Here is a 72,089-nt window from a genome sequence, read left to right on the forward strand (position 1 = left end):
CAGCAAGATAAATAATACATGGTTCAAGGGAAGGCAAAAAGTTCTTCTGTAGAATATATGAGACCAAATATCTCTCAGAGGAGTGGAGAAGATATTCTTCCTCTCTGCTGTAGGCAGCCAACTGGAGCTCTCAAGTATAAGATTTGATTATACTTATTACCTTAATGCCAGCCTGAAAATGTCTGAGTGGGCAGGGTGCAATTCAAGCCATCTTTTTCCAGCCATAATGGAAGAAGTTGCACAGATGCATTGTTATATTCCATGTAGGGCCAGAGGGATCACCAGGGGATCTGGCCTGATGTGACCTTCCTTGCCTCCCTGAGCTTGCTCTGTCCATTAGAAGTTCCCCCAGAAGCTGAAGTAAAGCTGTATTTAAGAAAGACAGCCTTTTTTAGGACAAGATCAAGCAATGGTGAGTGCACCACCTCCCTTCATAAGCTGTTACAGAGTTTAATTATCTTTTCTGCTAGGAAATTGCATCTGATTTTAAGGTTGATTACATCTAACCTGAAAATTCCAGTCACTGGATTTAGTTGTGCTTTTGTCAGCAAGAATGAAAAAGCTCACTGTTTTTATCTGTTCCCTGTGTCCTCTCACTCTTTTCTTAAGTGGAATATGTCCAGCTATTTCAGCTTCCCATCTCAAGACTTGTACTTAACATACAAAATATTTGGATTTTCTCAAAAAATTTCTCATCTTCTTTAAAGTGCAGGCACCAGAATTGTGCTTGATATCTTGGAAACATACAAGGACTGTCCTGAGTCCTCTTTCCTCACCAATGTACTGAGACCTCATGTAAGGGGTGATTACGATAATCACTTTTTATCATTCCCTGAGTCTCTGCTCTCTGAGCCAGTGTCCATTCCTACAAGCTTTTGGGCTGTAGTAAAATGAATTTAGTGTGCTGCTTGTTGGACAGTGATCATTTAGCCAAATCAAATTACTGCAGAAGTAATACATCTTCTTTAATTATTGTGCTATGTGCAAGCCTTTAAAGCAAAGATTCTATCTCATGGCTGAAGTGCTGAAAACAATAGAAAACAGTACCAGGCAAAGTCTGTTTCTGATTCTGCTTGGAAAGCTCCTTACATTGAATGAAATCTCCCCATTAAAAGGCTACATTTTGAAATTTGTCAGCGAGACACTTCTTAATCCTTGCAATAGGTGATCTGTTAATTCCATGTAATGCAAGACTTGAAATCAAAATGTCATGTGGTATTAAGTTAACTGCCTTGCAGAAACCCAAGTACCTCCTATCAATCCAGCTGCTTTTCTCATGCAGACCCATAATCTTTTATATAAATCTTGGAAATAACCAAAAATTCCACAACAAATATATGTGTTGAGAACTAACTGCCACTAGCCTGTTTTGACCAGGATTAAATAGATTTATTCTTTTTCTAATATTTAAGTATCTCAGAAAGACATGCTATTTTGTGAGAAGACCAAAACATCAGTTTCAACTAATGGATGGCACAGAGCAGAAAAATATACTTCTCTACTTATATTGTTCTCTAAATCAGAACTAGGTGGAGTATGAGCTGAACTAGCTGGGCTTATTTACAACCACTGCTTCTCTCCCAGAGTTAATGAATTACACTGACAGTCTAAGGATCTTCTGTTATTTAAAACAGAAACTCTCTCCTAAAAGTCGCTTCATCTCTTTCCTAGGTAGAAAAGGGACTAAGTAAAAGACCAACCAGAGCTTTCAAATGACAGAATCTGCCAAATACAGGAACACAGCACTACTGGTGCTTCTTGAAGGGAATGTTTAATGCCCAGTCCTCAAAGCCTTGTGAGAGTAGCTGGGCTTAGAAACCAAGATGGTCTGCACATTGCCAGCACAGAGCTTAAAAAGATTAAGAGACGCAAAGGATTTGTGGCCCTCTGTAAAGAGGACTTTGAGGGGAAAACCTCATCACCTATGTATGCAATAGGAGTACACATGGGCTGAGAGGAGAAATGAGAACTGCTGGTACCATCAAGCCCAGAGAGACAGCAGAAACAGGTATACAATCTAGGAATGCACCTATAGTGTGAACATTGTGCTTTGTGTTGCTTTTAGTATTTCCAGGTTGCAAAATTTCATGCTTTTTGCTGTTCTCGTGGCTCAACACAGATTACTGCTCTGGGCCCTGCCCATGTCCTCTCTTGGAGGATGGAGTAATTCCAGGGAGAATATGTCCTGCTCTCTACAAAAAAAATCACACTCTGGACCATGAACAGAATATTCCTGCTAAACTCCTAAGCACGTGCTACTAGAGCTGAAAACGTTGTGAGATTTAGCTCTTTAATGTACCTACATGTAGAATATTAATTTCATGCTACTGTTGGCGATGAAAAGAATTGATCCTGTAATGAAAGGAATATTAGTCAAGGGATAAAGAGAAGGTCACTCAATTTATCTCAGCACTGGAAGAAGCAGTATTCTTTGCTGATTTTGTAAAAAGCTATTAATGTCTCAGAAGATCAAGGGAATAGATGGTACCAGATGATTCTTTAATTTAGCCATTGAAATATTTTGTTAATATTTATAAATTTTTAAGGATCTAATCCTGTAAAATCTTGTTTATATGAATAATCCTTACTCAGAAACAGTCTTGCTGAATTATGTAGGGTTTTTTGCGTCAGAAAAAAATTATTTGTGTAAAGATCAGTACTACTGGGCCCTTAAATATTTACAAACACTTATCAAAATTATTTTATGAGGGAAACTGAAGAACCATCTGGTCTCCCCTGTTATTTAATGGTCCCTGATTTTCCTAACTACGTGTAGAAGTCAGCAAATATTAGCATTTTCTTTCTTATCTGAGGGCAGCCAAATTACCTTCTCCTTACCCTTTAAACTTACACTCCTTCCTAACAGAGGACTAATCCTTTCACTTCTACTTACGTAAAATGGACCAGTGATGCCAGTAAGCCAGTCAGCAAATCTGCTGCTGGGTTTGTTAAAGGACCAAAGTTTCTTCCACCTAGAATAATAATATAGTCTTTCTTCTGCACACAACCACCATGACATCAGCAGTATTTCAGTCCTTAAAAATCTGCGACATTTTTAACAGCAAGCAGCTGTGCATTCCTTAACAGCAAATTTTCCCCAGAAAGAGGTTCTCTATTCTCCTTTTCAAAGATATACTAAACTCCTACTTTTAAACTGCAGTTGTAGACGCTTAGCTGCTCTCAGGAGTGAGTCTTTGAATACAAACGTGCAAACCAGCTCCACATGTGTAGCTGGTCAAAAAACTTTTTATTAGGTGCAATTTCAACAACAAAAAAGTATTTCTATCTTTTTGTGGGGTTCTTTTTTCCTTGGCAATCACACTTAACTCATTAGGATGAAAGACATCATGGCTAATGCAGTAAATTGAGTTATGCATGGAAGATCAGTCCTCTCTTATATTGTTGTGATATTTAACAATGCAAATAGTTCATTCCACAAAGTACCACTAGAGGCTCAATTTTAAAGGGAAATGACTGCATTTTTTTTTTTTGGGGGGGGGGGGGGAGTGTGTCAAGCCAAACGAAAATCAGATCTGATAACTCTCTCTTTTTTTTTTTTTTTTTCATTTAAAAATATTTAACGACAGCAAATCACTCCAGGGAAGTCTGCAGTGCTGGTAATGTGGTGTATTGCAAACAAGGGCATCCATTCTGGGTGCTATACCCATTGTTATACACCTATATACCAAACAGTAAAAATACGAACATAAGCTGTATTTGAAGAAAAGGATGCTGCACATTAGATTTTGGGTTTGGGTTATCAACAATGATTAATATTTTTCTACTTCCTTAAAATTAATCTGAGTCAGTTTCAGCTAAAGAAATAAAACTCACAAAGCCTGAAATTTGTTTCCCATTGCAAGTAACACAGGGCTGGTAATGCAGTCATGGCTTCTCGAGTCAGTTTCATCAGCTTTGTGACACAATCAAACACACTGCAAAAAGAAATGCACGCTCACGTACTATTTTTTTGTTTTTTAACTGACTCAGTCTTCAAAGCTGAGTTGAGTCAGTCAGTGTGAAAATTGTGTAAGGAACTCGTGAAAGTGAATTTTATGAAGTTTTCTTTTTTTTTGTATTTGTTATTTTTCTCTTATACTAATAAGAATTTAAAATTATTGGCATACATGTTAGTGTTCATGAGCTGATTTGCAAACATTCTTAGAAGAAAAAAGAGCAGGTTTTGCTGTAGTACAAAGGCCTGGTCCTGCATTATCCTACTAACATGATTCAGATAGATTGCTCAGGGAGGTAAATATTTACTTGAGTAGGAATTCACAGGACTGGGGTTCAATGATGAAAAATTATCTTTGGTAATGTGCTAGTTGCATGCCTTTCCTGTGTCCCCCCTTCTCTCAAAAGACCACCTGTCTGTGGCCATCCTTCTGACCTAGAAATTTCTTTTTGACAATGGCCAATATGTAGATAAAACAGTTTTGTATAGTTAGAGGCAAAAAAACCCCAACCAGCCCAGAGGAAATCAGTGCCAATTCATTTTCTGTTCCATGCAGCATCTTAGGCAGCTTTCCTCTCAAAGCAAATCAGCTAAGATGGATCTTTCTAAAACCCATCTACCCAGGTGCTCTCAACTGGAGACAGGCAACAAATCCTTTGCTGCACGAAATTAATAAAAAGTTTACTTCGCAGAGCCAGAGCAGAGAACCGCACAGCAGAGAATGTATGTTTGAGTGAGAGAGACAACCAACTGGTGACGTTTCTTAAAGTCCGGGCTATGACAGGCCACGCAACACAGCACATTTCACAGAAGCCCCTCTTGGAAGTCACCCTTCAAAGAACTGTGGTAACCCGAAGCAGGATGTGACTGACTAGGTCATCACAGAAGGCTGGTGAGGTTGAGCGGAGCAGAAGTTCACCTATGGTAGCAAATATTATACATTGGCAATGACAGCGGTTCACTCAGATGTGCAAAACCCATTAACCTTATTCCTATTTTGCCGGGGAACCTGGTGGGCGCTGGGGGGAGCAGAAGCACCCTTTGAAGGCATCCCACGGTGCTCCCGACAGGCAGGGCTATCTCTCTCCAGCCCCGGCCCTGCCCCTAAAGCTGGAGGGTGAGAGGCACAGCCAGCCCCGGGAGGGAGACGGGCAGCATCACCCCTCGCGGGCAGCGCCTCCCCGCTGCGCTGTGGGAGCGAGAGGGAGGTCTCCTCCTTCTCTCCCTCCCCGCCCCGCTCTCTCTCCTCCCTCCCTCCCGTCGCTGCCCGCCTGCCTCCGTGCCCGCAGCCGCAGCGCAGGGGCAGGGGAGCGGCGCGGCAGGCACAGCCTCCCGGCGGGCGCCCGGCGGAGCGCAGGCGGGCGGCGTTGGCTGCTCCCGGCCCCGCCGCCCGCAGGCCCCGCCCGGCGCTCCCATGGCGCGGCGGCCCCGAGCCAGGTGAGCCGCGCTGCCTGTTGCGCCGAGCCGAGCGGAGCGCAGCGCGGCGGAGCCGCCGGGGCCGCACGCCGAGAAGTTTTGCGGGAAGGCGCCGCGATGTGAGTTGCGGCGCCCCGCGGATGCGCTGGGCGGGGGGCGGCAGCGCCGGGAGGGAACTCGACGGGGAAGGAGCGGTGGGAAGGCGATCAGCGCTGCCGCCTCCGAGGGGCTCCCGCCGTGCCGTGTGCCACCTTGCCCGGCGGCGATCGGCGAGGGCCGCCGGAGATGCCCCCTCCCTCAGCCCGTGCTGGGGAACCTCTGGTGTCCGTGAGTCCTGGGGGGTGACGGGGTCGGGATTCCGCGGCGGCAGCGGGAGACGGGGAGGGAATCCAGAGGCGGAGGCTGCGGGAAGGGGGTTGACACCCTCTGACTTAGGAGCAAAGGAGGGATTTGAGACCCGCGGCCCCCGATCCCGTACGGGAGCGACATCAGAAAAAGGGGTGGAAAATCAAGCGCCCCTCCCATCGGTGCGTGTTCCCGGGGTGCCTGCCGGAGGTCGGTCGCGCTGCTCGGCGTGCGGGCGGCGGCCGGGGCGCCGAGCGGGGCCGCCGGGGAAAGGGGGCGGCGGGGGCGGGCACGGGTGGGAAGACGCCGTGTGTGTTGCCGTAGGATTTTTCCACTTTGAGACCGATCAGGACCGGTCGCTACGGTTCGGGCGGCGGTGGCCGCGATGCGGGGGGAGGGGGGAACAGGGCATCTCCCTCCGAATGCGAGCAACAAATGGCAGCGGCGGTGCCTGCTGCGCCCAGGTGAGCTGCGACGCCCCCGCTGCCCGGGGAGGCACCGGGCGGGACCGTAGCGGGGGCGCTGGAGCTGCCCCGGGGGGACCGTGGCGGCGTGCGGGATGTCCCCGGCCCGGGACAAGAGCGGGGGTTCCGGGGTCCCGCCGCCGCGGGGGCTCCGTGCGACCCGGAGCTCCGAGCGGGACACGGTCGCGACCTCTGAGCCCGCACAGAAATGGCGTGATTTCTTGCAGCCAGCGGGTACTGGGTACTGTGTATCTCTGGGAACCGAGGGCTCTTCTCTCGCCTTTCTGGCAAGCTATACGTTCTGAATTTCCCTCGCCAAAAATTTGGAAAATGCCTCAGATGTGCCAGCGAGAATTCTTTCCTTCTTTTCTTCTGCCTTCAAGAATTAGAAGATTTTGGAGTATCAGTTAGAAAATGTGAAAGTGATTCGGGCTGCAGGTTATCGTCCAATCTTTCTGATTGTCCCTAGACAGCAGAAGTGGTGTAATTACAAAATGAAAACGGGCAAACAACTTGAAAAGCATAAACAGACCAACCACCTAAAGAGTTAGAATGAGAACCAGGCAAACAACATTTAGTGCTCTCCTCAAAGAAGCAATCCTAGAGTTATTTACATAGATATGAAAATGACCGAATAAGCTAAAGCTTTTGAGATTATTGGAATTAATTAGAATGTAATACCCATGAGAAAATGTTACAGATTTGGTAAGGAAAGGAAAATAACCCTTCTTGAAGCTGAAAACTCTGACTGGGGTAGCCTTTTCTAAATGCTGAAAAGACCTGTCAAAAATTTCTTCTTATGGTAACCTGTCTAATAATTAGTAGGTTTAATTTGGAAGGTGTGCGTCACGCCCTACTCAAAGCTGTAGCTGTGATAGGCTTTGATATAGAGCACCACAGTGTTCCTATGGCTTACCTATTGATATTATTCTTAGTAATTTAATTTAAAAGTATCAGCTTCTAGTTTGGTTTAAAGGGAAAGAAAATAAGCTGTAGAACGAACTAAATTTGCAAAACCTTTGCTACATTCAGAGTCTAATTTTCTAGTTGAGTTTCTAAATAGTAAAATTGCTCAAAAATTAATTATAACTGTTGATTGCGGCAGCTCTTGTGTGAGTTGCCTGGATTTCTGTGGGATTACTTCTACAGGTAATATTCTGATGCCCCAAAACAGCCCATGGTCAGAGGGTTCCAGCATGCAGCACCGTGTAGGGTTGTGCCCATTGGTGCTGATGAGGCAATTTGGACTTGGGTAAAAGAAGAATCTGAGGTTAAGTCCAGATCTCTTGCATTTACGCAGCTATTGCTGGCTGGGTCATTGAACCCTGATCTTGCCTTCCCCTGAGGTCTGCTGAAAAATTTGCGCTGACTTCAGTCCAACCAAAACGAGCTTCTCCTGTGTGATGGTAGTTTTCAGTCGCCTCAGGGCGGGTTGAAGCTGCTGAGCGTCTTGGAGATCAGGGCCTGAGGGAATGAGGATTGTACCTGCAATTATAAAGAATCAATGTGTTTTGCCTCAAATGTGAGATTAATTGAAAGAGAAGCGTCATTTGATAGGTATATAAGTCTGTGCGCCACATCCAGTCCTGAGCTAATAAAGTCCATGAGAGCTTTGCCTTATATAAATGGGATAGTGAGACAAGGGTACAGGTGTGATTTGTCTTTTCCGTGTGTTTTATGGATCTGTATTTCAAATCATTTGGGAGGTAGGAAATTCGTCCTGCTCTCACTGAAACAGCATTCGAGTAACTAGAGTTACAGAGTAAGTGCATGATATGTCAGCTCAAGAAATATCCTCCTGGCAGGAGAGCTGGAATTTATAAAATTCAGCTGTATTCAGAAGTGCTAACTCAAGTGTCTAAAGCCAAAGAAAATGTATTGCTTCGTTTCAAAAGCACCTTTAGATGTTCAGCTAAATAATAAGGTGCTTCTGAGTCTTGCTTTTAAGGATATTTCCTGTCACTTTACTAGAAATATTTATGTGAATAACACAAGGGATACATGGCTCACTAGCAGGAAGATTTTAAACTTTTTAATGAAGTGGATGATTTAAGCAAGAAGGAATATGGGTAGAAATATTTGTTGCTGCCACTCCAGTTAATCAGAAGATGAACTAAGGAAGGTACTTCCTCTCAAAGTGGAATACTGCATTTTTAATGACTTACAGGATTTGCATGGAACTATTGTCCTTGTTGTCATCTGCATGCCTGGTCTTTGGATCAGCACTCATTAGAGAATGCAAATTAAATTAGTGTTCTGTGGCTAGCAAAATAATACTCCTAATTTTGCTTCATTCAATAAGCCTTGTTCATAAGCTTAGAGAAAACTCTTGTGAGGCAATTTAGAAACTTACAATAATGTAAAACAGAACCTTATTTCAAAATGATGGTATTTTGAGCCAAGAATAAATTATTTGAGTTCATAGAATATGTAGCATTTACCTTGGTTTGTTTGGCCAGCCATTTTTACATTAATATTTTATTTGCTAAAAGTAACCTCCAGAAAGTGCAATTTTAATAGAACACTTACAATGTTCTATACAGTACACTATATAGTACTGGTATGAATTAAATGCCAGTATGTCTACAGAAAGTACAAGCAAAAAGGATATAGGAATTTCTCAGCACCTTCCATAAGTATTTTTAGAAGGATTACAGCCTGTAGATACATGGATGAACAAGGTATATCTTCTGCTTTTAATTCCAATGTGCTGTGGGTGAAGTAGTATCAAATTTAGAGATGTTTTGAATTTAATCTCTGCTTCTAGTTTGAGTCCAGCTCTTTTCATAAGTAATTTCTGTGCTTCCGTCATTCTGGTGCAGTTTGTTAGTCTGGATGTACAGCAGACTTGTGGGTGCATCCCAGAGGGAAAAAGAGTGTGATGTGCTATTGGTTTTACTCACTGCTTCATCAGAGCTTGTGGTTCAGATAAACAGTTGTTGTGGAACTCACTGTGGAGGAGGATGTCATTAGTTCACAGTGCTTGAAGATGCATGATCCTGCTTCGTGGAGATCTCTGTGGGTGACTGGTGCCTGAGTCTGTGCTTGCCACTGATGACCTGCACCGCTTATCCCTGTGGGCTCATCAGCACCTCTGTCCAGCACCAGCTTGCTTTACACACTTTGTTTAAACTTGGAAAGGCAAATGCAGTGCCTACTGTTACCAAACAAGAAAGTAGCTTTTATTTCTCTCTCCCTGGATATTTAAATGCTCTGTTGAGTACCTTCAGCAAGCAGACCTTTTTAAAAGATTGATATATTTCTGACTGACTTCCATTCCACAATGGACATGGAGAAGTCCTTTCACTGTAAGGATCATCCCTGCTCCTGAGTTCTGTTTTCCATCAGCAAGGAAAAGGCAATGGTTGCTGAATTAAAATGGTGTTACTTTCTCTGGAGGGTGTGAAATTCTGTAGGGATGAAAAAAAGAGAGGTAGACAAACGGGAACAGATGAAGAAGGCCAGATGCCCTCAAAACAGGGGAGAAGTAGATGACAACAGGGAGAAAGTAGTGGTTGATCTGAGTAATTTGACTCTTGAAGTTGAGGTCAGCTGGGCTGTGCCATCGCCCTCTGTCTCAGCCCCATGCTGTGCCATGAGTTTGTCACAGGCCTTCAGAAAAGATGTGTTGGTTGATTTTCGTGGGACTAGAAGCCTTGCTGGGGAATTGAATTTGGCTGTTTGTATCTTAGTTCTGCTGACAGAAAGGAGATAAAAAAACGCCTCTTGAGGAAATGGGACTGATAAAAGGCCTTTCCAGAGCTGAATAATTGGACTTTTTACTTAAAACAGAGATGAAAATTAGCACTACAGATCTTGATGTACTTGATTAAGGTTTACCTCTGCTTTTCAACTAGCTAGTGTGCATGTTTTAAATGAATTTGGCACTTCATTAATAGCAGTTTCATAAAGCTGCTAACTTATCCTTGGAGAAGAAGAGAAAAGTTATCCTCTGCTTGCCAAATAGTACTATAAAGATATACTAATAAGAAAAAATGAAAAGTGATAGAAGTGAGTGACAATACATAAATGGGATGCTACTCTGGCTTGGAAGCAGGAAAGCAAATGGAGACTATTTAATTATTTAAGGAACAATAAATGAAAAGTCTGGTTCTCAAGTGACAGTAGAAGAAGAGACAAACAGAATTTTAAAAGGTTAGGAAAGGGAAACAATGCATAAAGAAAGTAGAAGGTGGACAGGAAGGGTCCAGAGAGTCAGGAGATAGACTTAAGATTTCTTTGGAGTTTTCAGTTGGAAAATATTGCCTGTATATTGTGGTGCTTGCATAACTGACAGTATTTTACTCAAATTGCGGAAGTTTGGCACACAGTATTCTCCTGGGGGGTCACTTCATGTTCCCACTTCATCCTCTGCACGCACAACCTCAGTTAATAGGGCATGTGCTTTTAAAGATGGCATGTCTTAGTTGTCGGGTTCTCTTAAGAGGTTCACTTTGTGGATGCTGTTAGTTTTAATGGCGCTATCATTTACTTCTGTCAAAGTTGCTTCCTCCACCAAACAATAGCACTGGTTTTAAATTGAGTGTTTTTTGCAGTTTACCAAAACTGGGTTACACACTTTTGCGACTGTACTCACAAAAGGTATGTTGTATGTCAAGATCAGGAGTATTCAGCATTTCATTACGAATATTTGTATTCAGAGTTAGTGGGACATATGAAAAGCATACGAAGGCTGTTTCCCTGATGTAGATTACAAATGTGTATTGTTTTGGTGGAATTTGCTTTGTGCAAAATATTCTTATAATACTTACAAAGTATACATAATAATGTATAATGTATAATAATGTGCTTGTGAATAATTTGTGGCCAAAGGGTAAAGCCTTTGGATGTGAAAATAAATCCATGGTGCTTGCCATTCTAAAGGCATTGTAATTAAAAGAAAAGGAAAAGCACTGCATCAACAGTGTTGAGTTCCTGCAAGTACTCACTCACCTTCAAAAGCCAAGACAAATACTTCTTCCTCTTTAAAGAGGAACTGCAACAAAAATTTTGTGTGGAATTGCTTGTGAGGTCATATAAGTTAGTTAAGTTAGCAATGGTGATTATATACCTTAGTGATGAAACTTCATCTTGTCAGCATTAAACCAAAAATAAATTTAAGTTGCTGGTGTTTTAATTCTTGACTTTTTAACCTGTTTCTATTCTGTGTTTGGAAATGAAAATAGGCACAAACTCTTTAGACTTCCATTTCAAAAATTTTTATTTTTAATTCTTCACAGAGCAGTGTGTATTTTTTTCAATATACTCTTTTCCTAAAAAAAAAAAAAAAAAAAAAAAAGCAAAAACCCCAGAAAACCTTTTTTTTACACTCCTAAAAACACTTCTACAATGCCTTTTTTTTCACTCTGAAGATTTATTCAGAAATTTTGATGTTCCATTACACTTACCTCCGTCTAGGCAAAAAAAACTGGTATTTGCCAGGAACAAAAACTGTAGAATCAATATATGCAAATGCAGGAGTTGCAGAAGACGGAAGGTCCTCAATGGTAGGAGACTGTTCACAAGACTGGAAATCGGTAAATTCAGGTGTTAGTCTTTATTGTAAACCTTGCTAGAGCTGGGTTTGGTTTTGTTGGGGTCTTTTTCCTAGATGTACTGCAAATGGTCTTTAAATTTTTTCTTGATTCTTACGTTTTATTAAATGTAATTATTGTTATAAATGTCAAAAGAGTGACCCTTAGTTGTTTTTTTTTCCTCCTAAAATGAAGTTAACATGCTAATTCTGTCATTGCAACCTTCAAATACTGTGATGGTGTTTCTAAATGTCCTTTTTGCCCTTGTTTTCAGCTTTGTTGACCAAGTCATTGAGATGAGAATTGGTGACTTTTAAACAGTCTATTTCTAACAAAGTTTGTAATAGAGCATTACTGTTCATGAATGCATGTCAGTCCCAGTCTGCACAAGCACTAAAAGGGAAGGCATGTATCAAGAGATCTGCTTTTAAGTACTCATTTTCAACTTTGTTGTTTTTTGGGTGAGCCTGGACCTGTTCTCTAGTGGGAGCACCAATTTTTATTTTGCTGCTGCAAAGACGTCTTCTCTCTTTCAAAGATTTAGAGATTCCTAACAGAAATCTTTTTCAAAGGGATGGTCTATATCATGTTATACAATGAGATACAAGTGGGAAATTTGGGTTTCTAGGATCTTCTAACTCAGAGTGAAATAACTCCTCGAACTTCAGATCACAGTGTTTCTCAGACCTTTAGTTGTCACCTCTAGCACACTGCATATAACCAAAGCGCACAATTCGAATAGAATAAGAACATGTCAACTTCCACTGAAAAGCAACACATGGATGACAGCAGGCAATCCAGGTAATCTTTTCTTTTCCTGTCTGCTTTGAGGCTGCAGAGCTGACATGTCATGTCCCTGTGCACCAGATGTGTGACCACTTCTTGGTTATGAGCAAGACTGTTGTCACTGAAAGGTTAATAATTTCTGTTCAGAAAATCTATTGGTCATTTGCTCTTTCCAGAGTCTCTCGCAGGTTTTGCCCTTTGGCAGAAAACATTTTATCTGTATTCTGCTCATCACTTTCATCAATTACTTGCTTGGCTTATTGGCATTTCTGATGCATAGTGGGTGTTAGGAATAATTTCTTGACAGAAAGGGTTATCAAACATTGGAACAGGTGTTTGAGTCACCATCCTTGTAGGTGTTTGGAAGATGTATAGATAAGGCACTTAGGGACATGGTATAGTGGTGGACTTGGCAGGGCTGAGTTAACAGTTGGACTCAGAGATCTTTTCTAACCTAAACGGTTCCACGATTCTATAAATACTTATTTTGCTAGAGTAGGACTTGACAGGATTTAGACACACAAGAAATCTAAATCTTTGGCTCAGGAAACAATCCTGATGGATACAAATGGTATTTCAATAACTTTCGATCCAAAAATGTTTCTTGCAAAGAGACAGGACTGTTCTTCTTGCCAGTCATGGCAGGTGCTCCATCTGTACAAATACCACCTAATTTGAACGAGCCAAGCTTAACTTTTTTTTTTTTTTTTCCCCCACTATTTGCCACATATTTGACAATTTTTTCTCTATTCTTTAAACAAGTGTGAGGCAGCAGTGTGGAATGAAATAGACAGAGGCCAACCAATTACTTAATTATAGTAGATTTTTTTTAACACGTTAAAAAACAACAGTCAACCATGCAGTGTCAGTAGCATTCCAACTTCCCTTGGTTGTGAGTAAAAAATTAAAAAATTGCATGCATCTGTTAAAAATTGAAATGCATCCTGTTGTATTGTCTAATGCCATCTCAGCCATTCCCATTTGTCATGCTGTGTGAACAACTATGGACATATCAGCTGCGTGCCATTCTTTCAGTCTGGTTTGTGCAGCAATAATTTATGTACCCTCTTGTATCCAGGCTTTGTTGTCTGAGAACAGCCCTTTCTCACAAGCTTGCCATAAGGGATATTTGCTATTACACCTTTGTCACTGATTTCAGCTCACAGGTGTGTATTTATTTTTTTCCATGTAAGTAGCTGTCATCCTAGGGATCTTTCTTGAGTTGAAATCTGACCACAGGTCAGATGAAATAAAATATATTTTACATTTCTTTCAGGACTAATTTGTATAAAAGTACCATTCCAATCTGGACATCCCATGTGACTGTATCACCACAAACGTACTTCTTTGTATGGAGAATGGACAGGAACTTCCTTGACAGAAACAATCTCTATGCAGTGTCAGCTCCATGCTCTGTCATCTTAGTGGTTTTTTTTTCACTGTGATGTGCATGACTTGGCATGCAATGCTTTGATGATAAGTAAAATAAATGAATTTAAAAAGCTTATGGAAGTTTGAATTAACTGGGAAATCATTAGAAAAACATAAGGTGAGTGAGGTTGCACAGGTCCTTGATTTTCCCCTTGCCGTGGGGTTGCAGAGCAGGTGTTCTGTGGGGTCCCAAAAAGGAGTCTTGTTGACTGGAGTTAGTGTGTCTTGTTTCATTGAAGCAATGTTTAATCAGTCAGCTAAGATTGTAGTTTTAAATTCTGATTCTTGAAGCTGTGGAGTGCAGCTTTGAATACCGAGTAAATGCTTGTGCATCTGCAGAGGGAGACTAAAATATCAGGTTTGCAGAGCAGTTCTTCTTTAATGTAAAGCATTGGTGGGCTAGGGGCTGATTCTGTGACCTCATGTGTTTTTCCATTCACTTGGCTGCTCCAAGTAGCCTCCTCCATTTCCTATGCATCCACTTCTAATGGATGTAAGGCTAGGGATTTGAATTTGATAAATATCGGTATTGAGGTAGAATTGACATTTTTGTAAACGTAGATGTGATGTGTGTATGAGGAGCTAATGTGACTTTAAAAGCAATTGGTTTCAGCCCTTCCAACATTGTTTCTGCATTTTGGACGTTTTACCTGTGTTTTACTGGCAGGTAAAGGGCATTGACAGGCTAATATTTTAGTGACTTCAAATACCACAGCTGACAGAGCAAAATTGAATTTTTAAGGATCAGCTATCAGTGAAGTGCACTTTAGCATTCCCATCTAGAAAAAAAAAAAAAACCAACTATGTTTGTTTTTAATTACAGATACTGAGCTGTTGTGGTCAGTTGATGCAGAGGTAGCCTGACTGCAGAGGTGGAATGTTTGTGGTAGTGAAAATTGGAGACTGGTGAGAGGTTGGCTTCTTGCTAACATTGATTGATATTACTCAGATTCACTGTTTTTACTCATACACCTGACTGTTCTTGGAAGTACCTAGCAGCTTTTGGCATGGAAGTGTTGCTCCTGGAAACAGTTTCAATCTGAGAAATTAGCCAGAAACTTTGACCCTTTTCCGGTATAACTTAGACTAGATGATTTTATTAGACAACTAAATAGTTGTACCTAAGCTGCCTCTAAAAATATTTTGCACTTGAACTTTATTAGTCTTGAATATATTCCTCTTTCAAATGAATTTTTATAGTTCCTACTAAATAAAGGATGAACCCGGGAAAAGCAAATTAAAAGCAGGTGATCTGTACCTTCACTTCCAAAACAAATGCAGTATAAATAATTACATTCTTTTCAACATTTTCACACCAGAATCGGAAAAAAAGACTGTGTAAACCTTCTGAAACCTGTTTCCTGTGCCATTGTACTCCTTCAGGTTTGGGAGAAACACTGTAATCCTCAGATGCCATAAGGAGAATATCGCTATTCAGTGGTTGTGGCAACAAGAAAGAAAACACTGGGCTGAGTGCCAGGTGCCCCGCACTGGGTCACAGTGCCAGCGTTGCAGAAGGACATGGGTGTGTGCAGGCTCCCTGTGAACCTCCACACCACAAGGACAGGATGTACCTATGGCCACATCAGACCATAGCTTTGGGGCGCACCTCTTTTCTTAAGGGCTCTGTGGGACATTGCAAAGTTCACCTTACCTCCTTATCCTGTGCTGTTACCCATAATGGTGGAAGCCTTTAATTTTTCAGTAAGGATTTGACCCTTGGTTCATTTGAAGGGTGAATTTGATTTCCTTGCTCCTGTAGAAAAAACAAACAAACAAAGCAACAGCGCTGGCCACTGTCAGTACTGATTCATCAGATGTCAAGGGGTTGGTGCTCTTCAGCTTGGGTTTGCGTGTCAGGATTTAGGGAAAATGGAGTGAGAGGAAAGTGCTGTCTGTAAAGAGCTGGCAGATAAAATACCCTTGTAAGAAGGCTCATCTGAAGAGATGAAGGGCAGAGTAATCAGCACCTGAAGAAACGTTTCCTTTAAGGTTTGTACTTCTGTTGAGAGGTAAAAGATAAAACACACCACTGATACTACAGCATGTCCTTGCTAAGCCTGCAGCTGCTTTCCTGGGAGCCCCAAAGGAGGCATTTTGATGGGCCCTGAGAAAGAGTGTTTTGGATATGCATATAGGTCAAGGGGATTTGTCAAGGCTGAGGCATGAACACTGGTGCAAAGGCCAAGTCACGGAGCTCCTAATGCATCCAGTGAGGCATCTCAGACAGGAGCTCAGTCTCTGGGCTCACAGGTGTGTAACAGGCTCACAGCTGCCAGCAGTGATGGGCATCCCTTAAAGGTCTGTTCAGGAGCTGAGCTTGTCTATGAAAGTGGAGTTTCTTTATAGGTTGGATGGCTGGTCCAGGGTGAAAAAGGAATGATGTCAAGTTTTTAGTACCTGCTGCTGCCAGATTCAGTTACGCTTACTGCACTCTAGAATACCAGTTTGATTGTAAACATGAATATTGTCTGTGTAAGGAGGTAGTGCTTTTAGTTGCTGTTGTTTTCATAAGACCTTCAAGGTTGTGATTGAGGACTGAAGGAGGGCTTTTCCAAAGCCTTACAGAGCTAAAGGGCTGAATTCCTTTTCCTTACTGAATGGCATGGTGTAGGGGTGAAATGGGTAGATGAGATTTCAGTGTTCCCAGCACTGTGTGAAAGGGAGTCCCCATGTGTCTTTTGCAATATGGGTTTGCAATATTTTCTAACTTGCCAGGCATTTCTCCTTTGTTTGGTTTTGCTTCCCCGGTAGTTTTAAAACCTTGTTCTAATTTTTCCCTGAACCAAAGTGATGTTTAAAGAACATAAAAGTCCATGAAAGATGTTGGTTCAACAAAGAAGAAAAATCCTAGAAGATGCTTAGGAGGTCTGAAATGGGAGGTGAATAGTTCTTTTCCTCTCTCAAGGGAAAGTGGTCCTTCTCAATAAGAAGGTGAAGTGTTCTCAGGTGACAGAAGAGTCTTCAAAATGCTTTAAAAAGTACAAAATCTCTGTGTTTCCCAATCAAGGGGGAAAGATGTTTTATTATAGCATAGACCTGTAATTAGTTAATAAAAAGTAAGCTGTGTTATTTTTCTTGAAAGTATTTTGATACTAATGAGAATCTCTACAGTCCCTAAACATTCCAGAGCTTGCTTTTTATCCTGCTGTCTTCCCTTTTCACTGCTGCTGGTCTCAGAAAAAGCTGTTTACCCCTCTCTTCGAGGTGTCAGCTACACAGAACTCTTCCAAGGTACCATCTTGACCCTTTATGTGGGCTAAGGGTAGCATGAAACAGGGCAGCAAAAGTCTTTCAGTGCAGGTGCCTGGAGCTGGCCTTCCTGTACCCTTGCTGGAACTGATGGCTGGAGGTGCTGGGGAAGAAGCTGGATTTTTTTTGAAGCGAGGAGACCATGGGAATGTGCCTAGGTTCAGACTTGAAACTGGAGTTGTAGAGAGATTGTGATTAGATTGGTTTTTAGTTTAAAAGCATCAGTATTGTAGATTTAATTTTCCTTTTTTTTTTCTTTTTTTTTTTTTTGTTTTGTTTTGTTTTGTTTGAGAATCACTCATATTTAAAGATTTCAGGTAAACCTGTGTCTGAGCTTGGTGGAGTTGCTTTGATTTATGTGGGTGTAAGGCGTAATAGATTTATGTCCCTAATGTGCATGGTGTCTCAATTTTTTACAGACTTACGCAAAATCGTAATGAAAACACCGTGAGAATGGATGTTATTTGTACTGATTTCAACACAGGATATTTCCAGATGGGAACTGAGGTATTGTTCCTAACTTGCAATATAAAAATACTTGAAATAACTGTTTCTGGGACTTTAGTATTATCTATTGAATTCATATCTACCCTTGTCATCTGACAGACTACTAAAACAAGATTCTGCTCAAAATGATGGAAGTGACAGTCATACAATTCATTTCATTCCTGCTGAGCCCTGTTAGGTAGTTAGTCTGGGGAGATTTGGATCTTGCTTCAGTCATTCAAGGGCAGTCCTTTGGAAGGGATTTGCAGAATACGTAATTGTGCCCATAAATCCTTCACTCCCCTCTGCAAACAGGGTAGAATTTCTGTTGCGATCCTACTGTGTTGAGGAAGCAGCATTTTTCTTTGGTTTTTTTGGTTTTTTCTCTCCGTTTTTAGAGCCCAGCAGTTGTGGTGAATTCCCTCTGTCATGGGTCACCCTTTCCTTCCTCTGCGGTGTTGTTATGTGGAAGTGCTTCTGTGTTCTGTCAGTGTTTGACCCCTTCCAGCTGGCAGTGGATCTATGTATGGGCACCCAAACTCTGCCCTTAGCTACACTTGTGAAAACCTGTGGCATTATACTGTTGGCTTGGAAAGGCTTAAGAAATCCCATGAGATCCACTCCGCTGAAAGTCGCTCTGTAAATGTTAGACAGGGCTGTTGTTTTTGTTCTAGTACGTTTTACTTTAAAGCTGCGCCTGAGCTGCGGTCGATGATGCTGTTTAACATTGAAAAGGAGGCACAGATTTGGAGTATGAGGTGTGCCGAGCTGTCAGTGGAGTTTGTCACTGAAACTGTCATAGCTGGGCACCACAGCAGTGTCTGTGCTGTGAGGAAGACCTGCTCAGTGGGCTTCTGGTTCCTGGCAGCATTCAAGCCACTGGTCACCATGGAACCATCCTCCTCAACAGCCTGATCTCCTTTGGGAAAGAACCAGGGCCATCTGCTAGCAGGGTTGGCAGCAGTGGTGCCCAGCAGCCTGAGGCATCTTGGTGGATCCTGACCTTGCACAAGAGTGAGTCCCAGGCACCAGAGGATGTTTCGTCTGGGCCAAGAAAACTGTGTTTAGGTCTGACACGTTCCTAGCATCATCCAGTACAGAGGAAGCACAGGGCTGAGACACCCCTTTGGTCTTCAGGCTCTGAGGACTGACCCATGGTGGTGCAGCTGAGTGCCCTGTGACTGTGAAACAGTAAAGGAGATGTATGCTGGTGTATGGATGGGCCCATATGATCCTTTTGCTTAATGATTAGTGCAGATCCACAGGGAATAATGTTCAGGCAGATACTGTACTTACACAGCATCTTTGGCTGATGCTGATCATCACCAGTGTGGAGGTTACTTCATGCAGCTGGTCCACAAATAACCAAAGAGCTTGAATAGTTGTCTCATTCTTCTTTTTAAAAGTGTTGCAGTGAGAGACCTGAGCAGATTGAAGTTGCAGTCAAAAACGCCCTGGCCTGAGTAATTTACTTTAATTCTTGATTTCTGTCTTGGGATCCTGCCAAGACCAGGAAATAAATTATGAGACGTGAGGAAGGTAAGCAGAAGATACAAAGACAGGTATTATACACCTCCAGGACTGCTGTTGGGTATTTTTGTCTACTTCTAAATTTTGTAAAATTTTCAAAAGTAAGAGTTCTACGTATTTTTTTTCCAGACTGAATGGAAATGTTGCCATTGGTTAATACAGAAAGGAAGTCAGAAATATCAGAATTGCTTGTGAATTATTTATGTATCCAATTTGCTGTTGTGAACGGAGGAAAAAGGATCTTAAATGCTGTTAATTACTGTGGATTTTATTTCACTGACTCTGGTTGTAGCTGCAGGCCATGTAGCCTCCAGAGGTGACCTGGGTGCCATGCAGTTTAAGGGCACTTCTGGAAGGGAGGAGGGAATGTGCAAAGTGTTCACTGCTGGGTAGTCAGGTGACATCTTGGATGTTTTATCATGTTAGCAGAGAAAAGTGATGTTTTTCCTTCAAGTCCTGAAGGATTAACAGCTTTATTTATATTTCTTCTGGTATGTCCAGAACAGAAAAAAGAACAGGAAAAAAACTTGCAATTCTGTAGTACAGCAACTTCACATTTTTATTCTGTGCTTCCTATATTCAAGGGATTTCCTAGCAAGAATAGAAACATCTGCAGTAGCAGCTCCTATTTATGTTAATCTTTTCCAATCAGCATGCAGCCTGAAATAATTACAATAAATGCACTGTCTGCTCCAAACACTCACAACTTCCATTTATTTCAGGCTTCTTTGCTTCGGAAGTCTGAGAACATAATCCTTCATTCTGCTCTGCTTCATCTCCTTTGCATGAATTTATCCAACAGTATCTTTTGTGAGCTTCATTAACAATGGTCATGCCATGATAAATTACATAAATTGAGAAGTTTTTAATTAAATAAGTTAACAAAACAACCCCACAAAGCATAGTAAATTTAATTAGGTAACATTTTCCTGTAATAAGTCTGCACACGAGGTGTGTAATGAAGTAGACCAGAGTAAAATCTGTAATCTGGAGGGTTTTAGATTTCAGAGCTGCAGAAATAGTTTCTTTTTAAAAAAGGTATTTTTAAAAGATGATGTGCTAAACATACCTTGTTGTGCAAAGGATTATGCAAACTTGGCAGAAAAACTATAGTTACTGACAAAGACATGACTAAGAGTATGTTTGAACAGAAGAAGACGTATCTTCCACTTTTTCCCCCTCTGCTTCTTCCACAGCTGCTCCCCAAGTGAGGGTCATTTTCTCCAACTTGGCAGGTGTGCTTTGGCTCTGTGTGAGTGGGGTTTTTTTTTTGGTTTTGGGCAGAATTGACGGGTGTTTTTGGTCAGATTGGCTGATGTATGTGGTAAAAAGAGCACATTCAGAGCAGAGTCTCCTTGCTGGTGCTGTGTGCGTTTAGCTGGGCTGCTTGCCCAGGTACGTGGGAAGGAAAAGTAAGATCAGCCTTGGCTCATGTGTGGAGTGCTGTGGAATGACTTCTCAGGTGTCCTCTGCAGCTAACAGCATCTGTCTTTGCTTTTTCTTTCCTGAATTTGCATCCAAAAATATTAAGATTGTTACCCCTGCCTCCTACCCTCTTACACCGCCCAGCTAGGCTGCTTTTGTTTGGGCAATGCTCCCATCTAAGGAATTTGATTCAAAAGTAAGAACTTTGCTTTTCCTTTATGTCCAGGATAGCTTCATGACAGTAAATTGTACTCCAATTTTTGATGGTGAGACTACAAAGCAATTAAACAACAACAACAACAAAAAAGTAGAATAGGACACAGAAAGGAAATCTTTAAATTATGAATATTAGTTTGTGTTTTTTCCACACTCTGCGGTCAGAGAGAGCAGTGCAAAGGGAGTATGCTGATACATCACATTTACTGTTTTGGTTTGGTCGTGCATAAAGTCAGAGTAAGCTTTGTAATTGTTTTTCACAAGTGTAAATGAGTGTCTATTGAAGGCTGTGAAAAATAGTTACCAGTATTTATTATCTCTGTGAAGTATCCTTTTTATATTTTAATTTAGGACTGATTTAGGGAGACGAGTCTGATGTCAGCAATATCAGTTTACAATTTGGGGTGGATCTCTGGTTTTTGGAGCCCACTTACATTGTTTACCAACAAACTCTGAAACCAGGGAATGGGACTTTTGGACATTCTGTGAAAAATACATAGCACTATGTCATCTGATTTGTGTGTGCATATAATTATCCTGCTATCTGCAAGAGACATGTAGTAGTATTTAACCAGGTGAGGTCTGTTGTGAAGATGGAACGGCAATTTACCTGAGCTGGTGTATAACTCCTAACCAGAAAGGTCACAGAGTTGTAAGCAGGTGGATCTCTTACAGTTTTCTGACTCACAGAATACAGTTAGTTGCCCACCAGAAGACATTATAAAGCATTTCAGCATGTCTGTATATCCTATCTCTCTCTGTTCCTGCCTTTTTACAATCAAGAATGAAGTAGCTGTAATTCTAGAGGAGGTAGGAGGGCGTAAAGTTTATGTAGCAAAGGACATCTATTTTACAGAAAATGTCCCACTTAAATTTTAGGGTTCTACCTGAACAGTTTGAGCAGTTGCCAGACAGCACTCCTAGGCTTGTAGGGTATTGCACAGAGATCATGACTGTACTCCTTTGCAGAATTCAAAATAACTTGTAGCACACATGGTAGTCTGGTGGTAAAGAGGGACACACAGGTCTGGAGAGCAGAACAAAGTGAAAAGAAAGAGTTAACAGGAACAAAAAGTAGAGGCAGAAATTAATGCATAGAAGCAGAGGGGGGAAAATTAGTGAAGGAAATATAGGAATTAAAATACAAAGTGTTGGTTGAGAAAAGCAGCTCACTAGCAGTCGCTCGCTAGGGTGAGAACGTTGTGTGTTCATGGAGAGATTCAAGCAGACCTTCCCTAGAGGTTTGTGAATCTTCCAGGTGAAGGACATTGGGATGAGCAGGAACACACTTTGCCTCCTAAAGTGTTACAGGTTAGGTAGCTGAGGCAGAGGAATTTTCTAATAGTATCTGGAAAAGAAGATATTAGAAATTAAGGTCTTGATGACAGGAGTATGTCAAATTAATGCATGATGTATTTTTGGAATTATACAATGTGTCATAAGCCAGTTTTGTTCCAGGGGAAATGTGACATCTCCTCCCTTGTGAGGGAGGTTTCCAAAGGGCTGAAAAGCAAGGAAAATGGAAAGCAAAAAATGAAGTTGTCAGGTGGAGAAGAAAAGCATCGCCTGTGCTATTTAAATTGTTCAAGTTGCTGTTGATGTATGCTGCTATTCAACCCCTTCTGAAAGCTCTGTATGTTTCGGCTGTTACACCTGTTTTCCATTTTCATTCTGTTCCAGGACAGTAAATTTTGCCTTGGCCTGTGAAGCCAGTCATATCCTTTTACATAGCAGTGACTTCTCAGGAAGCAGAAACAAAAATCTGTACTGTTTTCATGAAATACATGCTGTGCCTGAAAGACCTGTTTTTTGACTCACAAGAATGTGTGCAAGAGGATTTTGCTGGGCTGCTGAAAACATCTGAGCTGCAGTTTTACATACTGTATTCTTGCTTCTGCTTTCAGGATCTGGACTGTTTAAAAAGGAAATGTAGAGTTAACATCTGCAATCTGACATGGTCTTCCTTTTCAGAAAAATACTGTTTCTGGCATTCACGTTGAGAAAGAGGAGCCATCCTTTCCAAGACTTTCAGTATAGGTATGAAAATGTTCAAAGAGCTGTTAGTAATTATTATTCATTGGTGCTACTTTGCTTCTAGTACAGTGAACATATTTTTGAAGTAGAATTAAATCCAAGTCTCTCCAGGGGCTGTTGGTATTTTGCTAATGCTAAATTAAAGCGTGCCATGTGCTGTGCACTAGAGGTGGTCAGTGGTGGCTTGACAGAACATAATTGTGTGTGTGGCAGGGGTGCTCTGAGTCACTCTGTGGTAGGTGTGATGCAGCCACAGTCTGCTGGGAAGTCAGTCTCTCGCAGCCCCTTGTGTTTTCATGAGCAGGAAGATGACATTCCCAAGCTGCTTTCCATCCTGCCTGCAGGTTAGGTGGTCCAGCTCCTGGAGTGGTTATCCTGCATAGCCAATATTTGTTCCTTCTGCTTGTCACTTATCCCATTGCTTTTTCAACTCCCAAGCTGTAAATATTTAAAATGAGAAATAAACTAATTAGAAGCCATGAAATAGAGATGGAAGCTGAGCTTCCTTAAAAAATCAGCAAGTGAAAAAGCAGGTCCAAATTGGAGAAGAGGGAATGTAGTCTTAATAGTCTTCAAAATTTTCTTCCTGTTAAGCTGTTGAATCATGTGTTTGGAGGTATCAATATGAAAATTCAGTAGTGTTCGATCTTTGGGACATGCTAGCATATGTTCTTAATTGGTACTGTCCTGTTTTGAGCACTCATCCTCTTAATACATTTTTTGTTACTACTTTTCTTGACGAGGTCCTCACCATTCTCAGCCAGACACTTGGAGTGAGTTCACCCTGCCCAGATGACCCAGGATGACACACTCTCTCAGTGCATAGAGTCTTGTAGCATGGCTGGGCTGAAGTCTTAGTGGGAAGAGAACCACCACAGCTTAAGCTTGTGAATGGTGCACCTGAACCAGCAGAGTCACCATGTGGGGAGGTTTCCTAAAGAGCTGAGCTGAGGGCCTTGTTCCCAGGCTCTCCTTCTTCCCATTCTCTTTTCCTTCTCTCAGTGAGGGCTAAACTAGCTCAGGCAGTCATGCGCTGGATGTGGATAAGGTTTCCTGGAGATGGTAGATATGATCTCTGTAGCGTGCAGTAACTAAAGAGAAATGGATGGGATGCAATGCTTAGTGAGATACAGGTGCAGGCAAAGAACTGGGGGGAAAATCCCCCTGATGTGTACTGCACCTGCAGGGATCCTTGTTGCTTTCTTGGAGCAGGGAAGGAGAAGGAGCTGTGGCTGCAGCTCGGTGTGGGTGCTGTGGCTGGTTAAGCAGAGACAGAACAGAAGAGTTCAGGAGGAGAGTGTAAAAGAAAAGGGCCAGGAGACCTTCTGCTCCTTTGTTAAACCTTTATTAGATAAGGGGCCTAGAGATGGGGGCTCGGGGTGCACCCACCGCCACTGTTCCCTATGGTCGACGCCCAGGAGGAGGACGACGTCCCTGTCGTCACCAGCAGGACTGGAGCCTCTATCCTCACAGGGATTGTCCGTCCAGGGAGGTCTTCTTGCTTGGGTGCTGTTAAAGTTATAGTGACTCACTTGTTGGGCTGAAGTCAGTGTATTTAGCTTCCTTAGGTTTTTGCCATTTCATAGTGTGGGTTTTTTTGTGTCTTTTTAAAGTGGCTTGTTGTTTAGGGTTGTTTTCTATCTGGGCAGCAATATGATTTTAATATGCATGTGTGTGCAAGTCCTTATGGGAAATAGGGAAGTCCATTCTGGGGAGCAGCGGCTGGATTACTCAATGAGTTAAGAGGGGACAAGGGATACAAACGACTAAAGGTAGGGGAATAAAACAGATAAAACATGTGAGCGCTTTTTAACAGTGAACTCTTGGAGTTGAAAAAGGTAAGTACATCAGTTAGGAGTTCGAACTGGGGTTGGAACAAGAACAGGTAAGTGCATAAAAAGGGGTAAATTCACATGCAGTTTGAACATAAATTTTATTTATAACAGAGCAAAACATCTGAAGATTCATAGGGCTAGCATGATATTTGGGAATTGCTGTGTGGAATGGTGGCATTTTGTTAATTTATTTTGTAATCTGTGATGACAGTAAACTGAATATTGAACAGCTTAAATCTAAGCAACTGTCATTTCATGCTTTGGTGAAGAGGGAGTGGGTGAGTGAGATAGTAGGGGTAAATTGTTAATAGGAGTGAAACCAATATGTGCAGCTTTCTCTGAACCTACCCACCTCTTTTTTTGAGCATCTGGGGCTGTGCTATCTCAGCTTACCATCACTAATCAGACTGTAGATCTCTGGGGGCATGCTTTGCTCTCAGTTGCTCTGGTAGAAATCTAAACTTATTACCTGGATTACTTGCACATAGACCAGCAAAACCACATAAATGGATTTTGAGCCTTTTTTGTCATTGTGTTTCATGAGACATACTCTCATTTTTTGAGAGTGCTATATTTGTTTAGTCAAAGAAGAAACACTTGTTATCAAAATAAGAGAGCATTTGCACTATTGCCTTTTTTTTTCTTCTTTGTAGAAAATTTTACTGCTTTTAGTAGAATTAAAACTAAAAGAGTTCATTGGAAATTAATTTAAATTACTTACTTTGTTTAAAAATTACATTATCCTAGTCCACAATTTTTGTGCCTGCCTGTAAGAACATAGGACACAAACTTGACCAACTTAGTTACAGAAGTGTATGCTGATGTACTCGAATTTCTTCAGCTGTTTCAAGCATTTTTTCAGGGAAATTTTCCCCCTTCCTTGAACTCCATGGAGTCTTTTTCTTAAGTGTCCCACTGGTGACCCTATATATGCTTTTTAATGCTGTGTTCGGTTGGTCTGTTTATGAGTTGCCATTCTAGACTGCTCTCTCCAGAGATGTAATTTAGAACTGGTGTTTCATTCATTACTGTGCTTACCTTGGTCTGAATCTACAATTCTGTCTGTTGCTTAACTTTCAGACTGATGACTCATTCCTTTGCTTCATGGGATTGCTGCATGTGATCTTATCCCACTCTGAGATGAGCTTTGGGAGTGAGCTATCAAGAAATGTTTACAGAATTCAGCATAAATCACAATTCCACAGAGAAACTTACTTTATGGGGAAAAAATGGAAAAAAAAAAAAGGGTTTCCTATAACTTGGAGATGAATCTATACCTAAGGGACTCCATGTTTTCTCCCAGGTAGCAAGTGACAGGACCAGAGAAGATGGCCTCATTGCACCTGGGGAGGTTTTGACTGGATATTAGGAAAACATTCTTCACTGAAGTGGTGTTCAGGCATTGGAACAGGCTGCTAGGGAACTGGTGGAATCACCATCCCTGGAAGCATTCAAAACGTGTGTGGATGTGACACTTGGGGACATACTTTAGTGATGAACATGGATATGGTATGGTTAATGGTCAGACTTGATGATCTTAAAGGTCTTTTCCAACTTCAATGATTCTGTGATTTTAAACCATTTTAATAATTTATCTGTTACATATGACTCCCTTGAGTCTCGGTATATGCAAGAAGATACTCTCTGGCTTTCTGACCTTCATAAGAAGGTGTGCAGAAGCAGATTGGTGCTTCCATTCAGGAACAGAGAATCCACGTAAAAAAAGAAGTCTTAGTGAGATGTCCATTGTATTTGCAGGCGTTTTCCTTAGAAGAGCAGTTCCCTGCATGCCGTGTCCCTGTGTGACTTAGCAGCATCCTGTAGGTGTGAATTCCTGTCTCTGCAGAGCAGGATATGCAAAAGATGAGGAGATGGGTGGTGGAGGTAGACATGGTGACTAACTCTTTATTCCTGGAAGTGCACCCTCTGCGTGGAGGACGGCATTAAGTATGTCCCAGATAGGCTTCTCACACTGCGTCATTGCTGGGGGCTAAGCCATTTTCTCCAAGGATTCTGAACAGAAAGCTCTGCAGGAAGTGGTAGTGTGCCTCCAGGTTTAAACATATCAGCACTTGCATAATAGATTTATTCTTTATTATCCACGGTTGTTGTTTTTTTGGTGGTTTTTTTTGTGTTCTGTGGCATGGGCTTCAGATACTGCGCATGATGATTTTGCTCCTGCTGCCATGTGGTCTTACCACATGGTGAAGGAAAGATGTTGAGACTTGAATTATTTCATCTCCCAGAATCTGACAGTTTTATACTGCTGCTTCACTTTGTTTTCTTCCTAGTATCTCTTCTGGTATTTTTATTTTATTTTTTAAAAAATCAAACATTAAGACTGGTGATCTTTAACACAAAACTGATGTTCTTGTTTCTAATTAAAAGATAACTAGTGAACTGCAACTGAAAGAATTACCAGGGTGTACTTTTGCCTTTTTGGGGAGGCGGAGGGAATTTTCATACATCAATCTTGCTATTTTGCTAGGTCTGTGAAGACCACAAAGCTTCACTTCTCTAGGTGATCCTAACTTGTTCATACTGATTTTGAATGATAAGAGAAAATTTGCAATAGAGACTTGTCATGAAATGTGAGGAGTGAGTACCTTTATGCTCAAGGTAAATAAATAATCTCTTTTCTGTATTTAGGTACAAGTCTCAGCCAGCACTCTTGCTGATAGTATCCTTCAGAACTAACCTGGATTATTGTATGTGCAGAGTGCAAACTGTGAAATTACACCAATGTTTTTGTGGTTATCTGTTTGTAAGGGGTGTCATAGTAGCTAAAGGCAGCATAGAGTTTACACTGAGCATGTTCAACTGGTCTTCCAAATGCTGTGTTCACACCCCTTTGCTACCAGCCACCTGGGACCTATTTTCACCTGGTAGATGTTTCTTGTGGCCATTTAGAGGGTCTGCATGTCCACAGTCCACAAGATCTTTCTTCAGCCTGACTGCGAATGCCATGTTTGCACAAATTAGTAGCTAGGTGGTGAGGGTCAAAACTGAGGTTTCTCTAAAGTCTGTGTATTAGGTTCCTTCAGAGCACAGGGAAAACACGAAAGAGGAGTGTGGACTAATTCTGTTTAACAGCTTGTGCAAAATATATGTAGGAGTGTAAAGAAGAAACTGTCACTACTGAATCTCAGAAGAAGTAAATGTAAGAAGAATGTTTAGAATTTAGGGAGGAAGGAGAAAATGATGTGCACAGATATAATGTGAAGCATCAAGTTCTTGTTCGAAAAGGAAAGCTATTCAAAGGCCGTTTGGGAAATTTGGGTAGTTTTCAGTGGCATATTGTTGTTCATTGGTATCTTGCTACCAATTAACAAGTCTCTTAAGTTTTTGGTGCGTGTCATAGTATTACCACATACCTCTGCAGCTTGCTTACTAAGGCTAGTGAAATTTGTTTTTACTGAGGATGAGTATCCTCGTGGGACATGCATAAAGAGGTTGGCTGATTTATTCTTCACCTTTTGTAAAAGCTAGAATGTTTGTTACAAACAACTTGCAAAAAAAGAAAAGAACATTTTGTTGATAATGTTATGTGAACACAAATTTCCTGTGTGATTTTTTTATGAAGCAAAAGAAAAAAATAAGTGCAGCCATTTACCCCACATATTTGGCTTCTATCAATATAGAAAAATATTTATGCAAATGAATGTGACTTCTGTTTGGTGTTGTAAGGGAAAATATGTTTACACTTTACTTCTCTTTGCCATACTGCTCAATCTTGCTTACTTTATGTAGCCATGCTTGAATATAGCATGTTAATCAGTATTCTTATGAATTATCTGGGCATTTGAATTTCCTCTGCATGGCCCTTTTCCACCGTGAGAAAAGCTGTGAGCAGTGGTTTTCAGTGCTCAAAATTAATGACTGTGGGTAAGTGTGTGGTGGACTCCCTTTTTTTAGGCTTAGTACCTAAGGGAGTTTCTCTGCAGTGTAAGACAGAACTAGAAATTAAATTTGTTGTCTTGAAGTATAAAACCAAATAGTTCAGGGCATTTAAAAGGAATTTGTCTGCTATCAGTGCTATCACTACTATGAATTTGAAATGTGTTTCTGTTATTGTGAACTTGAAAATTCAGATAGTAGTTGGTTGGGTTTTTTTTCCAAGGCAGGAACTACATGATCCCATGATGTAGGTCCTTTGCTTATGTGTGGAGGTTATCCTCATGGATGACTCCCTTTGTGGCTTTGGAAAAAGCCTGGTCAAGCAGAGGTGCTCCCCTTCTCACCTCCAGGTTATCTGAACCTGTAGAAGTATTGAGCAGAGGTGGTATGCCTTGCTTCTGCAGTGTCTTCTGGTGCTTGAACTTTCCTTCCGAGCTCGGACTCCTGGGGGGCCCTGGGGTTTCTGGGTTAAGCAAATAGCCTGATAGATTGTTTGAATGATGCCAGGTGATGAAAACAGCTGTGCTGGCTCTGCTGGGGAATAGCAAGAGAAAGCCACACAAAATCCCTCAGTGAATGTAGTGACAGATACCAAGCAGACCCAGGGGCTCTTTGGCAAGCTGGGGACCAGTGTAATAAAAGCCTTTTTTCTTTTTAAGGCTACAAATCCCAACAGGAGGCTTCAGGGAAAACCTTGGTGGCTTTTTCCTGCAGAGTTGGTTTATATGGTTGGCCTATGTTGTATTCCTGTAGAGGGTTGTGAGTTGGCCTCAGATGTTCTAAGAGAGTATTGTAAATGAAGGATGGAAACATGTATTTCCTATTACTATCCATTTGACTGACATCTTAAAATTACTAACAAAAGTTGGAATTTTAGAAAGACTGTTCAGTGGATTTGTTTTGTTTTGAAGCTTTCTAGCTGCACTTTGAGGACTATCTTCTGTAATTTGTGTACAGAAAGCAGAATGGAAGTTTTCCCTTGTTTTCTTGCCAGCTTGAGTGTCATTTTGGTGCCCAAAAGCATCTTAAAAAAAAGGCCTAAACTTCTTTTCTCTCTCTCTGTTTGTTTGGTTTCTTTAAGAGCAGTGTTTTTAAAACAGCATGTATGAGAGTAGGCACCCAAGTTGGTGTTTGATGCATTGAATTCAGTTAATCACTTAATTGGTCCATGAGGTTCTTAGCAGTTTATTTACCTAAATAAATTGACTGTGTGTGACTTGTTGTAATTTAAAAAACTTCTCCTTTCAAGGGTTTACAGATAAGTTTATGCATATTTATTGGGGATATTGTCATGCTGTCAATTCAGTAATTCAATTTGTTGACTTCAGTTACAAAAATGAATAAACATTTGCAGTTTTGGTCCTTTCTTTTTGGATGTTGGTGTGAGTTAAAAAAGAAGGATACTATATTGATTTAGAGTCACAGAGCAAGACAGTAATTGTGTCTCTTCAGTGTTAGTTTGCTAATATAACCATTTCTCAGGAAGTGCTGTTCTTGTGGAAAGGATCATCATTTCACTTAATGCTATACACCGTGTTCCTTTCAATTAGTATTTTTAAAGGAGAACATCTGTAATTGGATCTGTTTGCTTACTGTAGTCATAGTGGAAACTATACTCAGTGGTAAGATATTTTATAAAAGCTGATAGAAAATATCTACAGCAAAATTCTGTTTTGGGGCATGTGTTTATAACTAACTCCCTGTTGGAAGTGAAGAACCCCATGAAATGCATCTCTTCTTTACAGACAACACAGATTGTACAATAATGTGTGGCACAAAGAGGAAATAAAAATGTGCATCTGTAGGATTTAAGCATTATGCTGCAAAGCTTAGAATTGCCTCTGTTTTGAGTTATGCTGTTTTTGAGTATTTTCTTGATGTTCCTGCCAGCGTGTTCTCCAGCCGGTCCAGGTCCTTCTGGATGGCAGCACACCCACCTGGTGTATCAACTGCTCCTCTCAGTTTTCTATTATCAGCCAACTTGCTGGAGATTCTTTCCCACCCTCCAGGTTCTTGTGAAAATGTTAAATGGTGTTGGTCCCGGTACTGACCCCTGCAGTACTCCACTAGTGATGGACCTCTAGCTGGACTTTAGCTGTGCTGCTGTGCACAGCCTTTTGAGGCAAGCAGTTCATCTGGTGCTCTCTCCACCTCACCATTTACTTACTTAGTCTGTACTTCATCAGTATGTCAATGAGGATGTTACGGGAGACAGCATCAAAAGCTCTGCTGATGTCAAGATAAATAACAGCCACTTCTCTCTCATCTCAGCAGGCCTCTCATTGCAGAAAACTATCAGGCTAGTCAGGTGGGATTTCTGCCTTCATAAATCTATGCTGACTACTCCCAGTTATTTAATTTTACTCCATATGTTAAGGGAATTGTTCCCAGATTGATTTGCTGATCACCTCCCCAGGGTTGGAGGTGAAACTGACCTGCCTGTAGTTTGTGGAATTCTCTTTCTTGAAAATAGGGCTGGCTTTCATGCAGTCCTCAATAAATTCCTCTTATTCCTATGATCTTTGAAAGATAGTTAAGAGTAGCCTTCTGTAAGCTTCAGTCAGCTCCCTCAGCACTCATGGATGCATTCCCTCTGGATCCATGGGCTTGTGTATGTCCAGTGTGGTTAAATGTCCCTTACCTCGATCCTCCTTTGCTGACAACAGACCTTTATGGCTCCAGATTTTCTCACTGGTTGCAGGGGCCTTGGGTTTCTGAGTATAGAATATTGAAGGAAGAAGTACCTCTTAAATGGACGGCCTTTTTCCTGGTAGTCTGTCTTCCCACATATTAGAGATTCACTTAATGTGCTTTAGACACAAAGCAGTTCTGTCCAGAGTGTGCATATTTAAAAAATGTAAGAGTCCTGCTTTTAAATTAAGCTATTAGTGTCTTTCCATGATTACACTGAAAAGAAGAATTCTGCACAAAACAGTATGAATCTACCAAAAAGATGCGAGGTTTTTCTGCGTGCTTCTTTGCTGTGTTGGCTTGGCTGAGTGCTGACTGTGCAGAGATGTGTAACAGGAGTGACTACAGACCGTACAGCGATTTCAGAGATGGTTTTCATGTGTCAGAACAACAAGGTGAATTAGTCTGCAGTCACATTCATGTTGCCATCGAGAGCTGTCGTCCGTGCCTGAGCAAGGTTGTTTTAAGCTTGCGGGAGTGTAACAGTCCCAATCTACAAGTGTTTATGTGCAGTTGTCAAATGGAGAGAAAGAGGCAGGAAAAAAAAAAAAAAGTGAAGCTTTTATTTTTAGCTCAGCAGGAACCTGACAGCTCCTGAGCTCAGCAGGACCAGAAACTGCTGCTGCTTGGGTGGAGCCATCAGCCTGGGGCAGGATTCTGGCTCCTGCCTTCATCTGCTCTCCAAGTCCACAGCAGTCTGGGCTAACAGGGGTGCAAAGCACAGATCACCCCTTTCCTGCTGAGCATGTGCCACTGACAGGGAGCATAGGTTTGTCAGCCCTGCCCTCCAAAGAGCCATTGGACATCCACACTGAATGGAGTGAGAGCTGAGGAGCCACTCATCCTCAGCAGTGTTCATTTACCTTTCCAGCACGGCTCTGCCAGATTTAATTTCATCATAACTTTTAAAAAGCCTTTCCCTTTCTTAGGTTCCAGGAACAGCCAGTGACTCCCAGAGGGTTGCACAGCATTTAGCTAGCATTCAGCCTAGCAGCACGTGGAGGTCTGCCAGGGTTGCTTCTCATCCTGCATGGAAGCAAGAATGGCTGTGCATGGGAACTGTGGCACTGCCTCAAAACTAGTGGGAGGCTGAAAGTGTTGCAATAATTATTCCCAAGAGTAGCTGGACCAACTTCTGGGCTGCTTTCTGCTGGCACTGTTACACAAAAAAAAAGGTGGTTTATTTTCCTCAGCATATCTGCTGTTGTCATCACATCTTGTGAAGTCAGAATTGCAATGCGTGTGTCTGTTCATAACATAGCCCACATCAGGTGTCTTGTCTGATGAAAACACATTGCCTGATCTCGTCACAACCATCTGAGCTTCTGCTTCAGATCATTGCTAAGTTCCTGAGTGTGAGCCCAGCCAGGCAGCATTCAGTGGGGCCACACGGTTCACCTGTTCATAAAGAGCTACAACCTTTAGTGCACCAAAGAAGCACCTTCTCTTTGTTTTGAAGAAAACTGACTGAAAGCTCCAGGAGGAGGAACTGCTAAAGAAAAAGTATTATGTTTTTAGAAAGACAGAGGAATGCCAATGTTGTTTAAATTTTGTATTTTGATTAAAATTTTTAATATTGTATAATGTTTTATACGTGTTTTAAATGTTCCCAAGTGTTTCAAAATTCTTATTTAATAAAGAAAACATTTACGTTCCAATAATGCTAAAATATCCCTTAAGATTTTGGTAGAAGTATTGATACAAATGCTATGAAAAATACAGTGGAAATAAACTACTTAAATGAAAGAATGCCACTATATGGGAAAAAATAGTAAATTTTTTTTTCCTCTTCATCAAACTTCAAGCCATGTCCTATTTTAATGAGCAAAGGTAGGATGTAGCATTTTGCCTGGGAAATAGGGATAACTTTAAATAAAATGTGTACTAACATATGATAAATAGAGTCTTTTTTTCTCTCATTTTGTCACTAAAATTGATTCTAATAGAAGCCTATTTATTTATTTTGTTATTAATAAATGATTGTCTTACTAAGGCAGATGTTACAGTCACTGATGGAGAACTAATCATTCATTCTTAATGGAGCTTTTTGTACAGCCATGAAAGTAACTTTATAATATGAAATGATGATGCAGTGGGTTAATATTGTAGATGAACTTGTAAGACACCTCCTGGGTTGATGGTTGACTTGCCCACTCCTCCCTGTTTGCAGAGGTCTTTGCCAAAGTGCATTTCTGTGTGCAACTTAGAAGAATTCTACAGGGGTTATATGCAAAATGACAGCTTTTTGATGGAAAGAGAGAAGAGAGGCTGAATATATTAAACAAAAGGAAAGCGGACCCATTATAATAGCTTTTCAGGGCTGTTGAGGCTTGTGCCCCAAGGAGCCATGGGCTTGCCAGCCTGCAGTCTCCTTGCTTGCTGTAGTGTAGCTGTGCGGTGGCACACACTGATGCCATAGCTGTGGGTGTCTCCCTTTCGTGTTCTGGGGACACTTTTGAGCACAGCACACTGTGAGAGGCCTGGTGGTGCAGTGACATATGGCTGTTGCCACTGTGAGCACCCTGCTGCTGCTCACCTGTCGTGTGCTGGCTTGAAAATGGGTCGCCAGCACTGTGTTGACTGAGGTTTAACACTGGGCTGCTCCTCAGGCTAGCAAAGGTTTGAAATGTAGGATTGCAAGGATGGGCTCTGCTTGCAGCTTGGGAGAGATGGAAGATTTGCCTTTTTCAGAAACCATCCTTTTGGGGTGCATGCAGACTGTCCTTGGACCGGAAAAAGTGTCACTGAAAGGTATATGGCACCACTTCCTTACAGGAGCTTAATCTGTTTTGTTGTGCTTGAGCTAGTCTGTTATCCTTACTGTCCAGTGAGGAAGGGCAGGATGGAATTGGAGGATACCTTTGCCAGACTGAAAGCAAGAAGGGAAGCAGTCAGGAGTACAGGAGTGCTCAGATCTGAACCAGCTTATGAAGATGGCTGCATGTTGCTGCAGCACTGTGGCACTGCATCTGTGGCAACTAAGGAAAGGAGAATGATCAAGATAATGTTTCCCGTGATGAAAAATGAGGAAAAAGATTTGAAAATGCTGCTCTCAAGTGATACAGTTTGGTTTACTCTTCGTTGTGGTGTTCTTCATAGTATATAGCATTTGGCCTGGGGCTCGATAACAGTGTTGATTAGACCATTTGGACCCCTTTGTATGTCCTAGACTCCTGACTTGTGTTTAGATCTGGGAATTGAATGCGTCAGAGGTAAATGTGCCTTCGAAAAAAAGGAGAGTTAACAGGGTGCTTTTCACTATTGACTCTCGTTGTGAAGATGTGTAAATATGGGGAAAACTATATTTTTTCCACCATAGCAGTGCATCTCTCTCTATTGTGTTAGTCAATAGAATGCTGCTGCTGCTGGGCTGTTCCATAGTTTGTCATGTAGCTCCAGGAAGATGGTATAATTTATGGAACTTGTTAAGGCTTGGCAGTTTTGCTGGGCTCCGTGTTGTAAGGAGCTGACCCATGGGCTTGTGAGCCAGTGTGTTCTCATGTGAAACTCCCACATCTGGCTTCCTCCCTTCATGGTGTGTGCGCAGGCCTGAGATTAACTTCTGGTTCTCTTTCTTCTTTGCTCTTCCTGCAATTCCTCAAGCTTGTTTGTCAGCCTTAAACTTTCCTGTAGGTACCACTGTTCTTCTTGCCTCTGTCTTTTTGTCCTTGAAGTTGTAGTCCTCTCAGTGAGACAAAGACTTTTCTTTGTAGCTGGGCCATCTCTATAAAGACTCCCTGAATCATAATGTTTGCTTCTGACAGAGGAAAAAAGTGGTGAGTTGCTTTGAACTCACATGCTTTTATTTGGGCCAAACAAAAGAGCAAACCAAAGAAACAAACAAAAGAGAGGCAAGTGACAAATAAACAGATAAAAACGTCTTAATATCAAAAGAATATCCATTATTTATTTGCTTTGCCATTATATTTCATTACTTCTCCATTACTTTTTTTTTTTTTAAGAAATTGTTTCAGGAGAGGAAATGGAAGACTTGTTTTACCAACCAGTGCCCAGACTATTTTGGGAAAGTGTGACACAAGGGACGCTTATTGGCAGATAAAGCCACCATCATAGTTGTGCTCAGCCTATCTCACTGAGTGTAACTGTGGCCCCAGGAGCTAGAGGAGAAGTAGGCAAGAAGGAATGTGTGCCATGTGCCAGGCACAGATTCCGTTTGCTTTGACTTTTATACATCTTACTAGAAATGAGTGGGTTAGTGACTGGGCAGGGATCACAGGTGACACACTGGGGCTTGGCACACCAAGGAAGACCTGAGGCCACTTGGACTCCTGTACTGAGTGCTCAGCTTTATGGCTGTCCTGGAGTCTGACTGAAATAAGACTGGTAGTAAACAACTTATGTGCTAATAGCAGGGTGCCTTAGCGTGCAGGTGGTTTGGAACAGAAGTGGAGTGCCTTTAAGCATTGTTTTATGGTGTTGTGCATTTCAGACTGAAAAATGACCACAAGCCTTATTACTTTAATATTAACACTTTTTCATCACTCTCTCCCTGCTCCTGCAAACTGCTGCATTCATCCATTATAATGACTCTTTTTTCCCTTCACCTGGCGTTTTTCACAGCATGGGAGACGTGGGTGGCTGCAGGGACAGCTGAGGACATAATGTCACCTCGTCTGTTGCCGAGTGAAGCCAAAGCCCAGGCTGCCACCAGGTAACCTGTTGAGGTAACTTGCAGAGCCCTCGATAATGACAGCATCCCTCCTGCCATTGCTGCTGCTTTCCAGTGACCTGCAAGGGGGCTGCACCTCTTATGAGACCTTTTCCTATTAAGTTTTTTCATCCTGCCCCTTGATGGCAGGGGCTTTGAAGTGCAGATGTTGTTATCCATCCTTTCCCAACCGTTGTGATCAGCTGTTTCCACTGCACTTGCCACTGAGGGCTGTGTGCCAGGATGTTTTAAAATTGGGAAACAAGCAGCCACGATTCACAGGATCAAATTTGCCCTGCTTTCTCCCGCAATGTGGAAAAATGGTGTTAAATTTTTTTTAAAAAAAATCTTATTCTTATATTCTCTTTCCCGTTCCAAGTATGTCAAGTTAAGTTTATCTCGGTGCTAGTACCAACTGTAACCAGAGTTAAATTAGCCTTCCTGTTAGCTCTGCTTGGGTTTCACTTTTCAACAAGCCTTAGTAAAATAAATCGTGTCCCACATGTCTTTAAATTTCATTATCATGACCTAACTTAATTTGCTATAAATTATTTCTACCTGAGCTTCTTCAGCTGTGAACTTGCGGCCTCAAGTGTCTTGCTTATTGGATCATTGCCCAGCTAATCAAGATTTTCTTCCCTTCACACCTCCTGCTTTTTGTATCAGCTAGGTCTGCCAAAGTCAACTTGGCTGTATAACCTCAGAGGGGAGACACAAAGAGCTGATATGTTCTTGTCTTTAAAATAAGGGTTTTATTGAACCAACTTTCAGTCTGTTCCTGTTGTGCTCTAGTGCTGCTGATAAAGACCTCTTTTCCCTTAGTAAAAATGTGACCTCAAGGGTTTGTTCTCTTCTTGGAGGTAGCCACTGCAAAACTTCTTTTTGGCTCTTCCTTCCTTCTGTTTTCTCCTTGGGAAAAGCAACTGACTGGAAAATCTCTGCACACTCAGTGTTGAGCAGCTGTGCCTTGTTTTTGGTTTTTTTGCACAACTAGATTGCATGTCTGATAAAGGTTGGTGTTTATTTTCACTGAGAAAAGCAGACTTTTTTTTTTTTCTTTAGAGCAGTTCCTTATATTTAGCAGTTGGTGATAATTCTTATTTCAGCGCAGTGAACGTGGGTTGCCTCCTCATCAAGCTGATGAGCTGCAAACAGGCTGAAGATTTTTGCTGAGTAAGGGTCAGAGAACCCCTAAAGGATTTCAGGTTGCAACTTCAACTTGTAATAACGACTTACTATCATCGTATGTCCTCAGAAGAGAAACAATACAGCAAGTTTTTTATGACTTTGGAAAAGTACTACATGGTTCAAAAAAATAAATAAATAAATCACCTGACTTCCTGTGAAGCCTTGGGGATGCCCCAGAGCACTTACTTCAAAATGAAAACATGCTGATTGTTGCTTAGATGTAACACATGTAATTTGAAAATTTCTTTAATGGCAGCAGAGGGCCTGATGTAACTCACCAGCAGATTAAAATACAGCCAGTTTGCCTAACTTTCATTTGGAGAAAGTGGTAACATGCAGCTGCTGCTGATGAACAGTGGAACATTATCTTTCAATATAGCCTTTCTTTTGGAAACAGACACTCTTCTTGGTGTCTGGATCTTGGTGGAGCAGATATATCTGCTAGAGTAGTTTAACTCTTATGTGAATGTTGATACAGCATGCTGCAAGAACAGTGGGCGCAAAAGGTCTGGCTGGGCACACAGCAGTCTTCTCAGCTCAGACATGCTTCAGTCTGACCTAAATTTTTGGGCTCAATATGAGGTTTACTGGTAAAACGACACGTCATGTGGTAGGCAGGGGGTCAGATTAGATGATCTAATGGCTCCATCTGGCCTTAAATTCTTAATTAGGGAAGTGCTGCCAGCACAAGATGGCATTGAAGCTTTACACTGCTAGATTTTGCTTGCTTGGGAGATCCTCACCTGAAGGAGGGCTACAGAAGATGTAGCTGGGCTAGTTTTTCCATCAGCTTCTAATGGCAGTAGCAGCCAGCAGAGCTAAAAGTGGGTCCTCATGGGAACCTGTTAATCTTGCTTTCATGGCAGCGCAAAATCCCTGTGTCTGACTATTCTAGAATACCAGACACTGAGCTTTTAGAGTTATAATGGTACCTAAATATAGAAGGAAAATCTATTATTAGGACAGGAAAAAAAAAAAAAAGAGGTAAGTTTCTCTGGCAAGCTAATGAAAAAGAAATTACAGTTATTTGACGCTGCTCATGGATTAAAATATTAGAAGTGGGGATGTGTTTTTTGTGGTGGGTGGTTTGATGCAGTAGGTTATGATACCTTTGCTTGACACCTTTGGTGCAGAAACGAGAAGTACATTGTGTGTATGTGTGGTGTTGTAGATGTGCTCTTAGCTCTCCCAGCTATGCAAGCAGCAGTGTGCAGGTGTAATAGCCCTTGGCACAGCAAAAACAGTGTCACTGATCAGCCAGTTTCTTTGGCAAGCCCAAATGGTTTGTAGCTAACTCAGTATGTCACTAGATTGTGGAAGGTCACTTGAATGTCTTTTAAAGTGGCTTAATTGCTTATTGATCTCCTAGTTATTCCATACGTGCTGTCTCTTTTGCATTGGTAAGTCACAATTTTAATTTCATTAGGAGAAGCTTGTGGTTTTGTGGTGTTAAGCATTCACTTTTAGGTTTAGAGCTTTTAATTAGAACTTTCAAACTTGATTGGTTTCTTTCATATGCTGGTAGACATTTTATTTTTCTTGCATTTTTCTAAATGAGTTACTCTACTTCTGCATGCTTCTTTAAGGTGAATATACAGGTAGCATATTTCAAAGCACAAGGAGCTGAATTAATAACTGCTGAGGTACTATATTTTAACTGCTGTCTGCTTTTGCTAATTTTTCTTGTGGGTTTTTTCTCCCCTTTAAGATTTTTTCAGAGTAATTGCTCTGGAAGTAAGTTATTTTTCTTTCTAGTTGCATCTTGTGTATTACTGTAATTCAGGTTGCTTCATTTTAGTAATAGCTTCTGCTGGCTTATTTCCTTGCAAATTATTTGTGCCATGAATTATTGCTCTATGTTTATGTCACTGGGAAGTTGTGCAGAAAGAAACATCCTTGAATTCCTGGGTTTTAACGCAACAGGGTAATGTAGACGCAGTAAAAGCAAGAGTTTGTGAAAATGGGTGCTGAGCTGTCACTGTGGCACTTCCTCTGCTCACATCTGTATTTCCTGTTGAGCTGTCTAATCCAAGAAATGGTTGCATCCGTGGTGACCCATTGTGATTCCTGGGAACCTGCTCTGTGGCAGAAGGTCGGCTGGAAAAAGCAGCTTTCAACCATTCTCTGCTTTGTTCTCCTTCTCCCTGTCTAGCTTTGGAGTGGGCAGCACCTCTCTTGCAGGATTCCCTGGTGCCCAGGTGTCTGCTGCCAGCAGCTATCTTGTTGCTGCTTTGGGCTATTGATGGCAGCTTTGCAGAGCCACCAGCGTGTTCCTTGCTGAACAGTCCCATCAGGTTTGCACCCTTATTTCTGCCTTGCTGACTTCCTTATCAGCACAGCCTCCCCAGCCTAGTGACAACTTCTGTCTTCTTCTAAGTTGCAGGAGCATTTGGATGAACCTCAAGTGAGCCTAAAGATCACGGTACACAGAACAAAATAAACACCCTTAAAAGCGGAAGAAAGGTCTCTATGTGGTCTGAATCTTGCTTATCTTTTGCAAGGTGGTTCCTTAAAGGCCTATCAGTTTCTAATAATACAGTTTTGTTCCCAGGGGTTAGATTTGCACTTTGCAAAAATAGAATGAGGTTTTCAACTGGGCAAAGACACCATCTGCAGTCACCAGATGCAGTTATCAAGATTAAATTGCAAGACTTGCCACTGATTATGCTGGTAGTCATTGATGTAATCAGTGTAATTATGTTGAGATCAAGATGAGATTTTCTCTGATCTGATAGATTCTGCCTAATTAAGTTGAAGGAGCATTCATCTTTAGCTACTGGAAAGAGTATGGCTCCAACTGGGCACTAGTCTGTTTCACTTTGATCATGTTATTTTATAATATGGGAGAAAAATAAATTGGCAAATATTGTGAAATTGACATCTTACGGTGAAAACATTTTCCATTTGGTTATATCAGATTTCTTGAAAACCTGTAGCATTGCTTATTTGTGAAAGGCTCCTAGGTATTCTTTTCATAACCAGACTTTAGAAAAGACTTTAGTCTGGATCTCTTCACCCAAGGAAGATGAAGTATTTCCACTTCAGGTTATTTTAAGCTTTCAGAATATATTTTTTTCTACTATAGATCATGTGGAGGATTGACTCAGCTGCAATTGGAAAGGATTTTCTTGCCAAATAGAATGATTGTTGATGTTTTCTCAGAAAATGTGACTGAGACTTGGTAGAATATAATCCCCAACTCTTAAAAAATATTTTTTACCCTAATGCAAACTAATAATCTAGAAAAAAAATTTATGAGGCTTTGGAGAATTCTTCACAAGTAGTCATTTATGTGTGTTGGAGCACTTTCTTCTAGCGTCTGTAACGTGGTTCTTCATGTTCTTATGTAGTGGTGAAAAATCTTTTTTGCAGATGTGTTTGCTGAGCAGTGACTGGCATATCTTGAGCAATATTTTTTTCTATAGCTTGTGAAGACAATTTCTTCCAAATATAGTTTTAAATTATGTTAAAGATTATGATGCATCTTACATCTTGTGCCTTTCATTTTTAACTTGCTTTATGTTGCCACTACATATGCACTGTAAGTGTATGTAACCTTTTTTTTTTCAAATGTCATAGGTGTGTGTACAAAATGCTGTTTATATTTCCCATGAGGATATATTGCTCAGGGAAGGGACAGTAGCAGTCTGTAGTCTATGTCAGATGAAGAGGATGCAGGAGATGACAAGGAAAAGTAGGCAGCTCTGCATACCTTCTAAAAAGCAGGTGATTCAATCTTTATTAAGGCTCAGAAAAACCCCAAAAAACCTGAGGTCTAAGAGCATCCCCAGCAGCTGTTTCTTTAATTTCCAGAAAGTTACCAAATTCCATTCCAAGAAATGTGTTGCCACAGAAGACTTCCAAGAGCAAAGCATTGTAGGAAAGTTAGGAGATGATTTGTAATATTTTTCTGTCATTATATCTGCTAAGCTTCACACAATTATTTATCAGCCGAGAGTTATGAAATAATTCCTGACTTGACGTGAAAAGGGAAAAAAGTCAAATACATTTTTTGACATGAACCCAACCCATCAGTCTTAAAGTGCTGATTCATTTGCCCACACAGTATAATTAAGATGTTAATCTGTAATAAGGAGTGATACATTCAGTGATCTCACAATCAGAAAGTAATTATAGCTTAAAATGTTCATTTGGCTCTCCTCAACCATTTTATTACTCTGTGACAGGTAAGGGAGGGCATTCATAGCTCGGGATCTATAAACCTTTACCTACACACTTTGCTTCTACAACTGGGAAAGGTTTGCAGTTATATATAGATGAGTATACTGGAAGATTTTTGGGAACAAAATGTCAACTGGCATTCTGAGTCCTGTCCTAGGGGAGAATATTATAGTTACAGTACATTTGGTGTTTCGTTAGATAATGAATCCATTATGTAGTTGAAGTTCAGGCTCACACTGATTAATCATGACATTTCAATTATTCATAGAATCAGTGATCTTTTTCACTCCTTTTTTCCCCACCTCATTTGCCGTTGGCTTCTATTAATTTGTCTTTTTAGTGCTTTAGGATTTTTCATCTTCACATATTCTGAAATCCTGAAACTCTTCCACTGCTGGAGACTTCCATCTGGGAATTTCAATGACCCGGCACCTTGCAAGCAGCTTGTGGCACATCTCTGGTTTGGTTCTTCACGGCGTCTTAACCACTTACCTTCAAGGTGTCTGAGCTGCAAAGCAGCCAAGCCTCCACATTTGAGGAGTGACAGGGAGACATGCCTGTTGCCCTAGGAATCCAACCAATTCCAAACATGAAAATGTTTCATTTAGCATAGTTCTTGTTTCATCTGCTAAATGGAATTTCCTCATGTTGTCCTGGAGCCATGGAGAGGGTTGAGTTGCTTGATCCACAGTCTGTCTGTGCAGCTGGTGAGATTGCCCTTGGCTGTGGTGTGCTGACAGCACACAGGTGGCATTGTTTTATAGGATTGTATTGCTTGTTTGGAGGATTTCACTTGGTACCCATGCACTGTTCTATAGTGCCCAGACAGCACAGAGGTCAGAAGTGGTTGCTGTGTTCCCCTTTGAGTCCTGCTGCTCCTGTCCAGCTTCAGCTCTCAAGTATCATCACTTTCCAGCTCAGTACCCACTCAGTCAGTCAGTCACATTGCCAGTTTCATCATATATCCATGGGTATGTAAAAAAACCCCACAACTTCTTATTTTTACATCCATCTTCTTGTGTTCTTAAAATTTATGGGCTGATTCAGCCTGCAGATGTTGGTGGAGCCAGGCAAGATTTCATAGAGGTTTTTCCCCAGTGTGCACAGACACTGCTGGCCTCCAGAGGCTCAGCTGCTCTCAAACCTGGTGCACAGGACAGTGTACAGCTTATTGAGAGATCTGTGTTTACCATAGTGTAAGATTTATTAAGGGTAGGATGCATATAAATAGTTCTTTCTCCAAAAATCTTCTCTGTTTTAACTCTTCCTAAATATGCCTATGTTAGCAATTGTTTGGGAGTAGTGGTGGCAAATCTCTTCTTCTGGGTTCAGGTAAAATTGGCCTGTCCTCAGTCCTCTAGCAAACTGGACTTCTCTGGCTGGATAATCACCTGTTAGTTTTAGTCTATAATCTCCATTTTATGGCTATCTTGTCAACACTAATTGCAAGGTAATATTTTTAGATATAAAGTAGTATATGGCTTTTTATGACGAGGTAAAAAAAGGTGAGTACAAAGTCATAAAACACAGCTCTGTGGATGTGGGATAGCAAGGTGGGGGTGTTTGTGTGTGTTTTGTAACAAGTGGATTGGCATTACAGGAAACAGAACTCATGGGAAACAATGTATTAGAAAGGGGCATATTTTCTATTTCAATGGTTAATTTGCTAAACCTGATGTAACCCAAAAATATTCAATATGGCAAAGTTAAGGCCTGTTTTAATAAAAAATAGAAAACTAGATTTATCAATGAACATCTTTTGTATAAACCAACATAGTCGATGTCTTAAAAGAGGGAAAAAAGTTATAATAATGTCAGGTCTTTCAAAACTATAAAACATCTCAGTAATTTTCTGGAAGTCAGTTAAAATAATGATCTTTTTACAGTGCTCCATTTAATGGATTTTTAGTTATAAAATTTTAATATTTATTCAGAGTGCTAGTTTGCTTAAAAGATGTCTAAAAAAAGAGCCCTGTAGGAGTCTTATTTACTGGACTTTTCTAATTCTGTATCAAAATTCCGATGCTGGCACGCAAGAAAGTTGTTACTCTGAAGGGTAGGACTTAGACCAGGCTTGAAAAGTTCAGCTCTTTCTCAGGGATCTCTTGAGGGCTTACTGGGAGTTGAGAGCTTCTTTTGGAGGCAGTAGAGCTGCCCACAGAAATAGAGGCTGTCTCTAGGTTCATATGAGTTGTGTGGGCTGTATGAGAGGAGGGTGGGAGGCACCCTGATGTGTGCAGTGCATCTTTGATGTGGAGGTCCTCCAGTTGTTCTTGGGGATTCCTTCAGTGTGGACTGAGGACACAGCGATGTTTGTTGTGGACTCTGTGACCCCAAGGAGTGTGGAGCTCTGCAGTGATATTTGGGATCCATTTACAATGGGGGCTTCTCTGAGTACTGTGCCTAAAGTTAGTAGCAAAGTTGCTTAAGCTTTACAGCTGTATATGCTCAGAATGGTAAGCCTAGGCAGGTGGATTGTGCATCAGTCCCTGTGATCCACATTCTTAGGAAGCTGGGTTGTACGTAATTTTTTCCAGTTTTTCTGGTGGTTGAAAAGTGACAGACCAGACAGATTGAGTACAGTCATGATGCAGCCAATAGCTCACCCCCTGTGGTTGATCTGTTGGCTTCTTCCTTTTCCCTGTTCTGATCTTGCCTGCTCGTTTGAGCACATCCACTACAGTAACAAAAAATTATTTTCTAATCCTGGGGACTTCAGTAACCTTAAGTTACTGTGTGTGCAGTTGCTGAGCATTAGTAGCTAGCTGTGACCCCTTTGATGTTGCTGGAGTAATAGATGCAATCTTTTTCATCAGCGGGTCCAGCTTTGAAGAGGAGACATTTTTCTAGCACCTTACATTATTTATAGGGAAAATGGAGAAATGGAGAAATGGAAAATGGAGAATTTAGCTTGTGGGGGAAATCCTATAAGCTAAATTACGCCTTCACTGCATTTGCTTCACAGTGAGACGTGTGCGCTGTGCAGTCCTTTTTGCTCATGTAGAAGATGGTGTAGTTGTTGAAATGCCAGTGGAGTCATAATTTGGCTAATGGGATCTGCACAAGTGATAGTGCATGAGGTGGAAGTATGACTTGACATAAGAGATCAGTGCAAACCCTTTGTAACTAAACTTTCTGACCCTAGAAGCTGCATAAAACCCTATAGGTGGCTGCCAGCTATGCTCTCACTTCCAGGACTGTGCTGTAGTTGCAGCTTGATGCCACAGCACTTCCAGGTTTTCTTTTCCTTGGCATTTCATGATATTGTATCCCAAAGAAAGAGCAAAAGAACATCTTCCAAAATATCTGCAATATTTATACAGTTCTTATTGCTGGGAGCGTGTGTTCTGCACAATGCCAATGCTTTGTCTGCTAATGGAATGAAGATGCTTTTAGGATGAGATCTTCTTCCATTTTCTCATTTTTGCTTGTTTGTGAATTATAACAACAAAAATTAAAAAGCCTCCCATATCTCTTGTCACTGAGGAGTCCTTACAGCCTGTGATCTGGTGAAGGCCAGTGTGGTACTGAGAGCAGAGAGCTGCTGCTTATTCTTCTCATCAGTGTTTGACAAAGAGGCAAACCAGGTGAGGAGGCTGGGGGCTCTTGTGTTGGCATGTACCTGTGTGATCCTGTTCTACAGACTTAATTTGTGGCACTCATTCTGTGATTTACAACAGGAATCTTCCCATAAAAACATTTATATCAAATACATTGATATAAATGTGTATATAACCAAAGGTCATGGTTTTGTCTTTATCGTGTGAGGTCTTGCTTGATGAAGAGCTGTCAGTAGAAGGGTAATGGTCTTGACTTTTCCTCAACAGAAATGTTTGGAAGTTCACCTGATGCTGTCTGAGAATTCAGGTGAAATTCCAAGTAGAAGTGTTGTCCTACTGGAACAATTTGAACAAAGATATTTTACTGTCACAGGTAATTTTTGTAGTGCTAAAGAGTAATATTTGAAGGACCCTACTAAAATATAGGACAATGTGAGGAGAGGACATCTGCTGAACAAATAGAGTAAATCCCTCTCTCACATCTGAAAGAAACAAATTTTCAGGATGAGTGTCATCAAGTGGCTCCACTGATTTCACCTGACACCTGAGGTGGTTGTGTGTATGGGTGTGTTCAAAATACTATAGGCAGAATACCTCTCAAGGTTGGTTGTAGTCTTTGCTTTGAGTCCTCTGAGAGCAGTGGCTGGCCCTCAAGTGAAGGATTTGGTAGCTGTTCCATTCTGTTTTATAGAGGCAGGGGATGTGTGAGTATTTTGGTGACCAAAGTGCCATGTGGACTCTGAAAGTCTCAAAACCGCAGTAGAAACCCCCTTCCCCTAGTCAGACATCTTTAACTAAACATACATGATTCATTGTCTCTTCATGCATCTTTTGTTGTCTTAGCATTGCCCTAAACAACAAAGCATCTCACCCCGTGCCATTTTTCAGCTGTTCTGTGTGATGGTTATAGGATTTCCAATCCTCTTTCTTTTCCTCTTTATGCAGAACAGCATAAATTATTATTGCAGGCAGTCTTGTCCTGGACTTTCTGCGTGACTTTGTTGAGTCTGTAGGGCCTTTTTCCATGTTGGTAGTTGGAGGCACTGATACTTCCTTACATCACTAGTTTCTTGTGGGGAGAAGTTATTATTCAAATAGATAATGTAGTAGTGTTGCATTCAGGAGCTAAGATATGGTCTCTGCACCTTGTTTACAGTAAAGACAAACACTTGAAAGTACCTGACACATGAAGCTCAGTAGAAGTCTCACTATGTATTAAAAGCAATGTGCTTTCCCTGAGGATTTCAGGGTTTGTACATTTTCCTACATCGTTGAATGTTAGTACTGAGTGAATGGTCTTGGGGGAGCTTAAGAAGATAAAGCTTTGGAAACCTGTTTAAATTGCAAGGCTGTAAAGAACTCTTCTGTGCAATCTTCTGTCTGTAGTATCATTCCCCTGCAGTATTTGACTTGGCGTTAGATATTTGTACTTGTATTTTAGAAATGCTCACAAAAAGCCATTTTATACCATGCTGCTACAAGTGCTCCTGGTATTGCTGTCATTTCCCTGTGCCTTTGTTCACTTTTAATTTTTTTTCCTTTATTTATAATTAATTCATATATTTATTTTAATTCTGTGTCTTTCATCACTTAGCCTGTAGTCATTAGTGTTTCTTCTGGTATATCTCTGTTGTGCTTGTTCCAACTTTTACACCTTCTTTATTTGTTGTGTTCCAAGCAAGAAGAAATTCAAGAAGCCACAGATCTTCCTATTGGCATTATTAGTGTGTGAATCCTAGTTTTCATTTCTCGCAATCACTAGAAGTAAAGAAAATTCTTGCTGTAAGTTTACTGTTGAAACCTAACCCTCAGATATCCCTTAGACTAGATATTCTGAAGCAAACAAAGCTCTGTTTACCCTTGACTGATCCTCAGTCCCATTGTATTTCTTCTGCTTAATTTACTGGGAATTTGCTGAGCTTTGTTCTTACTCAGGTTTTGTTGACTGGGTTGTTAATTGTGGGTTTAAACTTGTATTTGCTCTATCTAACAACTTAAAACATTGCAATTTTTTCCCTCTCTATATTCATTTACTTAGTTAGGCCTTTAGAAGAGGCACTGCTTCATTAAACACTATCCTGCTTAGTCGGTGATGACTCTACTTCCACTCTAAACACATTAATACATTAAATAGTTTCATTTGTCTTCAGTGTGGTGAGGATGTTCTACAGTGTCCTTGGTGCATGGGGCCTCTTTGATACATGCTCTTTGGGGATGTAACAGTACTGTGGAGGACTCAGCAGAGTCCACGCTGTATTTCCAGTTTGACTGGGGGTTTTTTAGCCTGTAATGAAGTAAATTTGGTATTTATTTGTCACACTCGGATGAGAACAGTAGGAATTCTGAGCTTCTATAAAATGAAGCATCTGAGACTACTTAAGGTCTTTGTTCTTTCCCCGCAGTCTCTTCCTGCAGTCGGACTCCAGTGCCAGTGGTGGGAAGCGGTAGGTGATGAATTGAGCTCATTCTGTGGTGATGAGCTAGACCACTCCTGGTGCTGCAGCACAGTAGTGAGACACGTGAACATGGAGGGAAAAGAAAATAGGTGGCTATTTTTCCAGGGGACAGGCTGTCCTGTCACAGCACCCAGGGCTGCTGGAGGGAGCAGCAGACTGCCAGCTCCAAGTGCCAGGGGGAGCAGCTGCCAGCTCCAGCTTGGCCTCCAAATGGGCTGCACATTTTAGCAAGTACTTAGCGCTTTTGGGCAGGCTGGGAAAAAAAAGAACTTCTGGAGCTTATCTCCTTTGGTAGCAGATTTCTGTCTGGTCTGAAGAGCAGGCACTGCAGTGACCAAAGAGCCAAAGGGAGAAATGGGAAGGATGTACCCACTGCAACAGAGTTCTTCCATATAAACCCTGCTCTTTCCACAGAGGTCATGAAGGATTTCATTGACTCGGGAGGTGCTGCATCACCTCTCTCTCCTCAAAAGGAGCTTTTCATGCTCTGCTTAGTTCCCTTCTAAACAGTTTCACGTTTCCGGGGTTAACTTCACAATTTCTCATTGCTAACAATTACTTTTTTTTTTAAATTTTAGAGTAGAAGTTTCATGGAATCCAAGTGTAAGCTTTCTGTTTATGTTCTTGGGCAATCACTGATTGGAGCAATAGGTAAATTGAAGATTAGTGGTGATAAACTACTCTCTCCAGTAGTTGCAGCGAGAGTATGCTGAGCTTTTGCCATCCTAGGGCTATGGAGTAATCACAAGTAATGTACATCCTGTTAAGATTGGTTTAGGTTGTTTTATTTTTCTTTCCCGTGGAGTTACTGAGCCTCAGCCAAAAGGGTTAAATAGAACTTGAACTGTGAGTTTGAAATTATGCTTGACACACTTGATCCATATTACTGCAGTGTGTCAGCAACTGCAGTTGGTATGTCAGTTCTGCAAGCAAAAAAGTGATTGCAGTGCAATTTCTTCTTTTTCATGTAAAATCACACGTACCCTCTGTGCAGGGATTTTCTAGTTCAGTAGGATACAGTGTGGGTTTAGAAAAAACATAATTCATTTGTATGTAAATACAACCTGAAGGCTACACATATCTGAGCTGCTACAAAGACAGAGAGCATGTACATGAAAACGAATGGACCTGTTGTTGTTAGAAATTCATAGTTTACCATAATAGGGGTGGGGGTGGGGGAAGGGTTGTCTTTGAAGCCATATGGGTCAGCATTTCAGACTTCTGTATTTGTGTTCCCCTTAAAGGAGAAAGTGGAAAAGCTTTTGGATGTTTGCTATTTTAAAGCCAGCTTGAGTGGGGGAGAAGCAGAAACAGTATTTTTCATATGTCCTGTTAGCAAATTACATGCTGTGAATAAGATATTTTAATGTTTGGCTCATATATAGGTTTTGTGGGGTTGGTTTGTTTTGGAGGGTGGGATATGTAAGTTTTTGGCAATTGTTCCATTTCTTTTTATTACATGAAAAGAAAATTTTAAAAAAAACCCTGAAAGTAGAAGTTATGTCTGTGAGTCTCACAAAATGCTAGGAGGTACAAGAAATCCAGCATTCTAAAGCAAAAGAGAAAGTGGGGTGTGGTGGTGCATGTTTTGGATTTTGCTTTGCTTGTTCTTGTTATATGAGTTACTTCCAGAAAGTTTAATGTAAAATGGCTAGTTCTTTGTACCCCCCTCCTGTTCCTTTCCCTTGGTTCATCCTCAAGTTGTTTGTCAGATACTCGTTAAGTGTCAGTCATTAGTTACATAACCCTCTGGTCCTGTCAGTCACTCTGGGGCCTCTCCCTGGGTCCAGAAAATTCAAAGAGAGGCGTCAAGTGATTGGGCAGAACCAAGGGGGTCCCCTCCCAATTGGTTATGATTTGATGTTGCACCTGTATGTCATGCTAAGAGTCACTCCTTGCTTTTCTGTTATTGGTTTGTCACTGTACCCATCCCTGAGACCACCCCCCTTTATAAGTTGCTCCCCTCACATTCTCGGGGTCTCTTCTGACACAGAGCCCTGCGGTGAGGATCCCCCTGATCCAATAAACTCTGTAGCCCTGTCTCCAAAGAGTCCTGCCTTTTCTCTCCTCCTTCACCGCATCCTTGCTCTTGGTCAGCCAAGAACCACCAGTGTCGTTGTGGTGCCAGGGCTGGTACCTGGGCCACACAGGCACTGCTAAAGTGAGGGGAGACAAACAGTGAGATGGTGGGTGGTTGTGGTGTCTTGCAGCAGCCTTTGATTTACCTGATTTTTGTTCCTTGATATAGTAAAAATATTTCCTTACTGGAGTACTTTGACTTGTACTTAAAATAGCATAAATTATTTTGAGATAAGTTCACATTAACTGCCACAAATTTCTCACTTAACCTATCACTGTTGCTGGAGATACAAGTCTTAGCTCCTACCAATGCATCTTCTGCTTCACCAAGGGAAAATGCAATTTGGTTTTATAGCTGTTTTAGAAGAGTCTGTGATAAAAGAAAACCAGTGCCTTCTCTAATAAGTATTAATAACCAAGCCCATGCAACTTGCAGTAAGTGTAGTCTATCCTCTTAAAAATGTCCTGAGATTTATGCACTAAACTCAGATTAATGCTAATAGGAGTTACCTGAGATAATAGATCATTTATTTAGTGCGGCATTTCCCTTTAACATCTTTTTATTTCTACTTTTTTAATGAAAACAAAGTTAGGATTGGAGTTTATGGTATAAAGAACTTCTTTTCCTTTTTCTCTGTAGGCATGCTTCTAAGAAGAGTACTGACCATGAGGAAGCCCACGTGTTAGTAACCAGTAGTTACTAATCCCGCCGAAGAAAATGAAGCCACGTTTCAGCTTTGCCGATCCTTTTCCCACCCCGCTGGCTGAATGAGAAGTGGTCGTGTGATTATGCTGACAGCCCAGCATGCATTTGGTAGACCTGTGGTTAACTCGTTCCCTCTCCATGTGTCTGCTCTTACAAAGTTTTGTCCTCATGATACTGTGCTTTCATTCTGCCAGTATGTGCCCAAAAGGCTGCCTCTGTTCCCACTCCGGAGGTCTGAACGTCAGCTGTAGCAACGCAAACCTCAAGGAAATACCCAGAGATCTTCCTCCAGAAACAGTCTTACTTTATTTGGACTCCAACCAGATAACATCTATCCCCAACGAAATTTTTAAGGACTTGCATCAATTGAGAGTCCTCAATTTATCAAAAAATGGGATTGAGTTTATAGATGAACATGCCTTTAAAGGGGTGGCAGAAACCTTGCAGACTCTGGATTTGTCCGACAACCGGATAAAAAGCGTGCACAAAAATGCTTTCAACAACCTGAAGGCCAGGGCCAGAATTGCCAACAACCCCTGGCACTGTGACTGCACGCTGCAGCAGGTGCTGCGCAGCATGGCCTCCAACCACGAGACGGCCAACAACGTCATCTGCAAGACCTCTGTGCTGGACGAGCACGCGGGGAGACCCTTCCTCAACGCTGCCAACGATGCCGACCTCTGCAACCTCCCCAAAAAGACTACTGACTACGCCATGCTGGTCACCATGTTTGGCTGGTTCACCATGGTGATCTCCTACGTGGTTTATTACGTCCGGCAGAACCAGGAGGATGCCAGGAGGCACCTTGAGTACTTGAAATCCCTGCCAAGCAGGCAAAAGAAACCAGATGAAGCCGATGACATTAGCACTGTGGTATAGTATTCTGAATACAATGACTGCCTTTGTGATGGAAACTAAGAGTTGAATGACGCTAAAACCAGAGGTTTACTTCTGACCTTCATTGTAAACATTAAGACTTCGGGGGCTTTTTTTTTTCTTGTTTAACTAAATTATGCCACTGTTGAGCTTTCTAACAGAAAGTTTTGTCTGAGTGGTAAACTTCAATTATTTCTCTGGTGGTATCCTAAAACAAGTGAATTAATATGTAAACATTAGTTTAGACCCATTCCACTATTTAATAACGAAATTTATTTTTTTAATTTAAAAACCAAATAAAAGCTTAAATTTGAACCATGTAAAGCAGAGTAATTTATTGATCAGAAACCTGTCCAGTGCTAGAGCACTCTTGGTTTGTTCAGTGGTCGTGAGATAGAAGAGAGGAGCAATGATGAAGTGGGATGTGAGAGGTCAGCCCCTCTGAAGAGTCCCCAAAGGGCACATCTCACCCATGGGTGCAAGGTGAGCAGCTGGTGAATGGTAGCCCATTTTGCAGGCTGCTTGCCATGGTGGGAAAGGGGCACAGTGTGGGCAGAGCAGGGTGCCCTGACCCTGAGTGTAAGGGACTGATGCTTGCTTAACCTGTCTGAGGGCATTTCAGCAGTGCTGGAGAGGAGGCGACCTGGAGGAGCTGCACATCAGGACATCAAAGAGAGGTAATCCAGGAGTATGTGGTGGTTTTCATCTTGCATCCACTTACTGCCATGCATGGGCTTCAGGCAGGTGACCTCAGTACTGGGGAGTACAGCAGGAAGGCAACAGCAAGCTTAGTATGCTGGTCAAACTGGAGTACCACTAGCGATAATGAAAAAAAACCTGGTGGCTTTAAGCTGTATATTCATTCATAAATAAATGTGACTTCTTTTTTTTTTAGGGAGCAGCCTTCTAAAGAATTGAGGGAAATAAATGAATATAGGCTTGGCATATTCTGTTGTGTGTTAGGATATACGTATGTTTTTGTGTGATTTTGTGGCTAAACATTTGGGAAAATAGAAAGTCCATGTGCAGTTAAACTCAGCCTTGCAGATGAAATGAATATTTTAAATCTCTGCTGTCTTTAAAAACACAGTGTTTTTCTCTTTTCATAGATAAAATTTTCAAAGGGAACAAATCCACAAGGATGTACTTCTCTTGTCCTTTATTACCAAATTAAAATGATGCTTCTCGTTGGGTCCCTATAGATCCAATCTAACTGACATTGGAATATGTATTACAGAAGGGTGGATTAAAAAATATGTAAAACACTGTTTTGCAAGAATAAATGTTAAAGGCCAGCCTTAAAAAAATTTAAAAACCCTCAAGAGTATCTTTCCCATTAGTTTATCCATTATTTCTGTTACAAGGGCAGAGGCTTGTTTATCTTATTTTTCCAGTACACTGTCAAAACAATAGCTAAAACTTATTTCAAAGCAAGTGAGAGAACAGGAAAAAAAAAAAAAAGAATGTATTTTTAAATGGACATAGAGTTAACTTTTTATGTAATCTTTGCACTTTTTTGTCATCTTTGTAGGGTGAGTCCTTGTGACTGACTTAGCTGGTTGTGTATTTCCATGAGCAGTTTTTGGTAAATTAGGAGAATGCTAATGTTTGTAAAGGGCACAGTCTGTCCATAAAATACCTGCTATCTGATATTTCTGTCCCTGCCACTAGCTCCCTTAAGTAAAAATTTTATTTTCTAAAGAGAGGCACTTGTTGATTACACATCCTCCTTAATTAGCATTTTATGCTTTCCTGTTTCCAAGCTTTATTTGACTACCTACCCCAGCCCCACAAGCTCTGTGTGCAGGACCCAAAAGCAGTAGGGTTAAATACACATGTAAGTCTGAGGAGAGCAGATAAAATGTTACACTTTATTGGCAATATAACAAACTCTACTGAACAGGATATGTAGTGTCTCTGTGTAGGCTGAGCAAAATTACTTCCAGATGTAATTCCCCTAATTTCTCTAAAATTTTCTTCAGAGTAAAATTGGTCTCTTTTCTATCACTGTGTTCCCCAAGCAATATTTAAGAGCCCAGCTAATATACTAGTGTGGGAAAAAGCAGGGACTAGCTATAAGACGGCTGTAAACTGGAGGTACTAACAATCGAGAATTTGGTGTTTATTCACAGCTGAATGCAGGAATTTCTCCACAAAATTTGGACAAAATTATTTCAACAACACATAAGAAGTTCTGGTCAGTCTTAAAAACACTTGGCAGGTTTTAAAAATTTAATTTCAAGCAACATTTTCAAAAAGAACTCCTCTTCCCAAAACTGACTAAGAAAAAAATATGTGTTATCTTTAGGTTTTCTGGGTTTTTTTTTTTTCTTTATTGCTTGATCCATGAGATAGGATCTGGTATAGTTTTACCTCAGCTGAACTTCTGGCTTCCCAACTTGAAGTTCTGACCCAAACAATTTTAAACCAAGTTAAGCATTACTCTGTAGATATCCTTTGGAGGGATGATTCCAAGAAGATAGGAAGATACTTGTTTTTATTGTGTTTTCTTCACACCTTGCTTTCCAAAACTACTGTCTCTAATGAAGTCTACATGCTGCCCTTTGAAGTCAATGGTACAAACCTTTAGACTTTGATAATAGTTAAACACTTCAAAGAGTTGTTGTACAAAACCAATTTTGCTGAGAAATGAGTAATTTGGTATATTTTTGTCTGTGATGTAAATACATGTAAATACATATGAGAGGAAATGGATGTTCCCTTACTCACAGGAGATAGCATAAGATAGAAAATAAGAAGGGATATACATAACACAGTGGGGCTTTTTTGCTCTATTATGTTGCTTCATGAAAAGTAGAGCTAGAGCTTAATATCTTAAATGTGATTAATTTCTCTACCCTGATTTTCTTACAGGTAACATCCATTCCTTTGTTTCTGAGTGGTAAAGGGCAACTATTTCAACATTAGGTTTTTTTTAAAACTAATGGTGATTTTTCTCTGCTGATTTTCTAGTGTTATGCTCTGTGGGTAAGGTCTGTCGTAGTGCATTTGGTCTGTGTGTATTGAGGCTCAGGCTTTATGTGTTTCTTTTATTCTCAGTTTGGTACACTCTTTGGTGCAGATATCTTCACTGTTAGTGTACATTATAAAGTCTTCAGTAGCAAGATTTCACACTGCAGTTGCCATAAATTTCAGGGGTGGAGTATGAACAGAAAATGTGGTGATCCACATTCTGGTCTTCACAGGAAGAAAAGAAGAGAATAGAATTTTTGTTTACTAAATAGATGTCATGCAGAAAATCTACCACGTTTGTTTTTCAGCTTGAAAGGGGCAAATCATAAGCATTAGAAAGCAAAAAAAAAAAAAAAGAAAGAGGAGCCAGCTGGAGGCTTAAACACTTGAAGGTGTCATGGAGTCTTGCAGCATGTTTAGATATGCAGTGGGGTCTCAGAGTGAATCTGAATCAATTCTAAAAAAAGAGCTTCCACACCTGGAAAAAGAGCTAAACAAGCTAAACAAGAGTAAATGAGGTCTGTTTTAACAACAATTTTCAACATTAGCAGAGAAATCTAGAGAACTACAATATAGGAGGATATAAATTCTGGTGAAGTTGGATGTACAGCCTGGGCAAAGTATGGGCAAAACAAACGGGGACATTTTTTTCCTAAGCAAGTGAGAAACAGGAGTCCAACTTTAGCAAGAGCCAAGAGTTAATCGGGTATTACGGGAACACTGTGAATAGACAGAGCAAATGTTTTGAAAGAAACTAGGCTAGCATTTGAGAGGGGGAAAAAGTCACCTCTCAGTTAGTTACTGGTTAAAAGAAAAGAAACAAAAGTAGGAAGAAATCATCTGTTGACTTAAAGGAGAATAGTTACTGAAGTGTCCCACGGAAATCAGAATGGGAGCAATGCTGTACGGTGTATTTCTGGGTGATGTGGAGAAGGGATTTGATAATGAGCTGATTACATTTGTGGGTTATAAACAGTTATGGAGGGCAGTCCACGCTACAGCTAACTCTGAAGAAATACAGAAGGTTCTCACATTTCCAAGTTGGCAGATGATGATATAAAGAAGGTTGGATTTGGTGTGAATAATTACAAAGTACTGCAGATGGCACATCTGAACATGAGGATATTCTCTAAATTGGCTGTAATCAAATGGAAAAAAACATCTTGGAGGCACAGTAGGAAGCTCTTCAATGACAAACACCAGAAATTATTAGGAGAGAAATAATCAAACAGCGTGGTGGAATGGCATGATAAACCACAGAATAAAATCTGTGATGAACACACATCTGGAACATTGCGTTTCAGCTCAGGTTCTCCTTGTCTTCAAGAGAAATGAACTCAGTTTTGAAGTACTGAATATGTAGAGAAAGGTAATAAGATAATCAAGGATATGAAGTTGTTTCCGTAGGAGAAGACATCTAACATTCATGGTCATGGAGGCAAGATGCCATTAGAATTCATTGTAACAACTGGAGTAGTAAACAAAAGGGAAATTCAGAAGCTTTTTCTTCTCTTTCTCTTGCAACAGAAAACAGCAGTCTGGTTAGACAATATCAGGCAATGGATGCTGGGGGTTTTTTGAACATTTTTGTAGAGAGCATGTATTTGAATGAAGGACAGGTTACTGTAGAGAAGGAAACGTATTCAAAGGTAGGACTCCACAAATTCTTGGAAGTCAAGGTTCTTCGCAGTTAACAGTGCTGACATTATATAGATACAGTTCTCAGCAAGGGAAGTCCCTGCTCATCCCAGGAAGCAGGGATGATTTCCCTAGGAAAGGCCCACAAATTTGTGCTTCTCTTACTCTCTGAGGCACTGCTGTGGGTGTTTGTTGAGAAAGGGAAGGTGGGCTTGATTTGTATGGCACCAATGCTCTCATATATCCAGCGGGATGCAAATCAAGCTGCCTCCCTGAAAGGCAGGAGAGGGTATTTGTCGTGCAGACAAGGATATTTTCCTTGCATGGGCTGGGAATGACATCCAGGAAAGCAAAATCCCACTTCAGTGTTGGTGTCTTCTCACTGTGAATCGCAGCACTAACTGCTGGACAAGGCTCAAGCACTCTGTGCTGAGTTGTGCCAAGACTACGTTAACTACAGGAGTGACAGCTTTCCACTGGGGATCTGTGGAAAAATTAATTCAGACCTTGCTTGACATATCAAGGCAAATGGATGCTACTCTTACAGCTCACCTGGTGGTCCATTAGGTAAGGATGGGAATTTCTTTGCAGGTTTTTCATTAGAACAAGGCTAAGGACTTGCTTTTTACAAAGAAATCTCTTCATTGTTGTTTCTTCAAATGAAAACTGATGTGATGACTTCTTGAAAGTGTAATTACTTCAACAGTGCCACATATGACAGGGAAATGACTGGAAGCTCTGGGGTTTTTTTGCTCAAGTCAAGCTGAGGAGCGAAACCCACCGACAAGCATCAGACAGAGTGTACACGTGCCGTGTTTAGCAATGTACACGTGCTATAGCAATATGTGAAGGAGGTGATTTTTGCCTGCCAGTGCATCGTGAGTATGTACATGTGCAGGGCATCCATACATCTCTCAAGGTCACTCATATTTCCCTGTGGAAATGTGTGCATGACTGTGTCAGTTAGTTGTACATACACATGCATGCAGATAAAACAGGATCTCCTTTGGATGCTTTCATTTGCCCTATTTAATCATGAAAAGGGTTGCTTTGTTGCTTCAAAGCCATGATTCATGCTGCATTTAAGCCAAGTACACCTCCATCCTCAGCCTTTCACAATGCTCCCTGATCCCAGTACCAGCTTCACAGAATGTGGAAGAAAATGAGGCGACACTGGTACAGCTCATCCTCTTTCTGAGATCCTTAGTCACATCTATTGGCTACCATGTCAAGCTATTACAGACCTTGGTGGACAACCTTTTATTTTCCAGCTGGCTAAGGAAGCAATACAACTTCCTAGAAAGCAAGGTATTTAGGTGGATGATGTAATGCCTTCTAGCTCATAAGGAACAGCCCCGTTTGTGAAAATCAGTGCAAGTGCAGCTCATGTTCCTGGATCAGTTCTCCTCTTCTGCACTTGTAAATGAGTAGGTTCTTGGCATTACAAGTGTGTTTGGCTATGTTTTTCTCCTAGGAGATAGTTATGGCCCTTGGAGGAGATTCCTTGAGATGGCTGTGAGCCTGAATGCAGCTGCTAATTCCAAAAGAAACACCAGAATGAAAAATGAGATGGTTTTAAGATTTCCCTACTGCAAGGAAACTTGAGAAGCAGTTAAGTTTTTGGGAAATCAATCATCTGTGTTATTCCTAATGCCGTTTTGAGGTTTTAAAAGTACATTGTGAGCATCCTGCTGCTTTGGTGGGGCAGTCTGCAAGCAGATTTCATAACAAAGCAGCAATTTCCATTGCCTGTTAGTGGCACATAGAACTGGACATCAAGAAGAAAAAAACAAAAACAAAAACCAAACAAAAAACCAAACAAACACAACAAAGTATTAACAACAACAACAAAACCCAAATAAGCAATAAACCACAACTAAACAAAAAGTTTTATGTTGAGCTGTCTGTTTAGGTATCTTCATCCTTCACAATTAGTCACTGCCTTCTAATGGAAGAGTTTGTGATCTCTTAAATTCTTCATAGTTTCATTTTTTGAAAAAATAGGTCTGTTTAAATACATCTGCCCTAATGCTGGTAGTTTATAAGCTGACACTACTCGTATTTAAATGAAGATTGAAGTTGAACATATTAGCTAAACCTTGTATGCACTGACGTCTGTTTCTATGCCTGTCTGCACATCTGTAAAAAAAACTTTTAGGTATATATTAGAAAAATACACATTTTCTTTACATAGGTGTGATTATAAAATTATGCTCTTTCAAATATGCTTTGGAAGTTTTTAATATATAAATGCAAGGAAAGAACTAGGAAGGAAAAACAGACCCCAGAACTTTCAGGTTGCCTTTAGATGTTAAAGCAGGACAAAAAGGAGAGAAAAAAAAGTCCTATTAAAATCAATTCTTTCTTTTTTAATTCCTTCAAGGATTAGCTTTGAGCTCAATGCTGCGTTTCATGGTTTACCAGTTTTTTATTTCTGTACCTAAGCCAGATTAACATTCACTTTCAGCAAAGTCTTTTATAAATGGAGTTCTTAGCCACTGAGAATACTGAAACATATCACATTGTCTGAAAAAACCCTGTGACTGCAACAAATAAACCCTCTAGACAATATCTCTATACCCTGTTAATTAAATTTAGTGGCAAAGGAAAGGAATTGTTGAATTAAGGTAATACTAGAGAGATTTCAAGTTCTTGAGTAGATGCTGGCTTTTATGTTCTTAATGTGATTGAATATGGGGCAACCAACACACCTTTTCACTATTCTGTTTCTGAAGCTACAGGTCTGGTTGCTGTTAAGGAGCACAAACCCCACTGTCCCTTTCTTTGCGTAGTCCTTAAGGACAAGGTCTTTGGGAAGCACCGCATCTGGGAAATGCCACCCGGAGAGCAGTTTGTTCAGAGTCTCACCTCAGCACTGCCAGCTGTGTTGGTTTAGGCCACTTGTAAAAGGAAGAGGTAAACTGCTCTTTGGATAAGATCTGTGAACCCTCTCCCTCTTGAAGGGACTTGCTTACCAGTGGTAGCAGATACAGGTCAGGATCCCAGAGACTTCATCCATTAAAACCATAGGGAGCTTGCTTTCCTTCAGAATGATACAAGTTAGTTTTGGTATATCAAACTTTCCAGTACTATAAACTGAAAAACACCAGCACAGCCTGTTTGATTTTCAAGACAAGGGTGTCTAACCACAGCTGTACTCAAACTAGAAAATTTTGCTCTGTCTTTTGTTGTTCAGTGTTGTGGTTGAATAAACATCATGGCTCTTCAGATTGAATCTTCAACCAAGCTTGTTTTCACTTATCAAAAATTATTTCTCCTTGCTATTAATGGTAGACCTCACTGGGAAATGTATTCATAGGTCAGCAGAGATTTGTTCTTTTCTCATGTTTTTTTGTGAGATTCATAAACTGATTAATATAGTAGGGATTTTTTACAAAGTAAATGGGGTATGTATAGACAAGCTTTTTTTTAAAAAAAGGACTAATCAAGAAATGAACCAAGTGAAATTTACTGATTCTGTTCTGAAGTTCTGAAGCAGAAAAGGATGAGTTCAGGAGAACTACAGGTAGGGTATAAAGGTATTCCTTCAAACATCAAGCTCTGAAGTACATCTTGAAGTACACATCTTTTTCTTTTCAAAAGCTGTGGCAACCCTGAAACTATACTTGTGTGATGGTAGATGCAAATTGCAATGCTGAAAATAATTTAGATAATTAAAGAAAATCCATCTCTCTCTTTGGTTACCATTAAATGGTAAACTATTTGTAATTTGTAATTTGGTTATCAATAAATGGAAACCATTACTTTGGTTCTCACCCTGTAGCATACCAAAATTCCTGGCTGAACTTGAAATTGTGTTTTCTTTGTTAGCAAACTTTCTTCCCAAGTTCAGGAATGTACTTTGTTCTGTATATGAAACAGAAGTTTCGATATTGCCTTCAGTGGGATCAGCATTTCTGCAATAAATGTGTTATTGATTCAGGGTGAACTGAGCCACCATACTGGCAATTGCTTCTGTACCTTTGAAAGGGTTAATTTTGGTTTGGCATCTAAATAATGACATCACACAGCTCTGCAGTGGTGCACCTTGAGGCTTCTAGCATGGCCCTGAGGAACTACGCTGGTGGCATGTAGCCATGGCAATTACCTTAATTTTTTATTGTTTATATGACAAAAGACACGTAGTGTCTTTTTGTATTTGGCTCTACATAGACCTCTGGAATCTCCTAAGTGTGTGTGTATAAGAACAGGCTTTTAAAGTGAAGAAAAAAGGGTATTTAAGAGGGTTGACTGCATATTATTTGCTTCTAGTAATGTGTCGTAGTTCAGGCAGCATCACCCACAAAGTTACTTTATAGCAAAATCGCTGGAGTCAGCAGGCTTCTGGAAAATACCCACCACTATTGTTTAAATGCTGTGTTCCAGTGTTTTTCCACAATTATTTTTGTTTCTGCAGCATTGTGTTCTCTCTGTGAGCACCACTGTGGAGGTGATTGTTTTGGGAGGAACGTGCTCTAAATTTCCAAGCTGTCCTGAGGGTGTGGAAAAAAGGTCTTTCATGGAAACTACTTCAATTAAAAATATGACAGTACATAATCGTGGACCTGAGGAGACCTGACACACATTTCACGCCTGGCCCCTGACTGCCTGAGTAAATAGATGCCATACTTAGCGCAGAGAACAAATGGTTTGGGCTCAGAAGGGTGAGTCATCCAAAGCTGAGTTGCTTTTCCTGAAAGCACACAGAAATGCAATGATTAAATAGGCTTTACATTTGGAAAATCCTGCAGGCAAGTCTTTAATCAGTCTTGAAATGCTTTTCCTTGTGCTGCCAGTAGATTTGTTTTGACACAGCGTGGTGATGACTGTAGGTACAGCAGTCAGTTTTAGCTGGTAGAGGCGTATGGGTGACGACTGCTCACGTTACGTGAGCAGTGTTGGGTGTCTGACGAGTGTGCTCCTTCTGCTGCAGGTGCTGGATTGAGCTCAACGGAGAACCAGCTTTTCCACACAAACTGAGAAGATGCCTGAGCTGCGTGGGCTGCCTGAATTCAGGGAGAGTGAGCAGATGGCACCCCTCGCTGCAGGCCTTATGATGCTGTTCCTGATGAACTTGGTTTGAAACACTAGTTTTCATCCCTTGTGGAAACCCACAGTGGTTCATGACACATGGACCTCAGCTGTTCCAGCTTCCTGTTCCCATACACGTGTGTATGTGCACTTGTGTGGGTGCAGCAACATTCGACTCAGCTGGGTCTTGCTGGTGGGAGAGCAGGAATTCCTGTGCTGGACGTTGTGGGTTACTCTGTATAGATGATAAGGTTGGGTGGCGACAATATCCCCGGGAAGCTCTCTGTGCACTTGTTAGAGAGTGGGTGGGAGAGGGTCAGAGGGTGCTTGCCATAATCATGTGCTATTGCAGTATTTATATAAGTAGCTCGTTTGTTTTGTTTTCAGTTTTCTTACTGGTTTAATTCTGTAAAAATGAAAGAGTAATTAAATCGTTACTTATCAGTAATGCCATAATGTTTCTGCCATAATGAAGAAGCACTTGATTGCTGTATATCACATATCATGTCAGAGCCTGTCGTGTCACTTTTCTCTGGGAGACTCCCTGGGGAAGGAGTCAGGCAAGGTCTTTGGTACATCCCCGCCTGACTGCAGGGCACATGACAGAGCAAAACACACCTTGTTCACCTGGCAGCTACACTCAGGGAGGTTCTCTGTGCCTGTCAGCAGCAAACTATCTACTTGTCTCTCAAATATTGTGCGTTTCCACATGTAAACTTCATTTCTTGCTGGAGAAAAGACATCATTCAGAGGAGATGGGTGAAGGGTGATGAGAATCTGCGAGTTATATTCCCAGGGAGAAAAGAGTGCCTGGGGTAGATGAAGCAGAACTTGATTTGAGGCAAGGGGTTACAGAAGTGCCTGGAAAAGCCAGTAAAACCCAGGATTTGGCAATCTGTATATGGGAGAAGCCCTGAACTGTCTACAGAGAGTGGAGGAATAGGAAGGAGAAGCTGAGGTAAGACGCCTACCTGGAGAGTATGCTCTGCATGGAGCTATGCATTCATTCAGGCAGGTGCTGGGGAGGGAGGGGGAGATGCAGGGAACTCAGTTGTCCCAGCCATTGCTGACGCCATGACTTTCCGTTTCCCATAACACCACTGATCCTGCTCTCTGCTCCAGAAAGGCTGGCTGGGGGCAAAGCTGAGCTAGGAGAGACAGGTATTAGGGTGTTTATGCTTCTGATGGTCAGTTACCCAGTTCCACCTGGGCTGGCCACAGTGTTTCTAGCTGGACACCTGGAGCTCCTGAGACCTGGGTTGGTGGAAGGTGTCCCACCACTGGTGCTGCTCCTGCTGCGAGGCTGTTGCCCACTCAGTGGGGTTGGGGAGAAAAATTCCAGCCTCTCTGGTGGCTGCTGGGTTGATCTGCCTCTGCCATATTGTTACTTCACAGCTTGGCTCTTCAAGCTGATACTTGGCTCTTCCCTGCCCAGCCCTCATCAAGGGCTGAAGAGGAAAGATATTTTTCTTTCTAGGAGGGGAATCATAACTAATGTCCATGTTCTGATTTCCCACTGAAAGGTTTTGAAACCAGCTGCATGTGCCCTTTGAAACACAGGGAAGATGTAGTGTATATAATGAAGTCATTGCTTGTATGCTTCTGTCTGCTTTGTATGTATTTTTAAAAAAATTTAAGCTGGGACACCAGCTACCCTGCTGTAATGTCTTCCTGGCCAAAATCCAAAAGTGTAGAGGATCAGATCCTTACCTGCAGTAGTTTAATGTAATTCCATTAAAATCAAAGGAGCTGTTCTCATTTATCACAGTTAAGGTCCTCTTGCAGGAAGTATTTTTAACAGCCGGCATCCTCACTGAGCATGAGGGAAATAAATCCATCGTAATTTGGGGGGAATATTTAGCCAGTCTACTTTGAAGGTTCTCCAATTTCAGTTGCACCTAGGGATTCCTGTCAGAGAAAAAAATGCTGATAAAGGGGATAGTTCGGCACAAGTTTAATTCAACATTGACTTAAGCTGTCAGGGCTAAGTAGATCAAGAAGAATAGCACTCAAATTATGACAGCTTCAAGGCTTTGGAGATAAGAAAGAGAATCTAATTTTAATTATGATCTTCACTGAATTTTGAAAAGATCGTGTTCTTTCATCAGTGCATAGAAGGACAAGAAGCATATACATGAACTCTTCCACCTTAAAGGTAGGAGCAAACCTGTCTTTTGTTTTAGCCCAAAGCTTGTGAAAGCCAATATAACTTTTGTTGCTTTCCTGGAATTATGTGGTACAATATTATTTTTACAAATTTATTACTATACTGAAAATGTTGTGGCTATACTGCAAGGACAGTAAAGCAGACTTTGCTAAAAACAAAATTTTTCTTCGGTTCGCTGAAGACATGCCTCCCTCCCAGTTTAGAAATATCTCTCCCACCCAATAAGATTTTTTAAAAATTAAGTTGCTTTCAAAATACCAGTCTCAGGCTTTGTCTTTAGTAAAAAAAATTTAAAACAGATGTTTATTAAGGTTTGTGTTTATAATGCTAGCATTATGTCACTTGCTTCCATGAGAAATTTATGGATGAATAGTTTGCAAGCAGGCATCCTGCATTTAAAGAAGCCTTGTTTTGCAGGCTTATGTAACTTACTTTAGATACACTGGCTGTCTTTACCTAAGATCCCTATCATTGTCAAGAAAATGAGAATTTCTCAGGTCTATAATCACTCTTAATTCCATTAAATGTATTCAAACACCATAAATGTAACCTCTTGTTGTCTGTTGCCAGCCTCTTCTAGGACCTCATCATTTTTAGATGGGAACAGGTGGGAGGCTGGTCTGCTGGGGTGCTTGATGTTAACAAAGGCTGAGAAACTCCTGTTGAAATTGAGCACAATTGTACAGTTTTTAAAGAAATATACCTAGGTGAAGCTCACATGTGAAAGAAAGAATCTATGGAGCATGATTGGAAAGGTGTTCAGAAAACAGATGGTTGACTTTTATTGTTTCCCTCTTTCTTCTGTTTCACTTTTGAAATTGAAGTCCAGTAAAATTTTACAGTGATTGGAGAAATAGAAAAGTAGTGTATTACCAGAGCCAAATGAGAGGATGTTTAATATCACAAAAGAAAGGGTCTTTTTTTAAGTTAGATTGTCTTAGACTCTGCTAGCATGTAATTTTTTTTCAGTGGCTAATTAACTTCAGATAAAAGAGATTGTAAAGTCTTTAATATCAATTTCAGTTCTTCATGAAGATTCAAGAACTCAAACAGCCTTGATGCATTCTTTATCAAGTCATGGAAAGTGTGAAAGACTAAATTCTTGCTCTTTCAAATAGATCTAAAGTAAAAGAAAACCAAGAAGGTTTTAGCTTTATTCTCTTCATCTGTCCTTGACCCAGCAGCTGTAATTTAGCCACCAAATTGATGGGGAAGACAAGCTTCATACAAAATATATATCTTGTCTTGTGTCAGCTACAATGGAAGGAATATTTGGTGTAGAAGTTTTAAGTTCTTTTAATTTCCCAAAGTTTCAAACTGACCTGTGCAAATCTAAGTATACAAATACTTAAAACCAAATTTGCAAAACCTCAAGTAAAAGTCTGATTGAGTTTATAAATTTGGGCTTAATGAGGAGATGTAAGGCTGGATTATTCAGATTGTTTTGGAAGTCAAAGTGATTAAAAATTTCTCTTAAATAAGAAGGCACCCTTTAGCATCTTCTTAATGAAACCCTAAGATCGGAAATCTTTCTAAACCTGTTTAGAAAGATAGCAAAAGTCAGAAATCAAAGTATCTTCCTTTAATAAAAATAATTCTTCATTTCAAAAGTGCAGGACAGCCCGGGAGAATGACGACAAGCCCAGGACCCCTTCTTTTTGTGCTGAGCTGTCATGCTCACAGGTGCTGAGTGAGGTCTGTGAGGATACTGCTGCCAGTGGGGTGAGAATCAAGCAGATGGGGGTTAATCTTTCTGGCTCTACCTGGGGTGAGGACAAGGTGTGGCTTAGCCAGTTTGGTGGGTTGTCAGCCTGGTCATCAGCAAGAGTTTGCATTGCTCCTGCCTCTATGCTTTGAGTCTTCCCCACCATGCATGGGACTGGTGTGATGCTCACCCAGATCATCGCCCATATAGCCCCCAGGTGTGGGGGTGTCTGTGGAAAGTGTTTCTTCCCTTTCCACTTTACTTTTTTCCTTCCTGTCAGTCACTGAAGGGAAGATTCAGTCCTCTGTCAATGCAGAACCATGACATACCCCAGCAGGGCCTAAGGGCTGGGGAGTAATCTGCAGATATGTCCAAATCCAGGCTCTGCAGAGCTGTTCCTGTTGCCCACTTGTGATTTCTGTAATATGGAGAGTGTGTTTAGGAAAGGAGTCTCACGTTTTGGGAGTGCTGTTTTCTGCAAGCTGTATCTTTTGCACACAGGGTGAGAGGGGCTCTGGCATTGTAGGAACAAAGCCTAAAGAGCTCCTCTAAAACACACGCAGCTTGCTAGTAACTAATTCTAAAGAGAGGACATTGCTTTTATATCCTGTTTTCTAAGACAATCACCAGAGGAAAACTGCATTTCTTCAGTGTCTTCAATGAGGATGAGGGGCTCAGAGTATCCAAATTCTTGGTTACTCATTAGAACTAAAGGTCCTGGTGTCAGACATCATATCCTAATGGACTATGAATTAATCATCTGACTGGGAAAGTCTGGCTTTAGAAATATGTGACATATTGAAGTGCTTCCACTTTTGCTCATCAAATTCAGTATGAAGATCAATTTGTGCATCTGCAACCTCTTCAAAAGTAGCTGACAACAGAATGGCTTATTTGCTCAGGGACAAACTTCTGTGGCTTGTTACATGATATGGAATATCTGAGTTCACCTTCTTGTCTTGTTTTTGCAGTTATCCTAGGAAAATGGTTGGGAAAACAACAGAAAACCTTGAGACAGACAAGGATAAAAAAAAAAATATACTCTGTGACAGAATTTTGTGATTGAAATATACTCTGTTTTATGTCATCCTCTTATACATCCAGCTGTCTAAATTATTTTCACTCACCTGAAACCTATCAGTGTTGGGAACATCTGCTAGATGTTCCACTGCTGATGATGTTCCACTTGACATTCAGCAAAACAGTTGTAAAATTTTATGTGTAGCGTGATGCAATATGTTTTTCCTGATCATCCCTATCTGCAATTAAAGAACACTAAACTTCACACAAGGATTTTCAGTTGGCTGGTTTTGAATTAAATTATCAAAGACCTTACATTACTCTTAAGTCCTCAAGCACATTTGCACTTGCTCTCCCTTGCTTAATGTCCTTGTTATAAAAGTTACTGTCTTTTCTTAGACTTGTGAATATAGCTGACAAAAAGGGGGAGTACCCAATAGACAAGATCTTTCAAACTGCAGAAACTTAAAAAATTCTTGCTTGGTTTCTTTTCTCCCAATTATGTCAGTTGGCTACAAAAACATGTCAACTTCTCCCACATATCTTGCCAGTGGCCTTATGACAGCTGTTGACAATGCTGTTGCTGTTTAAATGGATGCAGTGTTTTCAACTTTTGAGAGCAAATAGTATTCATCATCTCACTAATGTTGATATTCATAGTAGAGACCACTGGTTTACCAATCAACTGCTTATTTTACAAGCCTGTCTCAAAACAGCCCCAACACCACTGTCCACTTTTCAATATAATCTTGTTCCAGCCCACTGACAACATTTAAGACAGAGTTTTCTGTCAAATCAGAAAAAACACGGACTGGTAAATATGGAATGAATGGGATTTCAAACAATCCAAATGTAATGGTTTTCACTAGATGATCAGAGTTTGCATATTAAACAAGGTTTGGATAGATTTGCTAATCACATCTGTCATTGCTGCAGACTTGGTCCACAATTTGTGTTACTGCAGAGCCCCAGACACCCTTGTCTCTGCTGGGAGAGTATAAACACATAGTGATGCTTCCTTAGCATTTCAGTGCCATTGCACCATCCTAAGCACATTTCTTGTGACCATGTGCAAGGCTATTGTCAGAATTTCCAGCGAGGAATAAGAAGGCTGTCATGCACAGAAGGCAGAGCATACTCATGTGCATAAAGCACAGGTTCACTCTAAAAAAGACCTGAACAAAAATCTACATTAATAGAATTCAATGAAAATGGTGACAGTGTGTGACCAATTACACAGTTTCTGATATTTCTAAAGTGATTAAGTACAAATAATCAAACCATGAAAACATCTTTGCTGCCCCACAGGCGTCTTGGCACCATGGTGTCAGCTTTGCAGGGACAGCTGGTAACACATTAGTCAGAGGATAAGGTAATGGGTTCACAGAGCACATCAGCAACAGATCAGTATTTCAAGCAAAACAGAACTAATGAAAAAAGAATCTTTGGGACATTTCTGCATAAAAGAAATCAAGGGGAAAGTATTAAGAGAAGAAGAAGAGTTATATTATTATACTAAACTGTGTTTTGTGATGTTGTGGCACAGAATTGAAGTTGGTGCCGATTCTCGTCTCTTATAAGAGATTTCTAAGTATTTGAGAAGAGTTGGTTCAAACTGATGTGAAAAAGTTACCTTTTTTCTTTTTGAGAAGTTGTTGATGTTTTGCAAACATGTCCAAGTAGTGTTTAAATTTTCCTGGGGTTTTTTTGGGGTTTTTTTTTGGTTGGTTGGTTGGGGTTTTTTGTTGTTTTTGTTTTTTCTGTTCTTTTGATGTTATTCCTCAGTTTGAAATAAAGTGTCTTACTTTATTGCTTTACTACTAAGTAGAAAAATTATCCTTTAACCTTGAGGCATATATATTAGTTTTATTTCATTTTAGCCTATTCAGCTGCGAAGCAGGTAGAGAGAATCAAAGTTGGTTTAGATGTTTTATAATTTGTTGGCTTCCATTTAAAGCCAATAACCCTAACACTTCCATAACACTTCGTGACTGTGCTAGTTCTCAAAGAAATAACACACGCATGCAGCTTTCATTGATCTTTGTGAAGGCTGGAACGCTATTCTGTTAACATTTTAAAAGCTATTAAAACTTTCAGTTAAACAGTGTGATTTTTGCGCTATCGAATTATTCCTTAACCTTATTGAAAGAGATAATAGAGCCCTTTCTGCCACTTGTTGTTCCTGTTGAGGTGCACCATTCTGAAATGGTTCATAGGAGGCTGCTCAGCTACAAGTGTGTGAAATGGATGAATGACCCAGCAGTGCATCTGGGGAGCTGGCTCTGCTACAGGGCCTTGCATTTAGCCACTGTGGGAGAAAACCACTTCTGGATGCCATTATCCTGGCGCCGCGTGGAGGCTCGGCAGTCAAACAGTCCTGCTTCTCCAGGAGCCACAGACCCTGGAGGTTTAAATCAGTGTAGGAAGCACCGTGCTACACTGATTTACAACAACGAGGGGATGGCTCCTCACGAGCCTGGCAAGGGTAACGCTTGGCTTCCTGGAGCACAGCAGCCTGGGAAGGAGGCGGTCTGCTCTCAGCTCTCCAGGAATGAAGCTGCTCCTTCAGTGCATGGGAACAGTTAAGCTCACTTTCACAAAACATATGTTGCTTGCATAAGATACATTTTGGGTGAAAACTCTGCTTTTAATTATAGATGGTTGCATAAAATGTCAGTGATTAAAGCACAGATTTAGCAGTATTCATGGCCTGAAGGATACCAGCCAGAAAGCATGTTTCTCCTCCTGTTTACTCCTCTTGGAGCAGAATTTTTCCAACTTTATGAAAGTTTTCTATTCAAGTGACAAAAAAAAAAAAAAATCAACCAAAGAGGAAAGTAGCATTTCCTCATCTATTCTGTCTCTCAAGTTTTCTCACCAGTGAAATTTCTCAGGAGCTGAGAAGGGTGGTTTTGAAACAGGCAAGATTGGAGATCTAATATCTCATTTCAAAGCAAGAAGTCTAAAAGTCAGGTTTATGTTGTCTGAGGAAATCTCAGCCTTTGGTTTCCTTATGTCCACAAGCTGATGGGGAATGCCCAGCCTTTAAAATCACCAGTTGCCTCTGATAATTAAAATTCTTCCAGTAATTCTCCAGGGTCTGAGATAATTATATCCAAGGCAAAATTGGAAAGGTTTGAAATGTGATCAGATATATACCCAGCTGAGCAAGATCCACTTAAGTATTTGTTCTGACTTAGCCATTGTCATTCCAAAAATACTGCCATGGAGGAAAATATAAACATGATCCCTTCTTCTTTAGGATTGTTACCATCTGTATCATAGTTACCAAATATTTCTTGCTGAACTTGCATTTAAAATTAACTGAGTCTATGCATCGCTTGCCTTTACTGTAATCATAATATAGTAATCACAGCTCTGTTCACAGAATGTGGTCTACTTCGATAAGCATTTTGCTTTAGCTTTGAGTAATATTTTTTGACAAGTGCTATTTTTGCCACTTCTTCTATAAATATATAGGTTATTATTATTCTGCTGTAGTGATTCACTTCTGTACTCATTCCTCTGGAAGTACATTGAATTACACCAGCTGAGATTATGGCCTCTACTGTGCTTTTCAGAATGTGTTCTTTTAGTCTCCTCTATTTTTAGGTCAATTACTGAGTCCAAATCACATTACATGACTGAAGATAGCACCTGTCCTTTTATTTATATCCTCATATTTTCTCAGTTCCTGTTGCTGCTTTTTTTGACCTCCCTTCTCCGTGTAACTGCTTCTCATTATGCTATTTCCTGACTTAACCTAGATTACACAATATCTGTGTAGATTCAATAATCCCTTTGAAAGAACTAATTGAGCAGAAAATGCTAACAGGAGACCTGTGGGTTAACCCAAACAAAGGCAAAATCCTCAAGCATGTAAAGAGAATACTTTCCTTTTTAAATGAGGTAATTAGTAGTATGATCCTGTTTTACTCTGATTGCTGGCCATTAATTACTTTGGCAAGGTTTGTTGAGAGCAAAATTGTGTTTTAAGGAGTACTTCGTGGAAAGTCAGGTTCTGGCTGATTCTAAGAAGGATCCTTACCACCAGGAGGGAACACAAAAGACTGCCTCCCCTTTCTAATCTCCAGTTTCTGTATTTCTTGAAAAGTCTGACAGAAGTCATTTGATTCACAAGGTGGTTGCCAGCTACGCGTTGCCAAATGTTGGAGAAGTGGGGAAGAGCCATGCATGTGGCTCTGGTCTCTGTCTGCAGTCAGACTGGCTGCTTCTGACAAATGTGGAAAGCCAACCAAAGCAGCAACCATCTGACCCTCAAAGAGCACTCACTTCAAGTTACCAAGTTTGTACTGTCAAACGTAATGGCCAAGAGCCAAGGCTCTTGTGTGTGAAGTGCCCAGTTAATAGCTGAATGAGTATTTGGAGGTCTTGGCATATAGTTAGGCTTTGTTATCATCTGACCTTTTCTAATCTATTTTATTATATGTAACACATGACTTTCTTTGTGCAGAGTATTTTTTTGTCTTTAAAATTATACATTATCCTTAAAAATAAGCAGTACTGATATATCTATGGCAATGTAAAACTAGGATTACTAACAAGTGTAGCTGATTTTAAGCATATTTCCAACATGATTTATAGAGATAACTTCATCTGCTCACAGAAACTTAAATTCCAAGAAAGGACAGCTCTTCCCAAAAATCTGCTCTTGCATTAAGATGGGATGCAGTATGGTTTCAGTAATTTCAGGCTATTCATCCATCAGAGTTCTCCATATCAGTATTCGGTCTATATTTTAACACAAATAAGGCTATCAGTTTCTTGTGCTCTATCTTTGATTCTGCATCACTTTACCTATAAAGTGCAATTCCTGTGGCTTTTTTGGCTGAAATTTGAGCTGTGCCAGACTTAGCATGAGTCTTGGATCCCACAAGAACCCTGAGAAGAAAATAGAAACAAAACAGTAAGTAGTGGGTGAAAATTCTCCCAGTAATAGATTAATACTTTTTTTCCAAATATGGCACTGAATTTGGCACGTTAGAAATGTTGTTTCCAATTGCCTATTTCTCAACAATGTAAAGCAATTACAGTTTTGATTGGGAAGATATGTCTCTAAGATTATGCCTTGAGAATAAGGTTGGAGTGAGTTAAGTGGCAAGGGTTAACAGCTCAGTGTTTGAAGTCAATTTCTGAAGAAGAAGTGCACTGCTCTAATTTTCCAGTCAGTTTGAACTAAAGCAGCACCTGAAGAACATTTATGTTTATTCTGTTTTGAGCTCCCATCTCTGGTATTGCTGTCATAGCTGTTAATAGCTTACTTGGATTTCTTTTCACTTAGTGCTGATTCTTGGCCCTGGCAGACTGACTCACTGTAAATTTACTGAGAAAGAATTCTTTCTTTGTCCTCAGCAAATCTGAATAATTAATTTTTATTTTAATCATTATGCTCCTTAGCCGACAGTCTCTTCATGAAAAAAAGAAAGGGATATGTTTAATTAAAACAAGAAAGTGCTGAAGTTAAACAACATGTCAGTCACTCTGATAGTTGAATAACATGCTATTTTTTCAGGGTCACACACTTGCCTTCTCAGCACTATTTACTGTATGGCTAATGCTTCCAAAGCTCCTTTTTGGAACAACGATCTGCCAAAAGCTAAATAATTTGCAATTAGCAGAGAGGAAGCTTTATCTTTGCACCTGGAAAATATTGGTAATTATTCCCTGGAACTGCCAGAATGGAGGCCAAGGGCATGCCCAGGGTAGGAGTCAGAGGCCCTGTGCAACTGCCTTCCCCACACAGGTGTTCACAGTGCAGGGGACTCTGAAATCTCCAGTTTGGAGAGGTGGTGCATTATAAGCACCTCATTAGCTGCCATCCTGCAGGGGACCTGCAGTAATTGTGTGGGTGTTATGACCAGTGCCAAACACGAGGTAGTTTGTAGTTGCTTTGGGCTGAATGAACAAGGTGTGTGCAGGGAAGCTGCACGCTCACAGGGAATGCTGTGCTGCTTATGAACGTGCGTGTTTTTTCCTTCCTGCTTGGCATTCTCTTGGTCTAACAGTTTGGCCTTTGTGACTAAGATGCTCCAGAACATTGTTGCCTTTATTGGAGATCTAACAAGCACAAATTTAATCTGTACTGTATTTTCATGCTCAGTCTCAGATGTATCTAAATCTCTTTGAAAAACACAAGGAAAGATGTTCCCAAGATGTGATGGTCTCAAGACATCCCAAGATGGCTTCTTCAAGAGCAAAACCCAAAGTAAATAAAGAAAGCATTAAAGTGGTGAAGGTAAGCATTAAGCTAAGTGATTTAAAAGTTTTAATGTAAATTTGAATATTTATGCACTTTTTAAAAACAACAAGCCCCCACCACAAAAAAAAAAAAAAAAAAAAAAAAAAAAAAAAAAAAAAGCTAGAGAAAAAGAGAAAGAAAACCACCACACAATATGTGCATAGAAGTGGTATTTAAAATGTGTGTCCTGATTAAATATGTTTCCAGGCCTGGCTTCATGTGAATAAAGCATTCTGGCTTTCTTTTAGGCAGGTTGCTTGATGTGTTGAAAAATAATGAAAAT

At 40.8% G+C, this 72,089-nt stretch overlaps 1 protein-coding gene across 3 annotated transcripts; it reads left to right on the forward strand.

The window, feature by feature from the left end:
• The first annotated feature begins 5,348 nt into the window (after nt 1-5,348).
• On the forward strand, nt 5,349-51,305 carry LRRC3B (leucine rich repeat containing 3B). Of its 3 annotated transcripts, none has more exons than XM_066320066.1 (2): nt 5,349-5,490; nt 50,072-51,305. In XM_066320066.1, the coding sequence occupies exon 2, from the start codon at nt 50,237-50,239 to the stop codon at nt 51,014-51,016; it is 780 nt and encodes a 259-aa protein (XP_066176163.1). In that variant the 5' UTR covers nt 5,349-5,490; nt 50,072-50,236; the 3' UTR covers nt 51,017-51,305. The 3 variants fall into 3 exon arrangements, with proteins under 3 accessions (XP_066176163.1, XP_066176173.1, XP_066176180.1); XM_066320076.1 differs by lacking the exon at nt 5,349-5,490 and adding an exon at nt 37,832-38,138; XM_066320083.1 differs by lacking the exon at nt 5,349-5,490 and adding an exon at nt 46,598-46,620.
• The last annotated feature ends 20,784 nt before the right edge of the window (nt 51,306-72,089 follow it).

Source organism: Sylvia atricapilla, chromosome 1 (assembly GCF_009819655.1).
Source record: "Sylvia atricapilla isolate bSylAtr1 chromosome 1, bSylAtr1.pri, whole genome shotgun sequence".
Lineage (NCBI taxonomy): Eukaryota > Metazoa > Chordata > Aves > Passeriformes > Sylviidae > Sylvia > Sylvia atricapilla.

Excerpts from the sequence above, each read along its gene's own strand:
- LRRC3B (XM_066320066.1), top strand. The coding sequence starts at position 50,237 with ATGCATTTGGTAGACCTGTGGTTAACTCGTTCCCTCTCCATGTGTCTG.